Raw genomic sequence first — 72,089 nt, forward strand, 5'->3', positions numbered from 1 at the left:
TTCCATTCCACTGTCATGCCCTCCTGGGTGCAGCCCATTGGGAGAGACGTCCATTCCACTGTCATGTTCTCCTGGGTGCAGCCCATTGGGAGAGACGTCCACTCCACTGTCATGTCCTCCTGGGTGCAGCCCATTGGGAGAGACTTCCACTCCACTGTCATGTTCTCCTGGGTGCAGCCCATTGGGAGAGACTTCCACTCCACTTTCATGTTCTCCTGGGTGCAGCCCATTGGGAGAGACTTCCACTCCACTGTCATGTTCTCCTGGGTGCAGCCCATTGGGAAAGAGTTCCATTCCACTGTCATGTTCTCCTGGGTGCAGCCCACTGGGAGAGTTCCACTCCACTGTCATGTTCTCCTGGGTGCAACCCATTAAGAGAGACCTCCACTCCACTGTCATGTTCTCCTGGGTGCAACCCATTGGGAGAGACTTCCATTCCACTGTCATGTTCTCCTGGGTGCAGCCCATTGGGAGAGACTTCCACTCCACTGTCATGCTCTCCTGGGTGCAGCCCATTGGGAGAGAGTTCCATTCCACTGTCACGCTCTCCTGGGCGCAACCCATTGGGAGGGAGTTCCATTCCACTGTCATGCTCTCCTGGGTGCAACCCATATTCCACTGTCATGTTCTCCTGAGCGCAAACCATTGGGAGAGAGTTCCATTCCACTGTCATGTTCTCCTGGGGGCAACCCATTGGGAGAGAGTTCCATTCCACTGTCATGCTCTCCTGGGTGCAACCCATTGGGAGAGAGTTTCCGCTCCACTGTCATGTTCTCCTGGGTGCAGCCCATTGCGAGAGACTTCCATTCCACTGTCATGCTCTCCTGGGTGCAACCCATTGGGAGAGACTTCCATTCCACTGTCATGTTCTCCTGGGTGCAACCCATTGGGAGAGACTTCCACTCCACTGTCATGTTCTCCTGGGTGCAACCCACTGGGAGAGACTTCCATTCCACTGTCATGTTCTCCTGGGTGCAGCCCACTGGGAGAGACTTCCATTCCACTGTCATGTTCTCCTGGGTGCAGCCCATTGGGAGAGACTTCCACTCCACTGTCATGTTCTCCTGGGCGCAACCCATTGGGAGAGACTTCCATTCCACTGTCATGTTCTCCTGGGAGCAACCCATTGGGAGAGAGTTCCACTCCACTGTCATGTTCTCCTGGGTGCAGCCCATTGGGAGAGACTTCCATTATACTGTCATGTTCTCCTGGGTACAGCCCATTGCGAGAGACTTCCATTCCACTGTCATGCTCTCCTGGGTGCAACCCATTGGGAGAGAGTTCCACTCCACTGTCATGTTCTCCTGGGTGCAGCCCATTGGGAGAGACTTCCATTCCACTGTCATGTTCTCCTGGGTGCAACCCATTGGGAGAGAGTTCCACTCCACTGCCATGTTCTCCTGGGTGCAGCCCATTGGGAGAGACTTCCATTCCACTGTCATGCTCTCCTGGGTGCAACCCATTGGGAGAGCCTTCCATTCCACTGCCATGCTCTCCTGGGTGCATCCCATTGGGAGAGACTTCCACTCCACTGTCATGTTCTCCTGGGTGCAGCCCATTGGGAGAGACTTCCATTCCACTGTCATGTTCTCCTGGGTGCAACCCATTGGGAGAGAGTTCCATTCCACTGTCATGCTCTCCTGGGTGCAACCCATTGGGAGAGAGTTCCATTCCACTGTCATGCTCTCCTGGGTGCAGCCCATTGGGAGAGACTTCCATTCCACTGTCATGTTCTCCTGGGTGCAACCCATTGGGAGAGAGTTCCATTCCACTGTCATGCTCTCCTGGGTGCAGCCCATTGGGAGAGAGTTCCATTCCACTGTCATGTTCTCCTGGGTGCAAATCATTGGGAGAGACTTCCATTCCACTGTCATGTTCTCCTGGGTGCAGCCCATTGGGGGCTACTTCCATTCCACTGTCATGTTCTCCTGGGTGCAACCCATTGGGAGAGACTTCCATTCCACTGTCATGTTCTCCTGGGTGCAGCCCATTGGGGGCTACTTCCATTCCACTGTCATGTTCTCCTGGGTGCAGCCCATTGGGAGAGACTTCCACTCCACTGTCATGTTCTCCTGGGTGCAACCCATTGGGAGAGAGTTCCATTGCACTGTCATGTCTCCTCGGTGCAACCCATTGGGAGAGACTTCCATTCCACTGTCATGTTCTCCTGAGCGCAACCCATTGGGAGAGAGTTCCATTCCACTGTCATGTCTCCGCGGTGCAACCTATTGGGAGAGAGTTCCATTCCACTGTCACGTTCTCCTGGGTGCAACCCATTGGGAGAGAGTTCCATTCCACTGTCACGTTCTCCTGGGGGCAACCCATTGGGAGAGAGTTCCATTCCACTGTCATGTTCTCCTGGGGGCAACCCATTGGACGAGAGTTCCATTCCACTGTCATGTTCTCCTGGGTGCAACCCATTGGGAGAGAGTTCCATTCCACTGTCATGTTCTCCTGGGGGCAACCCATTGGGAGAGACGTCCATTCCACTGTCACATTCTCCTGGGTGCAGCCCATTGGGAGAGACTTCCATTCCACTGTCATGCCCTCCTGGGTGCAGCCCATTGGGAGAGACGTCCATTCCACTGTCATGTTCTCCTGGGTGCAGCCCATTGGGAGAGACGTCCACTCCACTGTCATGTCCTCCTGGGTGCAGCCCATTGGGAGAGACTTCTACTCCACTGTCATGTTCTCCTGGGTGCAGCCCATTGGGAGAGACTTCCACTCCACTTTCATGTTCTCCTGGGTGCAGCCCATTGGGAGAGACTTCCACTCCACTGTCATGTTCTCCTGGGTGCAGCCCATTGGGAAAGAGTTCCATTCCACTGTCATGTTCTCCTGGGTGCAGCCCACTGGGAGAGTTCCACTCCACTGTCATGTTCTCCTGGGTGCAACCCATTAAGAGAGACCTCCACTCCACTGTCATGTTCTCCTGGGTGCAACCCATTGGGAGAGACTTCCATTCCACTGTCATGTTCTCCTGGGTGCAGCCCATTGGGAGAGACTTCCACTCCACTGTCATGCTCTCCTGGGTGCAGCCCATTGGGAGAGAGTTCCATTCCACTGTCACGCTCTCCTGGGCGCAACCCATTGGGAGGGAGTTCCATTCCACTGTCATGCTCTCCTGGGTGCAACCCATATTCCACTGTCATGTTCTCCTGAGCGCAAACCATTGGGAGAGAGTTCCATTCCACTGTCATGTTCTCCTGGGGGCAACCCATTGGGAGAGAGTTCCATTCCACTGTCATGCTCTCCTGGGTGCAACCCATTGGGAGAGAGTTTCCGCTCCACTGTCATGTTCTCCTGGGTGCAGCCCATTGCGAGAGACTTCCATTCCACTGTCATGCTCTCCTGGGTGCAACCCATTGGGAGAGACTTCCATTCCACTGTCATGTTCTCCTGGGTGCAACCCATTGGGAGAGACTTCCACTCCACTGTCATGTTCTCCTGGGTGCAACCCATTGGGAGAGACTTCCATTCCACTGTCATGTTCTCCTGGGTGCAGCCCATTGGGAGAGACTTCCATTCCACTGTCATGTTCTCCTGGGTGCAGCCCATTGGGAGAGACTTCCACTCCACTGTCATGTTCTCCTGGGCGCAACCCATTGGGAGAGACTTCCATTCCACTGTCATGTTCTCCTGGGTGCAATCCATTGGGAGAGAGTTGCATTCCACTGTCATGCTCTCCTGAGAGCAACCCATTGGGAGAGAGTTCCATTCCACTGTCATGCTCTCCTGGGCGCAACCCATTGGGAGAGAGTTCCACTCCACTGTCATGCTCTCCTGGGTGCAGCCCATTGGGAGAGAGTTCCACTTCACTGTCATGCTCTCCTGGGTGCAGCCCATTGGGAGAGACTTCCATTCCACTGTCATGTTCTCCTGGGCGCAGCCCATTGGGGGTGACTTCCATTCCACTGTCATCTTCTCCTGGGTGCAGCCGATTGAGAGAGCCTTCCATTCCACTGTCATGCTCTCCTGGGTGCAACCCATTGGGAGAGAGTTCCACTCCACTGTCATGTTCTCCTGGGTGCAGCCCATTGGGAGAGACTTCCATTATACTGTCATGTTCTCCTGGGTACAGCCCATTGCGAGAGACTTCCATTCCACTGTCATGCTCTCCTGGGTGCAACCCATTGGGAGAGAGTTCCACTCCACTGTCATGTTCTCCTGGGTGCAGCCCATTGGGAGAGACTTCCATTCCACTGTCATGTTCTCCTGGGTGCAACCCATTGGGAGAGAGTTCCACTCCACTGCCATGTTCTCCTGGGTGCAGCCCATTGGGAGAGACTTCCATTCCACTGTCATCTTCTGGGTGCAGCCGATTGAGAGAGCCTTCCATTCCACTGTCATGCTCTCCTGGGTGCAACCCATTGGGAGAGAGTTCCACTCCACTGCCATGTTCTCCTGGGTGCATCCCATTGGGAGAGACTTCCATTCCACTGTCATGTTCTCCTGGGTGCAGCCCATTGGGAGAGACTTCCATTCCACTGTCATGTTCTCCTGGGTGCAACCCATTGGGAGAGAGTTCCATTCCACTGTCATGCTCTCCTGGGTGCAACCCATTGGGAGAGAGTTCCATTCCACTGTCATGCTCTCCTGGGTGCAACCCATTGGGAGAGACTTCCATTCCACTGTCATGTTCTCCTGGGTGCAACCCATTGGGAGAGAGTTCCATTCCACTGTCATGCTCCCCTGGGTGCAGCCCATTGGGAGAGAGTTCCATTCCACTGTCATGTTCTCGTGGGTGCAAATCATTGGGAGAGACTTCCATTCCACTGTCATGTTCTCCTGGGTGCAGCCCATTGGGGGCTACTTCCATTCCACTGTCATGTTCTCCTGGGTGCAACCCATTCGGAGAGACTTCCATTCCACTGTCATGTTCTCCTGGGTGCAGCCCATTGGGGGCTACTTCCATTCCACTGTCATGTTCTCCTGGGTGCAGCCCATTGGGAGAGACTTCCACTCCACTGTCATGTTCTCCTGGGTGCAACCCATTGGGAGAGAGTTCCATTGCACTGTCATGTCTCCTCGGTGCAACCCATTGGGAGAGACTTCCATTCCACTGTCATGTTCTCCTGAGCGCAACCCATTGGGAGAGAGTTCCATTCCACAGTCATGTCTCCTCGGTGCAACCTATTGGGAGAGAGTTCCATTCCACTGTCACGTTCTCCTGGGTGCAACCCATTGGGAGAGAGTTCCATTCCACTGTCACGTTCTCCTGGGGGCAACCCATTGGGAGAGAGTTCCATTCCACTGTCATGTTCTCCTGGGGGCAACCCATTGGACGAGAGTTCCATTCCACTGTCATGTTCTCCTGGGTGCAACCCATTGGGAGAGAGTTCCATTCCACTGTCATGTTCTCCTGGGGGCAACCCATTGGGAGAGAGTTCCATTCCATTGTCATGTTCTCCTGGGGGCAACCCATTGGGAGAGAGTTCCATTCCACTGTCATGTTCTCCTGGGTGCAACCCATTGGGAGAGAGTTCCATTCCACTGTCATGTTCTCCTGGGTGCAGCCCATTGGGAGAGACTTCCATTCCACTGTCATGTTCTCCTGAGCAGAACCCATTGGGAGAGAGTTCCATTCCACTGTCATGTTCTCTTGGGTGCAACCCATTGGGAGAGACTTCCATTCCACTGTCATGCTCTCCTGGGTGCAACCCATTGGGAGAGACTTCCATTCCACTGTCATGTTCTCCTGAGCACAACCCATTGGGAGAGAGTTCCATTCCACTGTCATGCTCTCCTGGGTACAACCCATTGGGAGAGAGTTCCATTCCACTGTCATGCTCTCCTGGGTGCAACCCATTGGGAGAGACTTTGATTCCACTGTCATGTTCTCCTGGGTGCAGCCCATTGGGAGAGACTTCCATTATACTGTCATGTTCTCCTGAGTACAGCCCATTGCGAGAGACTTCCATTCCACTGTCATGTTCTCCTGGGCGCAACCCATTGCGAGAGACTTCCATTCCACTGTCATGCTCTCCAGAGTGCAACCCATTGGGAGAGACTTCCATTCCACTGTCATGTTCTCCTGGGTGCAACCCATTGGGAGAGACTTCCATTCCACTGTCATGTTCTCATGGGTGCAACCCATTGGGAGAGAGTTCCATTCCACTGTCATGTTCTCCTGAGCGCAACCCATTGGGAGAGAGTTCCATTCCACTGTCATGCTCTCCTCGGTGCAACCCATTGGGAGAGAGTTCCATTCCACTGTCATGTTCTCCTGGGTGCAACCCATTGGGAAAGAGTTCCATTCCACTGTCATGCTCTCCTGGGTGCAACCCATATTCCACTGTCATGTTCTCCTGAGCGCAACCCATTGGGAGAGAGTTCTATTCCACTGTCATGCTCTCCTGGGTGCAGCCCATTGGGAGAGACTTCCATTCCACTGTCATGCTCTCCTGGGTGCAGACCATTGGGAGAGACTTCCATTCCACTGTCATGTCCTCCTGGGTGCAGCCCATTGGGAGAGACTTCCACTCCACTGTCATGTTCTCCTGGGTGCAGCCCATTGGGAGAGACTTCCACTCCACTTTCATGTTCTCCTGGGTGCAGCCCATTGGGAAAGAGTTCCATTCCACTGTCATGTTCTCCTGGGTGCAGCCCACTGGGAGAGTTCCACTCCACTGTCATGTTCTCCTGGGTGCAACCCATTAAGAGAGACCTCCACTCCACTGTCATGTTCTACTGGGTGCAGCCCATTGGGAGAGAGTTCCATTCCACTGTCATGTTCTCCTGAGCGCAGCCCATTGGGAGAGAGTTCCATTCCACTGTCACATTCTCCTGGGTGCAGCCCATTGGGAGAGACTTCCATTCCACTGTCATGCCCTCCTGGGTGCAGCCCATTGGGAGAGACGTCCATTCCACTGTCATGTTCTCCTGGGTGCAGCCCATTGGGAGAGACGTCCACTCCACTGTCATGTCCTCCTGGGTGCAGCCAATTGGGAGAGACTTCCACTCCACTGTCATGTTCTCCTGGGTGCAGCCCATTGGGAGAGACTTCCACTCCACTTTCATGTTCTCCTGGGTGCAGCCCATTGGGAGAGACTTCCACTCCACTGTCATGTTCTCCTGGGTGCAGCCCATTGGGAAAGAGTTCCATTCCACTGTCATGTTCTCCTGGGTGCAGCCCACTGGGAGAGTTCCACTCCACTGTCATGTTCTCCTGGGTGCAACCCATTAAGAGAGACCTCCACTCCACTGTCATGTTCTCCTGGGTGCAACCCATTGGGAGAGACTTCCATTCCACTGTCATGTTCTCCTGGGTGCAGCCCATTGGGAGAGACTTCCACTCCACTGTCATGCTCTCCTGGGTGCAGCCCATTGGGAGAGAGTTCCATTCCACTGTCACGCTCTCCTGGGCGCAACCCATTGGGAGGGAGTTCCATTCCACTGTCATGCTCTCCTGGGTGCAACCCATATTCCACTGTCATGTTCTCCTGAGCGCAAACCATTGGGAGAGAGTTCCATTCCACTGTCATGTTCTCCTGGGGGCAACCCATTGGGAGAGAGTTCCATTCCACTGTCATGCTCTCCTGGGTGCAACCCATTGGGAGAGAGTTTCCGCTCCACTGTCATGTTCTCCTGGGTGCAGCCCATTGCGAGAGACTTCCATTCCACTGTCATGCTCTCCTGGGTGCAACCCATTGGGAGAGACTTCCATTCCACTGTCATGTTCTCCTGGGTGCAACCCATTGGGAGAGACTTCCACTCCACTGTCATGTTCTCCTGGGTGCAACCCATTGGGAGAGACTTCCATTCCACTGTCATGTTCTCCTGGGTGCAGCCCATTGGGAGAGACTTCCATTCCACTGTCATGTTCTCCTGGGTGCAGCCCATTGGGAGAGACTTCCACTCCACTGTCATGTTCTCCTGGGCGCAACCCATTGGGAGAGACTTCCATTCCACTGTCATGTTCTCCTGGGAGCAACCCATTGGGAGAGACTTCCATTCCACTGTCATGTTCTCCTGGGCGCAGCCCATTGGGGGTGACTTCCATTCCACTGTCATCTTCTCCTGGGTGCAGCCGATTGAGAGAGCCTTCCATTCCACTGTCATGCTCTCCTGGGTGCAACCCATTGGGAGAGAGTTCCACTCCACTGTCATGTTCTCCTGGGTGCAGCCCATTGGGAGAGACTTCCATTATACTGTCATGTTCTCCTGGGTACAGCCCATTGCGAGAGACTTCCATTCCACTGTCATGCTCTCCTGGGTGCAACCCATTGGGAGAGAGTTCCACTCCACTGTCATGTTCTCCTGGGTGCAGCCCATTGGGAGAGACTTCCATTCCACTGTCATGTTCTCCTGGGTGCAACCCATTGGGAGAGAGTTCCACTCCACTGCCATGTTCTCCTGGGTGCAGCCCATTGGGAGAGACTTCCATTCCACTGTCATCTTCTCCTGGGTGCAGCCGATTGAGAGAGCCTTCCATTCCACTGTCATGCTCTCCTGGGTGCAACCCATTGGGAGAGAGTTCCACTCCACTGCCATGTTCTCCTGGGTGCATCCCATTGGGAGAGACTTCCATTCCACTGTCATGTTCTCCTGGGTGCAGCCCATTGGGAGAGACTTCCATTCCACTGTCATGTTCTCCTGGGTGCAACCCATTGGGAGAGAGTTCCATTCCACTGTCATGCTCTCCTGGGTGCAACCCATTGGGAGAGAGTTCCATTCCACTGTCATGCTCTCCTGGGTGCAACCCATTGGGAGAGACTTCCATTCCACTGTCATGTTCTCCTGGGTGCAACCCATTGGGAGAGAGTTCCATTCCACTGTCATGCTCTCCTGGGTGCAGCCCATTGGGAGAGAGTTCCATTCCACTGTCATGTTCTCCTGGGTGCAAATCATTGGGCGAGACTTCCATTCCACTGTCATGTTCTCCTGGGTGCAGCCCATTGGGGGCTACTTCCATTCCACTGTCATGTTCTCCTGGGTGCAACCCATTGGGAGAGACTTCCATTCCACTGTCATGTTCTCCTGGGTGCAGCCCATTGGGGGCTACTTCCATTCCACTGTCATGTTCTCCTGGGTGCAGCCCATTGGGAGAGACTTCCACTCCACTGTCATGTTCTCCTGGGTGCAACCCATTGGGAGAGAGTTCCATTGCACTGTCATGTCTCCTCGGTGCAACCCATTGGGAGAGACTTCCATTCCACTGTCATGTTCTCCTGAGCGCAACCCATTGGGAGAGAGTTCGATTCCACTGTCATGTCTCCTCGGTGCAACCTATTGGGAGAGAGTTCCATTCCACTGTCACGTTCTCCTGGGTGCAACCCATTGGGAGAGAGTTCCATTCCACTGTCACGTTCTCCTGGGGGCAACCCATTGGGAGAGAGTTCCATTCCACTGTCATGTTCTCCTGGGGGCAACCCATTGGACGAGAGTTCCATTCCACTGTCATGTTCTCCTGGGTGCAACCCATTGGGAGAGAGTTCCATTCCACTGTCATGTTCTCCTGGGGGCAACCCATTGGGAGAGACGTCCATTCCACTGTCACATTCTCCTGGGTGCAGCCCATTGGGAGAGACTTCCATTCCACTGTCATGCCCTCCTGGGTGCAGCCCATTGGGAGAGACGTCCATTCCACTGTCATGTTCTCCTGGGTGCAGCCCATTGGGAGAGACGTCCACTCCACTGTCATGTCCTCCTGGGTGCAGCCCATTGGGAGAGACTTCCACTCAACTGTCATGTTCTCCTGGGTGCAGCCCATTGGGAGAGACTTCCACTCCACTTTCATGTTCTCCTGGGTGCAGCCCATTGGGAGAGACTTCCACTCCACTGTCATGTTCTCCTGGGTGCAGCCCATTGGGAAAGAGTTCCATTCCACTGTCATGTTCTCCTGGGTGCAGCCCACTGGGAGAGTTCCACTCCACTGTCATGTTCTCCTGGGTGCAACCCATTAAGAGAGACCTCCACTCCACTGTCATGTTCTCCTGGGTGCAACCCATTGGGAGAGACTTCCATTCCACTGTCATGTTCTCCTGGGTGCAGCCCATTGGGAGAGACTTCCACTCCACTGTCATGCTCTCCTGGGTGCAGCCCATTGGGAGAGAGTTCCATTCCACTGTCACGCTCTCCTGGGCGCAACCCATTGGGAGGGAGTTCCATTCCACTGTCATGCTCTCCTGGGTGCAACCCATATTCCACTGTCATGTTCTCCTGAGCGCAAACCATTGGGAGAGAGTTCCATTCCACTGTCATGTTCTCCTGGGGGCAACCCATTGGGAGAGAGTTCCATTCCACTGTCATGCTCTCCTGGGTGCAACCCATTGGGAGAGAGTTTCCGCTCCACTGTCATGTTCTCCTGGGTGGAGCCCATTGCGAGAGACTTCCATTTCACTGTCATGCTCTCCTGGGTGCAACCCATTGGGAGAGACTTCCATTCCACTGTCATGTTCTCCTGGGTGCAACCCATTGGGAGAGACTTCCACTCCACTGTCATGTTCTCCTGGGTGCAACCCATTGGGAGAGACTTCCATTCCACTGTCATGTTCTCCTGGGTGCAGCCCATTGGGAGAGACTTCCATTCCACTGTCATGTTCTCCTGGGTGCAGCCCATTGGGAGAGACTTCCACTCCACTGTCATGTTCTCCTGGGCGCAACCCATTGGGAGAGACTTCCATTCCACTGTCATGTTCTCCTGGGAGCAACCCATTGGGAGAGAGTTCCACTCCACTGTCATGCTCTCCTGGGTGCAGCCCATTGGGAGAGACTTCCATTCCACTGTCATGTTCTCCTGGGCGCAGCCCATTGGGGGTGACTTCCATTCCACTGTCATCTTCTCCTGGGTGCAGCCGATTGAGAGAGCCTTCCATTCCACTGTCATGCTCTCCTGGGTGCAACCCATTGGGAGAGAGTTCCACTCCACTGTCATGTTCTCCTGGGTGCAGCCCATTGGGAGAGACTTCCATTATACTGTCATGTTCTCCTGGGTACAGCCCATTGCGAGAGACTTCCATTCCACTGTCATGCTCTCCTGGGTGCAACCCATTGGGAGAGAGTTCCACTCCACTGTCATGTTCTCCTGGGTGCAGCCCATTGGGAGAGACTTCCATTCCACTGTCATGTTCTCCTGGGTGCAACCCATTGGGAGAGAGTTCCACTCCACTGCCATGTTCTCCTGGGTGCAGCCCATTGGGAGAGACTTCCATTCCACTGTCATCTTCTCCTGGGTGCAGCCGATTGAGAGAGCCTTCCATTCCACTGTCATGCTCTCCTGGGTGCAACCCATTGGGAGAGAGTTCCACTCCACTGCCATGTTCTCCTGGGTGCATCCCATTGGGAGAGACTTCCATTCCACTGTCATGTTCTCCTGGGTGCAGCCCATTGGGAGAGACTTCCATTCCACTGTCATGTTCTCCTGGGTGCAGCCCATTGGGAGAGACTTCCATTCCACTGTCATGTTCTCCTGGGTGCAACCCATTGGGAGAGAGTTCCATTCCACTGTCATGCTCTCCTGGGTGCAGCCCATTGGGAGAGAATTCCATTCCACTGTCATGTTCTCCTGGGTGCAAATCATTGGGAGAGACTTCCATTCCACTGTCATGTTCTCCTGGGTGCAGCCCATTGGGGGCTACTTCCATTCCACTGTCATGTTCTCCTGGGTGCAACCCATTGGGAGAGACTTCCATTCCACTGTCATGTTCTCCTGGGTGCAGCCCATTGGGGGCTACTTCCATTCCACTGTCATGTTCTCCTGGGTGCAGCCCATTGGGAGAGACTTCCACTCCACTGTCATGTTCTCCTGGGTGCAACCCATTGGGAGAGAGTTCCATTGCACTGTCATGTCTCCTCGGTGCAACCCATTGGGAGAGACTTCCATTCCACTGTCATGTTCTCCTGAGCGCAACCCATTGGGAGAGAGTTCCATTCCACTGTCATGTCTCCTCGGTGCAACCTATTGGGAGAGAGTTCCATTCCACTGTCACGTTCTCTTGGGTGCAACCCATTGGGAGAGAGTTCCATTCCACTGTCACGTTCTCCTGGGGGCAACCCATTGGGAGAGAGTTCCATTCCACTGTCATGTTCTCCTGGGGGCAACCCATTGGACGAGAGTTCCATTCCACTGTCATGTTCTCCTGGGTGCAACCCATTGGGAGAGAGTTCCATTCCACTGTCATGTTCTCCTGGGGGCAACCCATTGGGAGAGAGTTCCATTCCATTGTCATGTTCTCCTGGGGGCAACCCATTGGGAGAGAGTTCCATTCCACTGTCATGTTCTCCTGGGTGCAACCCATTGGGAGAGAGTTCCATTCCACTGTCATGTTCTCCTGGGTGCAGCCCATTGGGAGAGACTTCCATTCCACTGTCATGTTCTCCTGAGCACAACCCATTGGGAGAGAGTTCCATTCCACTGTCATGTTCTCTTGGGTGCAACCATTGGGAGAGACTTCCATTCCACTGTCATGCTCTCCTGGGTGCAACCCATTGGGAGAGACTTCCATTCCACTGTCATGTTCTCCTGAGCACAACCCATTGGGAGAGAGTTCCATTCCACTGTCATGCTCTCCTGGGTACAACCCATTGGGAGAGAGTTCCATTCCACTGTCATGCTCTCCTGGGTGCAACCCATTGGGAGAGACTTTGATTCCACTGTCATGTTCTCCTGGGTGCAGCCCATTGGGAGAGACTTCCATTATACTGTTATGTTCTCCTGAGTACAGCCCATTGCGAGAGACTTCCATTCCACTGTCATGTTCTACTGGGCGCAACCCATTGCGAGAGACTTCCATTCCACTGTCATGCTCTCCAGAGTGCAACCCATTGGGAGAGACTTCCATTCCACTGTCATGTTCTCCTGGGTGCAACCCATTGGGAGAGACTTCCATTCCACTGTCATGTTCTCCTGGGTGCAACCCATTGGGAGAGAGTTCCATTCCACTGTCATGTTCTCCTGAGCGCAACCCATTGGGAGAGAGTTCCATTCCACTGTCATGCTCTCCTGGGTGCAACCCATATTCCACTGTCATGTTCTCCTGAGCGCAACCCATTGGGAGAGAGTTCCATTCCACTGTCATGCTCTCCTGGGTGCAGCCCATTGGGAGAGACTTCCATTCCACTGTCCTGCTCTCCTGGGTGCAGACCATTGGGAGAGACTTCCATTCCACTGTCATGTCCTCCTGGGTGCAGCCCATTGGGAGAGACGTCCATTCCACTGTCATGTTCTCCTGGGTGCAGCCCATTGGGAGAGACGTCCACTCCACTGTCATCTCCTCCTGGGTGCAGCCCATTGGGAGAGACTTCCACTCCACTGTCATGTTCTCCTGGGTGCAGCCCATTGGGAGAGACTTCCACTCCACTTTCATGTTCTCCTGGGTGCAGCCCATTGGGAAAGAGTTCCATTCCACTGTCATGTTCTCCTGGGTGCAGCCCACTGGGAGAGTTCCACTCCACTGTCATGTTCTCCTGGGTGCAACCCATTAAGAGAGACCTCCACTCCACTGTCATGTTCTACTGGGTGCAGCCCATTGGGAGAGACTCCCACTCCACTGTCATGTTCTCCTGGGTGCAACCCATTGGGAGAGACTTCCATTCCACTGTCATGTTCTCCTGGGTGCAGCCCATTAGGAGAGACTTCCACTCCACTGTCATGCTCTCCTGGGTGCAGCCCATTGGGAGAGAGTTCCATTCCACTGTCACGTTCTCCTGGGCACAACCCATTGGGAGAGAGTTCCATTCCACTGTCACGCTCTCCTGGGTGCAACCCATTGGGAGAGAGTTCCATTCCACTGTCATGCTCTTCCGGGTGCAACCCATTGGGAGAGGGTTCTGCTCCACTGTCATGTTCTCCTGGGTGCAGCCCATTGCGAGAGACTTCCATTCCACTGTCATGCTCTCCTGGGTGCAACCCATTGGGAGAGACTTCCATTCCACTGTCATGTTCTCCTGGGTGCAGCCCATTGGGAGAGACTTCCACTCCACTGTCATGTTCTCCTGGGTGCAACCCATTGGGAGAGACTTCCATTCCACTGTCATGTTCTCCTGGGTGCAGCCCATTGGGAGAGACTTCCACTCCACTGTCATGTTCTCCTGGGTGCAGCCCATTGGGAGAGACTTCCACTCCACTGTCATGTTCTCCTGGGCGCAACCCATTGGGAGAGACTTCCATTCCACTGTCATGCTCTCCTGGGTGCAACCCATTGGGAGAGAGTTCCATTGCACTGTCATGTTCTCCTGGGTACAGCCCATTGCGAGAGACTTCCATTCCACTGTCATGCTCTCCTGGGTGCAACCCATTGGGAGAGAGTTCCACTCCAGTGTCATGTTCTCCTGGGTGCAGCCCATTGGGAGAGACTTCCATTATACTGTCATGTTCTCCTGGGTACAGCCCATTGCGAGAGACTTCCATTCCACTGTCATGCTCTCCTGGGTGCAACCCATTGGGAGAGAGTTCCACTCCACTGTCATGTTCTCCTGGGTGCAGCCCATTGGGAGAGACTTCCATTCCACTGTCATGTTCTCCTGGGTGCAACCCATTGGGAGAGAGTTCCACTCCACTGCCATGTTCTCCTGGGTGCAACCCATTGGGAGAGACTTCCATTCCACTGTCATGTTCTCCTGGGTGCAACCCATTGGGAGAGAGTTCCATTCCACTGTCATGTTCCCCTGGGTGCAACCCATTGGGAGAGACTTCCACGCCACCCATTGGGAGAGACTTCCATTCCACTGTCATGTTCTCCTGGGTGCAGCCCATTGGGAGAGACTTCCATTCCACTGCCATGCTCTCCTGGGCGCAGCCCACTGGGGGAGACTTCCACTCCACTGCCATGTTCTCCTGGGTGCAGCCCATTGGGAGAGAGTTCCACTCCACTGCCATGCTCTCCTGGGAGCAGCCCACTGGGGGAGACTTCCACTCCACTGCCATGCTCTCCTGGGCGCAGCCCACTGGGGGAGACTTCCACTCCACTGCCATGCTCTCCTGGGCGCAGCCCACTGGGGGAGACGGCCACTCCACTGCCATGCTCTCCTGGGCGCAGCCCACTGGGGGAGACTGCCACTCCACTGCCATGCTCTCCTGGGCGCAGCCCACTGGGGGAGACGTCCACTCCACTGCCATGCTCTCCTGGGCGCAGCCCACTGGGGGAGACTGCCACTCCACTGCCATGCTCTCCTGGGAGCAGCCCACTGGGGGAGACTTCCACTCCACTGCCATGCTCTCCTGGGCGCAGCCCACTGGGAGAGACTTCCACTCCACTGCCATGCTCTCCTGGGCGCAGCCCACTGGGGGAGACTTCCACTCCACTGCCATGCTCTCCTGGGCGCAGCCCACTGGGGGAGACGTCCACTCCACTGCCATGTTCTCCTGGGCGCAGCCCACTGGGGGAGACTGCCACTCCACTGCCATGCTCTCCTGGGCGTAGCCCACTGGGGGAGACGTCCACTCCACTGCCATGCTCTCCTGGGCGCAGCCCACTGGGGGAGACTGCCACTCCACTGCCATGCTCTCCTGGGAGCAGCCCACTGGGGGAGACTTCCACTCCACTGCCATGCTCTCCTGGGAGCAGCCCACTGGGGGAGACTGCCACTCCACTGCCATGCTCTCCTGGGCGCAGCCCACTGGGGGAGACTTCCACTCCACTGCCATGCTCTCCTGGGCGCAGCCCACTGGGGGAGACTTCCACTCCACTGCCATGCTCTCCTGGGCGCAGCCCACTGGGGGAGACGTCCACTCCACTGCCATGCTCTCCTGGGTGCAACCCATTGGGAGAGACTTCCACTCCACTGCCATGTTCTCCTGGGCGCAGCCCACTGGGGGAGACGTCCACTCCACTGCCATGCTCTCCTGGGCGCAGCCCACTGGGGGAGACTTCCACTCCACTGCCATGCTCTCCTGGGAGAGACTTCCACTCCACTGCCATGTTCTCCTGGGCGCAGCCCACTGGGGGAGACGTCCACTCCACTGCCATGCTCTCCTGGGAGCAGCCCACTGGGGGAGACGTCCACTCCACTGCCATGCTCTCCTGGGAGCAGCCCACTGGGGGAGACTTCCACTCCACTGCCATGCTCTCCTGGGCGCAGCCCACTGGGGGGAGACTTCCACTCCACTGCCATGCTCTCCTGGGAGCAGCCCACTGGGGGAGACTTCCACTCCACTGCCATGCTCTCCTGGGAGCAGCCCACTGGGGGAGACGTCCACTCCACTGCCATGCTCTCCTGGGCGCAGCCCACTGGGGGAGACTTCCACTCCACTGTCATGTTCTCCTGGGCGCAGCCCACTGGGGGGAGACTTCCACTCCACTGCCATGCTCTCCTGGGCGCAGCCCACTGGGGGAGACGTCCACTCCACTGCCATGCTCTCCTGGGCGCAGCCCACTGGGGGAGACTTCCACTCCACTGTCATGTTCTCCTGGGAGCAGCCCACTGGGGGAGACGTCCACTCCACTGCCATGCTCTCCTGGGTGCAGCCCACTGGGGGAGACTTCCACTCCACTGCCATGCTCTCCTGGGCGCAGCCCACTGGGGGAGACTTCCACTCCACTGCCATGTTCTCCTGGGCGCAGCCCACTGGGAGAGACTTCCACTCCACTGTCATGTTCTCCTGGGTGCAGCCCACTGGGAGAGACTTCCACTCCACTGTCATGTTCTCCTGGGAGCAGCCCACTGGGAGAGACTTCCACTCCACTGTCATGTTCTCCTGGGTGCATCCCAATGCCACTGCCATGCTCTCCTGGGCGCAGCCCACTGGGGGAAACTTCCACTCCACTGTCATGCTCTCCTGGGCGCAGCCCACTGGGGGAGACTTCCACTCCACTGCCATGCTCTCCTGGGCGCAGCCCACTGGGGGAGACGTCCACTCCACTGCCATGCTCTCCTGGGCGCAGCCCACTGGGGGAGACTTCCACTCCACTGCCATGCTCTCCTGGGCGCAGCCCACTGGGGGAGACGTCCACTCCACTGCCATGCTCTCCTGGGCGCAGCCCACTGGGGGAGACTTCCACTACACTGCCATGCTCTCCTGGGCGCAGCCCACTGGGGGAGACTTCCACTCCACTGCCATGCTCTCCTGGGAGCAGCCCACTGGGGGAGACTTCCACTCCACTGCCATGCTCTCCTGGGCGCAGCCCACTGGGGGAGACTTCCACTCCACTGCCATGCTCTCCTGGGAGCAGCCCACTGGGGGAGACTTCCACTCCACTGCCATGCTCTCCTGGGAGCAGCCCACTGGGGGAGACTTCCACTCCACTGCCATGCTCTCCTGGGAGCAGCCCACTGGGGGAGACTTCCACTCCGTCATATTTCCCCACTGTGATTCTGCCACCAGGGGATTAGCTGATTTGGTTGCAATTTTTGGGTCGCTTTTTGCCACATGTATATGTGGGGGATGGGTTTAGGGTCATATTTATTGTCGAACGGTTAAGGGGGGTATGCAGGTGGTCTGCGGGCGGGGGGTCTCCACCAACATATATATGTGGAAAAATCGGGCTGTCAAAAAATAAATTCGACCAATTCTCATTCTCCAATTAGATGCCCCCGGGCACCTTTCACTAGGATGTTATTGCAATGTGATTGTGCCTCTAGGACACTCGGTTGTGGGTTTGGTGCCTGGTAACCCTACCATGAACAGTGCTGTTAATGTACCAGGCAGCATTACTGCATGCAGTAATTCTGACCAGCCCCAGTGGAGTCCTATGGGTCTCCAAAATAGGGAATAACCCAATAAAGGTTAGCAGAAAAATACTGTTACCGCGGGCGGCAACAGTAAATACGTTTGGTGGTATAAGAAGATCTAAAACCACCAAAAGTAAAGTGATGCACCGTCAATACATGTGTGATCTCCCAATTAAGGACGCATCCTACCCACCTAGAAAACAACATTGAAAATGAACGTCATATGGGTTTAAGGTGCGTATACCTTGCACCACGTCTGTGAACACAGGTCGCAGGCACAGCCAGCCATCCATGGACTTTAGATGTAGGGGTGTCATGGTATTGGTTTTATGGGGGTGTGATAACCTTCTTGCCAAATGACGGTATATCATGGTTATCGCGGTATAGCAGGTGGAATTGACTAATCTTAACGCATATTTTCTTAAAGGTCATAAATTGCCAGCATTTTTATCTGATCCTCCAGGAATCTAAGGCAGCTGCAGATTTGTCTTTCACGGCGCTCACTCGTTGATCGCCGTGAATGAAAGAGTGACTAGTAGAAGTGTTAAAATGCACATTTGGAGCAATCAGCTTGCTGCTCAGTCACTGGTCATCACTTTGAAAATCGGCCTCGACTTGCATTATTTTGGAAACACATGGCATGGGCATCATGACCCCTCGCTGCGATCAGTCATAAAAGTTTGTTTTGATAATGCTTTATCCTATTAAAGGGAGAAATGTCACTCATGTGAGGTCTCAAGGCCCATGTCATTGTGTTTCTTTTGTCAAAATGTCATAGCCAACAAACACACTCACTGAAAGGTTGCATAGTGATCAAATCGCTATAGCTTGGTACCATCCGCCTGGTGTATTATAAAGGTCTGATGTTGGGGTCACCACTGACCGTGTAACCCTAACAGGACAGCGTTCAGTGGGCGCTGTTGATTTCTTTCTTGATTCTTGCAATACATGTTCATTTACCTTCTTAAAAATAGAGGCAACTTTTTTTTTTTTAAATGACAAAGTTAAAATACATATTGGCCCAAATATGGCCTAGACCACCACCTCCCCACAACCCCATCATTGCCGTTTTCCCCAGGTCTGAGTGCATTTGGACCCTTGTGATGCAAGATCAGAGGGAGCAATGCTTTCATGGGTGGTGTCACAAATTGAGAATAGACCCAAGAAATATTTCACCCCCATTGCTCTGGATACTTCAAATTGAATGTAGAATCTGTCCTGCCTGCTTGAGGCCAGTGCCATATGCAGAAGGCAGGCAGGTGAAGGATCAAGCGAAGCAACAACTCTAGTGCCAATGTGCAAATCTACACGGAGGACAGTGGGCGGGGGGACGTTTATTTACTAGCAGGAAGCACTTATAGGCCCAGTGTTCACACAGTCTACAGAGCTAAGGTATGTTGTGGACATGCATCAGAAGGGCATCCAGTTCATTCCCCCATGTGTAGTTCCCCATCTTTCAAATTGGTGGGAAAACTACAAATCGGCTGACCTTTAACCAGACTCTACTGGTCACAGAGAAAGAGCGGTGTTCTAATGTGCATCTGGAATGTGGTGATGTCAGTGTGTGTGGAATGTGGTGATGTCAGTATGTATGGAGTGTTGGCTTGTTATGCTCTGAATGCAGGTTCCATACTTTACAGTTGAGATCTAGCTGGTAAGGAGGGACATGACGATGTTTGTTCCTGGCAACTAACTTACAATAAACCTACAAATAACTTACCTGCTGGTCCGGGTGTTCTTCAGGTACCAAGTTATTACACTGGTGACGAGGATGGGATCCTGTCGTGGAGGGGACAGTGCAGAGCCAGGAAACATCACCCTCCATTGAGTCCATGTCCCATGAAGAACATGCCAGCAGTTTAGCACCCAGTGATGCAGCGCAGGTGGTGCTGATGAGTGGACTGTAGTCGGCACACAAGTCGGTGTGCGGCGCTGGATGGGGCAACGGGTCGAGTGCACCAGTGGAAGGTGGGCCTCGGCAGGCGGGCGGGCTGGAAGTTTTGAGCGCTGTGCGGTGCGCAGCCCGGTTTGCATGAGCCCCATGTGAGTGGGTCACCTCACCAGCTGGTGTTGGGAAACGCTGGACCCGTCTAGAGGACAGAGAGTTGTGTGGGTCGAAGGAGGCCCGTTATCCAGCAGGTGTCCTGGAAGGATCTCTGCGGTGAGTGAGCCAGCAAGTGGCAAGCTCTGGTTCATGCCCTGGAGGACGGGAGGCCGGGCGGTCTGGTTTGCATGGGGGGCATGTCGAGGCCAGGGCTGCGAGGGAGCCAGCGTTCGTTGTGCCAGAGGGCCAATGTGGCAGTGGACTTTCCCTGGGTGTGTCCGTGGCCATGGCGGGCGCAAGCAAACTATTTATTTGTGGATTGCCATGCAGGGCGACTGGCTGGCCGGAGGGCAGGGTGTTGGACAAGTGCACCCTGCGGCGCCTCCGTCGTGCAGTCATCATGTAGAACTCTCGGAGCGTGCTCCTGGAGAGAGTCGTGCAATTATGGCACGCGTGGCTGCGTTGGAGCCGGAAGGGAGATACGCTAATATTGTTCCTGTCGTGAGCAGCTCTGCTCCATCTGTGATGGATCGGATCGCTGCGGATTTACGCCTCACAACAGGCAGGATGATGGCAGTGAGGACATCATGCTCCATTATTCTTATGGACACTCGTTTATGCCTGGACATTTACTGGTGCTGCAGCTGCAAGATTTCTGTTGGGTCAATGGAAGAGTCGTGTCCTGATTTATGTGAGCAGCACCTTGGGAGGAAGACTACCTTTTTCTCCGGGGACATTAGGAAGCAGCAGTTCTGTTGGGCCGGTTTGTATGGTGTCTTGTGTTTATGTTGTGGCCTGTTCCGTTTGTGTGTCCTGTAGGGCCAGTATGGATGTGTATGTTTATGTAGTGGCCAGTGTTATCTTAAAGAGATGCTTTCATGTATAATGTTTCCGTTGATTAATGCATTTCTTGGTTAACCTGTTTCTTCCTTGCAGGTGTGTTTATGTGGGTATTCGGACTTGTGGGTGCTGGTGCATTAGTGTTCTGGAAATGTACCTTATTTTTCTTTAATTGTGGATACATGCATTCTAATGTGTATTTTTCTTACAGGTGGGGCCTGATTGGTTTTTGACCTGGACTCGCGGGTGGGAACTAAGGGGTTTTGGTTTCCAAAGGGTCTCGCGGGAGTGTGATTTGGGGGTAAAAGCTCTACAGGATGTAACTTCCGTTATTCGAAATCTGGACAGTGACTTTGGCAATGATTTTGGCATTGGACTTCAATGTTTCTCCGTCTTCTATGTGAAGGCTGTGAGGGTGGAGAGTGAATAAGGCGTGGAGGAAGTGTTGCTGCATTGCGGTCTGGTTTGGACTAGTGGTCCAGTGTGTGTGGGTGTGACGTTGGGCTTGTGTCCTATCTGGTGAGTGTTGGTGTTTCTGCAAGGGCAGTCTGACTGGGGTTTAGGGGTCCCCAGTGGTAGTGTTGGTGTGCTGCAGTGGTGCAGTTGGCAGGGACCTGGGGTCCTCCGTGGTAGTGTGGGGTGTTGCGGTAGTGCGGTTGGCAGGGGCTAGGGGTCCTCAGTGGTATTGTTGTGTGGTGCGGTGGTGCAGTTGTCAGGGACTAGGGGTCCTTGGTGGTAGTGTGGTGTGCTGTGGTGGTGTAGTGTGGTGTGCTGCGGTGATGCAGTTGGCAGGGACTAAGGGTCCCCGGTGGTCATGTGATGTGCTGCGGTGATGCAGTTGGCAGGGACTAGGGGCCCCCAGGGGTAATGTTGGTGTGCTGCAGGGTTGCAGTCTGGCTGGACTAGGGGTCCTAGGTGTGTGTGGGTGTACTGTCAATGGCAGTTGGTTGGGACGTGAGTGTCGTATTGCGGTTAAGGAGTGTGTTTTTGCGCAGTCTAGTTGGACAGTAGTTTCTTTGGTGTTCGTGGTTGTGTTAGGTGTGCTCTGTATGGGCGCTGAGGGAAATGATGTTGGGATGGTGTGCTTGTTGTTGCTCTTGGTGAGCTGGGATCGTGCCCGTAGGTGGCAGCACTGGTGCCCTAGGGTGCAGACTAGGGTGGAAGGTTGTTTGTGCACGGATGGTTTGGCGTGTTAGGTAGTGAGTATTTTTGGGAACACTGGGGCGTGGCAGGTCCTAGGTTTCAAGGGGGAGCTTGAAACAGGTGGTAGTGCTTAGTTTATTATTTTTGTTTCTCGAGTGTATTTCCAGTTCTGTTTTTAAAGGGAGGAGTTAGCCCTTATTCGACTTCGGTGGGTTCCTCATTGTGTGTGTATTGTGGGGAAGGAGTGGAGTTGCAGTTGGAATTGAATGTACCCTTGTTGACACAAGTTTCGTTAAGTGGTCCAATCTGTTGGAGGCACAGTTAGAGAGTGTATTCTTGGGGTGCCATGTAGGTTATGCTTGTCCCATGTTCCATGGTTTTAGTGCTAAGCATTTCCGTATTGTCATATAATTGTATGTGTTGGGGGTGGTAGCGAGCTCCAGGTGGCAGCTTTTCTTGTCGCCAGTGGAGTTTGGTTAGTTGGTGCATTTACGTGCTGGCCACACGTGTATGTAGGGGATTGTGTTAGTGATTGTTTTTTTGCTTGTTCAAGAAATGTAAGGAGGGAGAGGTGTTGTAATGTGCATCTGGAATGGTGACATCACTGATGGTGGAATGTGGTGATGTCAGTGTGTGTGGAATGTGGTGATGTCAGGTATGGAGTGTTGGCTTGTTATGCTCTGAATGCAGGTTCCATACTTTACAGTTGAGATCTAGCTGGTAAGGAGGGACATGCCGATGTTTGTTCCTGGCAACTAACTTACGATAAACCTACAAATAACTTACCTGCTGGTCCGGGTGTTCTTCAGGTACCAAGTTATTACAAGCAGCCACAGCATCAAAGCTGTGTTTACTAATGTGGCCTCACTTTCCCTATTCTCTTGTCTGCCAAACAAGGCCCCCTTGGCAGACGCCACATCCCACAGTCCAAGATCCATAATGCGCATCACTAGCTTACTGCAGCCTTTCCAAATCAGATTGAAAAGCTCACTTAATAGCACAGGCTCCAAAACAGTATACCGGTATAAACAACTTGACGGTTATTATAGTTCAATTAAGTTGTTCACGGTATCTATTATGGTATACCGGTATACCATTACACCCCTACTTTAGAATGCAGCTAAGGCTATTCAATTCCGGTCTAGCAGCTTGCATAGCCGTCCACACTAAACCCCTGACGTACCTCAATACCTCTGCCATTAGTATACAGCGACAACATAAGATAAAATTCGGTCGAGCTGGGCAAACATCGAATCTCTGGCACTAGCACTCCATCCTAAACCACCAACAGCATCCGCCCACGTACCTGACCTCCGGACTGCTTACTGGAGCTTAGCCAGCCCACCTAAGACCCTAACCTGGCAAAATGCACACATGCATCTTACAAGTTAACTTTTAGAATCTCCCACACATGGACTACGGTCCCAGAGGGCGTTCCAACCACAAAGCGCATTGAGGCCATACAAATGGGGAAAGGCACTATATAAATGATGAATACAATAGAATACAATACAAAGGTTCCATTGTGAGTCTGGGACACACACCCATATAAAGAAACAAGTATAAGAGAGTCAGAAAATCCATGTGAAAGCAAGATTGAAAACATAGAACACTACATCTGGCAGGAGAGTAAATCAAACAAACCAGAGGGCCCATTGTGAGTCTGGGACTTGCACCTAAAAGAGATGTCAGGGATAAAAGGGTCAAGGACCCCAAACAGATGTAACTGGGGGGCTGGAGCACTATACATGAAACAGACACAATAGATGAAGTAGCTGGGTCTTGGCAGGAGAGTACACCAACACCCCTCAAGTATTGCGAGTCTAGGATTCACACCCAAGGGACAGGTTGGAACAGAAGGCGGTTAGAACCCTGGGACCAAGGAAGGTGTTGTACCTTTGGAGAATCCTTTTATTTGTATTGAACAAGAATAGACTGGAAAGACATGTGTCCTTTTTAAGTCTAGGGAAAAGGAGCAACTCCCTAATATTGGAACATTATATATTCTTAAATCCTTTGCAAGCCCACCTGGCTGAGAACATTTATGTTGCCTTGGTGAACACTTTTCTTTAGATCAGCATTGCACCGTTTGTTAGTTTATATTGTGATGGACAGAGATAGGTTTTGGGGATGTGACAGGGACAGACTTTATTCTTTTGGACACCAGTTCTTTGAGGCAGGGAAACTCCTCTTAGATATAGAGAAAGGTATGAGTTTCCCCAACCCCCACCCTTTTACTTTCAATAAAAGTCTATACCCAAAGATATACCCCCCGTGTGTCTGAGCCTTACTACTGGTACCTTACAGGTATTGACCTGAACCTCTGGGGGATCCTGGGACCCCAATCAGAGCACCCCAGGTTTTATTGTGTGATGTTAGCCATGCCACCCACATAAAAGTGGATATCTCTAGCTATGGGGGTCTCCCTGGGACTTCTGTGGCAGGGAAACCCCTGACAAGTGACTTTTGAAATGAAGTTTATATAATGTGCCAAAAGCTACAATTATGACTGCGGTTTTGGCGTTCCATGAATATGATCTAAAAGCAGGCACTGTACTACCTTTACCAGAATGGTTATGGGACGTGGACGGGGACATAATTTCACCAAAATGTCAGCGATAACGGAAGTGACATCACTCACCCGATGACACCAAAGTAATTGACATCACATGATATTTGACACCGACAGAGCATGCTCCTGTGTGATCCTTGACCATACCATAAGAAGTGGTATTACTGATGAAAAACCTTCAATAAGCAGACATTTATAAAATAACAAATAGTTGCTTTAGTAGACAAAGGATTATTTTGGTTACTTACGATATACTAAATAGAGTACTGCCTTTATGTGCCCTCGGCGCAATCATATGCCAACAACATACTCAACAGAACCCATATAGATTGGCTATTTTATGCCACTCACAGCACGCCTCTTATGCATTTATAGCACAGTTCCCATATGCAAGGTACCGCCTTTGAATCCAAATACTGCCATCTTGTACCAAGTGTCCTTCCTAAGTATAGGAAGAGCTTGACCTCTTCCCCAAGCCCGTCTCTTATATTAAGATGCTTTCCATCAATATCAGGTTATTGAGGATACTTGTGCATGTAGATTTTCTTGCCCAATCATAGTGCCACCCACTTAAACAATGGCACTGATCTGTCTTAATAAATATGATGCCACTTTTTTAATGTAGTGTTGAATAATAGAGTACCACCAATTCTAAGTGCTGTAACACTAGGCTTCAGTGGAACCCAATTCATCAAACCTTTTTAAACCCAACATGACTTTCTTGGTGTTTTGAAAACATGTCCCAATGCTCATCCACAAGGCTGTCAGGACTAAACTGCACTGATGATCCCTAATAAGGGTGAAACCAGGTATGTAGTTGTCCTGGCAGCCTTGCAAATGTCTGTCTTGGGTTGATTAAGCTACGTATAAAGTAGCACTACCCTCGAAGACAAATACAATTTCCTGAAGAAAAGGGTTTGCATTTTGCCTAATTTGCATTGCAATGCCTTGATGATGTGGCTCAGAACCGGAGGTCAGCTTCCAGCGATGGCTACTAGGTGGTGTTGTGGAATGCGTGACTTGGCTCAAATGAACTATTCTACTTTCACATTTAAGGTGAAAGGGTTGTTTTCAAGCCATTAAGGTGAAACCTATGATCCATAGGAAATGCGAAAAGTCTATGTTAATCACATTTGAGCCGTAGGACGGATCTGCACGACATTTGATATTCCTATTCTGGGTCCCGAGCCCCCAGAACTGGAACATTTAGTGTGAATCTGTGTTACAGTTCAAAAGAAATAAAGGGTATAAAGAGTCATATATATATATATATATATATATATATATATATATATATATATATATATATATATATTTATTTCTGAGGCTTGTGTATCTGCTTAGATCACATGCTATGCATAGGCCGACATCTAGTGGTGGTCGCAGAGTATAACATGATTTGTTTTTGAAACTCGAAAATGGACGTTGACACCAATTGTTTTTTTCCCCATCGTGGTCGGTCGCTAGTTTCAGAGTTCCTTAGTGGCTAACGCCTTTGATTAGACAAGTTTAATGTTAGACTTTATTTCTATCATTCCTATAACTGCCCATTGCCCACTGCGCTACTAAGGGCTTCTGCGGCTGTCAACAGACGGCTCCATCCTTGACGATGTTCAACTGTCTCGACGAAAGAAGAATGCGGCTTACATGGGCCTCACCGGGCCTCAGTCCTTCACAGTAGGCCGAGTGGGGGGAGGCCATATATTTTGTATCCTTAAGAGAATGGCTTTTCTGACCCCTTATCTTCCCTTTTGTTGCTGCGCTGCCCTCTCCATTAGCTATGGAGAACACTCATTTTAAATTTTGCGCTTCTTTCAAAAGGAAGTTCCCTTGGAAGGACCATCACAGGGTGTGCAACCACTGTCTGACAAGGGTATTGCATCCTTTCATCGACACTCGTTTTTACGACGGGTGTTTTGCCGCAGCATTTTTGCTGAAAAAAACATATCAAAATTTTTTTGGGGGGGTGGGCAACGGCATATAAAGGGTTGTTGGGGTCATGAATAAAAAAAATAGGTAAATGACGTGGTTCTCAGTGGAGTAACCCCTCCAAAAATAACATTAAAAGAAACTCAAAATGTTTTTTCGGCAAAAATTAATCTGCAAAACGCCCGTCGTAAAAACGGGTATCGATGAAATGACATAGAACTCTGCCAAGGGACCACCTGAGAAAAGCTGCAAGTCCTGCAAACTTTTCCGCCCAAAATTCCTAAAGGACCACTGAACCAAACGCTGGGCTGCACACGACATGCAGGCTGAGGCCTCCATAGACGTGGCTGGGGAATCCAGCAAGGGCAGTATTGACATCCTTAGTGACGCCAAGGATGACCGGGGTTTGATGGAACCCTACGTGCGGTCTTCTGGCTCCAAGAAGCAGGCCAGCAGCCTTGTGATGGAGACACCACCCAGTGGCCCAGGCATGCAAACATCTCACCACACAAAGCACATACCCCACATCTGAGCATCTACCACTTTGTGGACTGCCAAAAGCCATGCAGTGTCAAAGGAGAGGTCCTCCAAGTTGTCCCTGTCTTCTGGACTATTGCGCTCACATTCGCCACACGACAGGCCTCCAAAACAGGCGCAGAAAGCCGGTTCAGACAACACGCCTAAAAAGCCCTCCTTTCATGCGCCGAAAGACATGGGTCAAAAGGCGCTTCAGCGTCCCCCGCCCCTCATCAAATATGTGGGAACTTATCAAGAAACACGTCCCTGCCTCCCTCTTAAAGGTAAAGACGTTGAAAACAGCAAAATCTTCAATGCCTTTAACGTCCAAGCTCCCTACCTCCCAAGATAGTGTCCTTTCTACCCCTGTAGACAACCTTTTAGGGATCATGCACCACAATGTACAAACTCCCTTACATGACACACCTGCCCCCTCAGTACTTCCAAAATCAACTGAGTCGACCCAGAGAGCTCTGATCGCATTATGAGCAAAATGTCAAAATGTGTAGACTTCATGGACAGACACCCAGAAGAACTTAAAAATGGCTAAAGGGATGGCCAGGGATCAACCATCAACTAAAAGACCAAGTCTGGACGCTTCAAAGTCCAGGACTTCCACCCAGACCTAGGTCACCTCCAGGTACCACGATTCCTCTCAAGACCTCTACTTTACAGACCCCTCGGAGTCTCAGGACCCTGGATCGCAGGGAGATAAAGGAGACCAAGATGACCAGGACATATATTATGATGATGACGATGATGACATCTACGTCATACAGTCGCTAAACCATCAAGACCAGCCAGTGGCTGACTCACAAGTCGACAACCAACTTCAATATAATGAGCTCCTTCTCAAGGCTGCTCAACATTTTAAAATAGACACCCAGGAGGCCCAAGTTGACAAAGACTTTGTCGAAGACATTCTGTGTGACAAGAAGTCTGCCACTCAATTTATCCCCCTCTTGCAATCCATCCAGCGGCATATCCAGCCTTCTCTCCTCACACCAAACCTTATGAGGGTGGTAAATCCTCATATCGAACAAATTATCCAGATCAGCACCTACAGACCCCTTGTACATCAGGAGTCAGCGTAAACCTGATTCCTTAGTCGTTACCACTACAAGGAAAAGGTCAGACACCTGCTGGCCTCTGCGGAGGCCCCACCAGATAAAGAGAGTAAAAAAGATGTACATGTTTGGCAGGAAGGTGGCTTCCGTGGCTGCCTACCAAACTATAATAGCCAACATTACAACCCTCCTGGCTAGCTATGGTTGCCATAAGTGGGACGAGCTAGAACAACAGATCGAAGCAGTCCCAGAAGCCCTGAAGTCTCAACTTCTAAAAACTGTGTCTGAAGGCAAGGAAGTATCCAATTGCATCCTGAAGAATAACCTAGATGCCGCAGACAACGCAGGCTGCATCATAGCCGAAGGGACCCTAATGAAATGACATGCCTGGCTTAGGCAATCCAGGATCAAATTGGAAATGCAGGCTACGTTGCTCAACATGCCCATCGAGCCTAATGCCCTGTTCGGCAAGGCAGTGGAACATGCCCTGAAAAGTGCCAAGGAAGAATGTGACACCCTCAGATCTTGTGGTCAACTTACCAACAAGCCTTTTGGCCCTAGAGGGCCTTCCAATACAAGAAGGTTTCATGGGCAGGGCCCTCAGTGCTCTTCTGGCTACAACCAAGGCAAACAATCATCATCCTGGGGCAACTCACAGGGACAATTTTCCTCCTCAAATTTTCAAAGAGGCTATAAAAGGTCCAGGAGCAGAGGTAGAGCCTCCTAAACCCGAGGCTTCACCCCACCCAAACCATGACGCCCCACTCCAGGTCCCTCCCATGCTACTCCAGTAGGAGGTCGTGCAGCGCACAATTCACCCACGCATGGGAGGAGACCACGTCAGATAAGTGGGCGTTGTCCACCGTGGTGGGCAGATATTGTATAGAACTTCCACAAAATCCACCCAACCCCTGGGCAAAGCACAAGAAGATGACACCGAAAGAGAGGCGCACATTATTGGAGGAAGTGAAAGCCCTGCTGGAGAAAGACACCTTAGATATCATCCAGGTAATCAAGGGTATTTATTCAACATATTTGTGCCAATGAAAGACCTAACTATGCGCCCACTGCTAGGCCTGCGCCCAGTGAACACGTATGTCAAACCTCAAAGATTTTGCATGACAATGCTTCAGGAGGTAATTCCCCTCTTAAAACAGGGGGAATACATTGGACATGAAAGATGCATACTTTCATATTTCTATGTTCCCAGCACTCAGAAAGTATCTGTGCTTCCAAATAGCAGGAGAACACTACCAGTTGAAAGTGCTCTCTTTCGACATAGCCTCAGTCCCAAGGGCATTCGGTAGAGGTGGTAGCGGTGCACCTACGCAGACAGTCAATCCCAGTGTACCCTTATTTGGACGACTGGCTATTAACAGGGGAGTCACCTCAAATTTGCAAATACAACACTCAAAGAACAATCGACCTTCTGTTCCAAATTGGATTCTCCATCAACGAGAAAAAATCAAGTCTTACACCCGGTCAAGCAAAACAATTTCTGGGATCAATCATAAAGACAAGGGAGGGGCTTGTCGTCCCCTCAAATGACAGAGTTCAAAACATACTGTCACAAATACCTCACTACCTAGCCAGTCGACAGATTACTGTACGCAAGGCAATGCGCCTGCTGGGAATGATAGCATCATGCATTTATCTGGTCCCACACGCACGGCTGCGCATTCGTCCAATGTCAGAGTGGTTAGCAAAACAATGGTCTCAGGCCAAGTGGTCAGTGTGACAATCTATTGTATGTTTTGCTAACCTTACTACAGGTTCTACGCTGGTGGTCAAAGGACAACCTGCTAAAAGGAAAACCCTTTCGCAATCCACCAACTCAAGCAATACTATCTACAGGCACCTCACTCTCCGGATGGGGAGCCCATTACCTTCATCACACAGCTCACGACCAGTGGACACGCACCATAGCCCAACACCACATCAACCTCCTAGAAAGTCGAGGGGAACTCGGTGCTCTGAAGGTCTCTCTAAGCAGAAACTCTCTGCCAGAGGACATGAGTGGCAAATCAACAAAGACATTCGAAAAGAAATCTTTTCACAGTGGGGTTATCCTTCCTTAGACTTGTTCACTACAAGCCAAAACACACAATGCCCAGACTTAGCGTTCAGGTTTCCCCAACCAGGATCCAAGGGGGGCACCCTGTGGATGAAATGGCTAGGGAAATTTGCTAACGCTTTTCCACCGACATCACTCCTGAGCAGGATAGTGCACAAGATGCATCAGGAACAAGTCACTCTAATCCTGATCGCTCCAATGTGGGCGAGACAACCTTGGTTTCTACATCTGCCCAAACTGGTTATTTGCAATCCAATCAAGCTTCCGTGCACGTCCAACATGCTGTCTGAGCACGAGGGGACAACACTCCATCCACATCCTGCATCTATGAACTAGGCAGCCTGGCTCCTGAAGTCATAGTTTGGTCACTTAAATCTTCCTCAAAGGTGTATGTATAGTCTAAATGAGGCACAAAAACCCAACACCAAACACTGTTACTTCAACAAGTGGAAGAGGTTTGTGGTATGGTGCAGATCACAGTCCTTAAAACCAATTGAAGGTTCACCATCCAACATACTTCACTACATGCTTTATCTACCAGACTCTGGCCTAGTTTTTAACTCCATCAAAGTACACCTAGCTTCATTGTCCGCATACACCACTTCGCAGAACAAGGTGTCTTGGTGGAAAGTGCCTGTTATCAAGGCTTTCATGGAGGGAGTAAAGATATTATGCCCTCCCATTTCTAACCCTCCACCCGGTGGGGACCTTAATGTAGTACTCTCAAGACTCACGGGTCCGACCTTGGAGTCTATGCACAAGGCCAGCTTAAAACACTTAACATACAAAACCACCTTTCTAGTAGCCATCACCTTGATAAAATGGGTTGGTGAGCTACAGGCATTATCTGTACAAGACCCGTTCTTTATAATCCACAAGGACAAGGCGGTCTTTAGAACACATCCTAGGTTTCCACCTAAATTCATTTCCAAATTCCATGTTAACCAATCCATTGAACTACCTACCTTTTATCCAAAATCCATCTAACTCAGCTGAAAAAAGCCTCCATACATTAGATGTGAGGCGGGTGGCCTAGTACTACGTAAACAAGACAAAGTCTCTAAGGAAAACAGACCGGCTCTTTGTTTCCATAGCACCAGGTACAGAAGGTGGTCACATTTCTAAAAATCCCATCTCCAGATGGATAGTCAAATGCATACAGCTGTGCTATTCACTATCGAAAAAAAGACCCTACATTTAACTCCTAGAGCTCACTCTACCAGAGGTACAGGGGCTACTCTAGAATTTATTGTAGACATTCCGCTAGACTTTATTTGCCAAGCAGCTACTTGGAGTTCCAGCCATACCTTTTACTCAGCATTACTGCAATGACACACATTCTAAAGCAGATTCACAGGTGGGATACGCGGTGCTAAAACATCTATTTGCTACCGTACCTTCTCACAACCCACCTCCTTCTCCAGATACTGCTCACTAATCTATGCATAGCATGTGATATAAGCAGATCCACAAGTCTCAGAAGGCATACATTACTCACTGTAACCATATTTCTGATGCTTGTATCTGATAAGATTCACATGCACCCACCCTGCCTCCCCTCCCCGGAGTACAAGGCGCATAGATGTTTTCTGGGTTTTCTGTTTCTGCTTTATTACATCTGTACTCCCGCTACACTGCATGCAACCTCATGTCAGAAACAATACAATCTGAGGGACCTCGACGCTTGAAGGACCATGGGTACAGTAGACCTCACACTAGGGATAATATTACTATCACACCCAGTTGACATCCCTTTTCGAGTTTCGAAAACAAATCTGCGACTACCACTAGATGCCGGCCTATGCATAGAATGTGAATCTAAGCATCAGAAATACAATTACGGTGAGTAATGTATATATACCACCAAGAAAATTATGTTGGGTTAAAGGTTTGAAAAAACCCCTTCACCTGTGTGACTTGGCTCAAATGGACTCTCCTAAATATATATATATATATATATATATATTTGTAATTGGGGGTAGTAACCTTATAGGAAATGCCGACGCCTGCGCTAGTCTGTTTTTCAAAAAGTCTGTTTTCCTCCTGCTGCCGTGTACAAGGTTTCAGTGGGACAAGCTCACAGAGTCCCATATGCGGAGATAAGAGTTGATCTTTGTAAATCACATGTCAAGACACTTCATTTTGTGTGTGTTCTTGATTTAATCGGCACCTAGTAGTGCTTGGTCACATGAGGGAAGCCAACACGTATTTCGACCAGAGGTCTTTATCAAGGCGGAGTTAAAGCTGGATGCTGGTCCTTGTGTAAGGATGTTGCTTAGCCATTGGGGAGCCAAGGGGGCTGCAGGAATCAAGATGAGAGGTCACAGTGATCTTTCAAATATATATATTAAAACAAATAGAAATATTTGTTACAAATAACTAGATCTTACTTTTCTGGAACATACACCACCTCCTACTAAATCATTCTCAATAGGAATAAATGCCAGATATGTAAAATTCACAGTTGTTCCAGGTCAGTTGTGAATATTTATCTTGTCTATTCTCATGTCTTTACATGCTAGTACATGTCAGTTTATTTTCTGTTAGTGTAGAAGCCCATTTACATGGCCCAAAATGTGTAAAGAAAGACATTTCTCTGTGTCTGCCATATTCTTTCTGCGGGCTGCAGAACGAGATTGTTGCATGTCCCGTTGGAGAGCTGTTTCCCGAGCTGTCATATTGACCCCATTTTCTCATCTGCGTGCAGTATTCTTTTCACGTTGGCTTGCCCTTTCTAGCTCAGTCATATTTGTGTGACTTATCCGTTGAGCCTCATGTGTTCGACGTTTAACGTTTTCTGCATCTTCATGTGTTAAAATCCTCTTAGGAGGCATTGCAGAAGAGTGATATGCTGAAAATAATTGCATTTACTGAAAGCTCTCTGAATGGGGAAAAGAGTAATTTATTTTGTTATATTAGAGAAATAGTGCTTAATCAAATGACTTTTTGTTTATATATTTTTTTAATGTATATATATTTTTAAGGCAACAGCTCCCTCTAGCACTGGCAACAGGCGGAGCTCTGCTAATTGGCATTGTCTTTATATAACCTAAGGCAACAGCTCCCTCTAGAGGTGACAATATGCGAAGCTACTGCATCGGACAAACATACATCCAGCCTTTTATTATATTGTTAGATGCACAAGAATGAGTGCTAGAATGCCAAAAATAAAATAGGACATGGACAACAGGAGATTTCTTTGCCAATACTGTTAAAAGCCTGTTCCTAACTCACAGGGAAAGCTACATACATTGTTGTATTGTGTTGACTTAATTTATGGAAATATACATCGCTCCACCCATATCTTTAAACAAAGACACTCCTCTGGGCAATTGTCACAGTCCTGAAGATTCAGTTTGCTCCATCTCCAGAAGGTTTGAGAATATGAGTGTCTTTCTCAGTCCCAAAGCAGCATGTTTCTAGCATTCGGCAGTTCCTGCTGTTTTCTTTCTACACTGCCCTGCATGTCTCCTAGAGCTGCACGTTTCTATGTGCCACAGTGGCTTTTTGACTAGAGGTTGCAGAGGCGCTGCCAGGGGTACCGAGGTGGCTGTCGGGGGTAGGCTACCGCTGGATACCCCGAAATGAAGTCTATGAATCTGAAATGCCGGTACACTCCTGACAATGCATGTTAGCACTGTTAGGATGAACATTTTAGATTTGAAACTGCCTGCTACAAATATTATAAATTACAAATATTATAAATAAAATATATGTATGGGTTTTTATAAAGGTATTATTTACTGTAATGGTTGTGTAGCAGCACTCAGATACACATGTCTGTCTAGTTTGCGCGCCATAAAAACTATAAATAAATAAATAAATAAATAAATAAATAAATAAATAAATAAATAAGTAGGGTGAGTGAGAAGAGGGCCTCTCGTGCTGGATGTGCTTTCGAGGCCTCTATCGCATGTGATGTCTCTGATGGGAAAAGAGGAGTCCTTTTTTGCACTAGGCTCCAGTAAAGCGTCACCGCGGGCAATGGCTTCGATAGCGCGGGGGTGCGGTGGGGGGTATGGTCTTCTTTTGGCTGCCAGCTAATAGGCGCACGTTTTCATTTCTGTGCTAATGGTGTAATTCTGTTTTGATGGATATCCTCTTCCTAATTCCTGGCTCGAGCTGGGGATACTTTCACTCCCTCCCTGGGGCTGTCTCTTGTATTTCTTTTAATTCATTTTGCTCTGCTTCATGGCATGTCCTTTCTTTTTTGTTTTTTCGTGTGAATTAACCGTAGAGCCAGTGAGATTCCCTCAGCTTTCCAGCTCCAGCTCATCATGTGCGCCATATAAATGTGAATATGAGTGTGTTGCGCTCCAGAGCAGAAGTGTAGGCGTGCTCGTAGGAGTGTAGCAGTGCAGGAGTGCAGGGGCCAAAACGTGGCTTCCTAGAAAGTGAAATGGTCTCTTTTCGACGCCAGGAACTGCATAATTGAGAAGCATGTCTGTGAAATGGATATTTCTGAGATGACAGGCATCTGGCTGGTAACATTTATCTGAAGTGTTATATAGTGCAAAGCAGGTCCACATGGGTCAGAGTCCCCGACCAACGTACTTCCCAGGGGAGTTGCTAGGTCTGAAAAAGATCCGGGGCTACGCTAATGTCGGGGCTGTTGGGACTCGGGGCTAGCAAGCCTTTTGGTTGTACCCCCTGAGCTTCTATCTGGGGCTACAACTAAAATACTCAGGGCTATAGCCGCCTACAACCCCTAGCGACAACTCTGGAAGGTAGGACAAGTGATCGACTCATATAGAAGGAAAGTCAATGCCACTTCCCCTGAGTAGTAAATATGCAGTAGCTGACTGGAGAATGAAGCTGGTTTTAGACACGCTTGCTTGGCCATGTATGTGAATCTGAGTTTGGAAAGGAAAAGGGGTGGTGGTGGTTGGGAACAACGTTAACGGAGGACTAAGCCACTGCGCATGATCAGCTGTGCGCCAAGGAAGTGAGGTTTCTCTGGAAGATCAGGCGGGAAGAAGAAGACAGACAAACCCCTGCTCGAGCAACAGTCAGTGAGATTGAGGGCAGCTCTGCCACATACCTTCGAGAACTCAAAGAAATACCTGTGATTGGGGATATAGCAGGTAACCAATTTAAAGACGGACCTCTCGTCCAAGAAGATGTATGCATTGAAAGAAGGACCACTCGTCAAACAAAATGTATGCATTCAAAGAAGGACCTATCGTCCAAGAAGACTATGCATTCAAAGAAGGACCGCTCGTCCAAGAAGACTGTGCATTCAAAGAAGGACCTCTCGTCCAAGAAGATTTATGCATTGAAAGAAGGACCACTCGTCCAAGCAGATTTATGCATTGAAAGAAGGACCTTTCGTCCAAGAAGATTTATGTATTGAAAGAAGGACGGCTCGTCCAAGAAGATATATGTATTGAAAGAAGGACCGCTCGTCCAAGCAGATTTATGCATTGAAAGAAGGACCGCTCGTCCAAGAAGATTTATGAAGTGAAAGAAGGACCGCTCGTTCAAGCAGATTTATGCATTGAAAGAAGGACCCCTCCTCCAAGAAGATTTATATATTGAAAGAAGGACCGCTCGTCCAAGAAGATTTATGCATTCAAACAAGGACCGCTCTTCCAAGAAGACTATGCATTCAAAGAAGGACTGCTCGTCCAAGAAGATTTATCAATTCAAAGAAGGACCACTCGTCCAAGAAGACTATGCATTCAAAGAAGGACCGCTCGTCCAAGAAGACTATGCATTCAAAGAAGGATCGCTTGTCCAAGAAGATTTATGCATTTGGTGAGGCCGGGTTTGGGTTCACAGGTATATTTACTTATTTATTACAATATGTATATAGCGCTTTTCCAAAGTGCTGTGCAAAATAAATCAACAGTACAATAATAGTAATGATCCATAAAATAGCTCAACAGAAAGCTTCAAAACAACTGTTAGGCAAGAATTGATGTAGTAACCCTGTGGGAGACTACACAACCCTTATCCTCTTGGTATTACGTAACCCGCCTATTGGTATAGGTCTGTACTACACAAGTTGGTAGTGTGATTAAGGAGCGAGGTTTATTTTAAGAAGGGTAATGGGAGCTGTAGAGGTGTAACAATGACAAACCTAAATACAAGTAGCCAAATAACACTTACACTCAAGGTTTTTAGTTAAAATAATTATTTAATTATATAATGGTTATTTTTAAATAATCAGTCTTTAAAAAGGGCAATGTAGGACAGTAATGGCATTTATATATCACTTCTATACTTTGGTAGATTCTGAGGTTTGCATAAAGTAAAGGTTAGAGGAAGGAAAAAGGTTGAACAGGTTCTCAAAGTATGTGAGCACTTTAAATCTTCCAATGAAGTCTAGATAGAAACCTTCCACAGCAATAGTAGTTTAAAACCAATGCATCACCTATGAGGGACAGCAAGAATCAAAGTCAATCGAATAGAAGAGTCTGCAGGGAGCCCGGACAGCCAAAGTCAATTGGAGAAAAGTCTATGGAGCTGAGGCACTGCTTAGATTGTAAAAGTCTTGCACAAAGTTAGAGAGTTTGTTGAATAAAAAATCACTGTAGGGTCACACGCTGTTACACTTGTGAAAGTTAGAGCTGAGATGAACTCTAGAAAAGCAGCACTGCAAGTCTCAACTGAGAAGAGCAAGCTACAGACAATGAGGTACCCCAATGTCAGAAAAGTACCTTTGGTTAGAAGAAGAGGGTCCAGCTGGCTCCTGTCTGTTTGCAGTGATGCAGATCATGTGTTCCTAGCCTCAGTCGTGGGGACAATAGGGAGGACGTCTGGATACTCCTGCAGCAGCAATTCAATGGTCGGCGGAAGCTACAAGCTCTTTTCCGATCAGCGGCTCAGTAAACAGCACCACCGCGGACCTTGGACACCGGTTGGGCTTCCTTCACTCCTTGAGTCCTGCACTCTGGTGAGGTGACTCGCGCTCTGGTCGTCCTGCTTCTGGAGGGTCCTGGGGAGACTCCTGGAGCTTTTGGTCAGCTTACAGACGTTGCACTCGAGTACAGTTTTCTTGACCCCTGGCACTCGGTTCCTGCAGCAGCAAAGATGTACAGCCAGTCGGGAAATGTCTTTCAGCAAAGTTTGTCTCAGGGTTCGTTGGTCGCACTAACCCAAGGGAAGAGGTCGTCCTTTCAGTAGCGTCTCTTGTTGATAAGAAAAAGGAGTTTCAGTGCAGAAGCAAGGCTTTATCGGGAAGTTCAATAGTCCAAGAGGATGCATAAAGCTTCGTTCACGGTTTCTTCATCGGGTTGTTCTTCCCAGTGGTCGACTCGTACTGCAGTCCAAGAGGCCTTGCCTTTTAAGCAGATTTTTCCCATTCATGCACAGCGTAACTGTCACGCACACAGCCGGTGGCTGTACTGCACTTGGTTTGGCACGCAGAGTAAAACCCAAGAAAGACCTCACTACAAGAAATGGTGAAAAAAAAGAAGACCGGGCCCTTTTGACACAATGGTCACCCACGGGTGCCATACTGCAGCTCAGGATTCAGCCTGCGGTATAAAAGCACAATGGTAGGAAAATTAAACCACTACCACCAGCCATTTAAAGTAGTGATGGTAACATAAAACATGTTACATGAGTAAGTAGGAAAAGGGGCTACTAAGTAACTCCCCCACACTCCACATAAAATGGTGTGTGCTGGACCTACAAAGAGAAAAGGTAAGTGAAGTCAATTTCACTTTACTATTCTTGGGAACAGTAGTTCACCCAAGAAAAGGTATTTAAACCTTATGAGAAATCTAAAGGAGTTCTCAGTGACACTCCACTGAAGGTGCTGTGTCACTAGGCAAAAAAGCAGATGCCTATGGAGTTTGTCAGACTCCAAACACAAAGGAAACATATCATCCAAATCAGATCAAAACACATGAGTGAGTGAGAAAAAGGGTTCACGCACTCCAGGGTGAAAATTAAAAAGTCATAAATTCCAGCAAAAGGGGTCTCTATGGTTGAAGGGAATTAGCAGATACATGAGAATTCTCCCTAACAGCTACCAACAGCAATATGAGGAGGCAGTCCACAGAAATTAAATTTAAGACATTCTTAAAATGGGCTAAACTTGAGCAGGAACAGATATCCTAAGGTAGAGAATTCCGTATCTTATGAGATAAGAGTTGAAATGAACAAAAAGGAGAAGGCGCACAAGGGGATTGAGGGACTTAAAGAAAAAAAAAATTGAGAAGCAGAATGAAGACCCCATGGAGGATGATAAAGAGATACCAAGGGATAGAGATAGTCAGGGTCCAAAGCATGAATACATTTGGGAACCAAGAAAAATAACACATGCTCAAATCTCTGATACAATAGCCAAGGTAACCGAGCCAAGTAAGAAGAAAAATGAAGAACAAATAGAATACTTACTACAGAAGGCAAACAGAACAAAGCAGACAGGGCCCATCATCCAGAAAGCCCACATATCGAGAACAACAATACTTAAGACGAGACAACATGATGGCTTGTAGCAGAATACTACTGCATGCAAAAGTTAGCAGATGACAAATGTTCTTGATATTAAAAAGATGAATGTGAGTGGAGTGAACAGAGGCAGCAATGGGCTTTCAAAGAAGAACAAGAGTGAACAATAAAATCCAGATTGTGAAATTGTTGCCCAAATGAAGCTGGAGAAGGTGGAGAGAAATAAGAGAGGGCGAAGTAATAGAATATGAAGCCGGATACACACTTCAGCGTTTTGGGGTTTAGACAGAGAAAGTAGGAAGACATTCAAGATTTAAGAGCTAGACACTACTAAATAGAATCATCAAATGAAGGAAAAAAGACAAAACTGCATATCATCAGCGTAGAAATGAACCTGGAAACCGCAGCCTGAGATCAAAGAAGCCAAAGACGAGGTATACAGGGTAAGATGAGGTATATAGGGTAAAGACGAGTTATATAGGGTAAGTAGACGCGGCCCCAGGAGAGAACCCTGAGGAATCAGAATCTGAAAGAGCTCTGCCATGAAACAACAAATGAGGAGTTAGATAGATAAGAAGAAAAACATTGAAGAACCGTACCAGAATTCCGCAAAGATGAAATAATGGAAAGCAAAGTCTGACACTCCACAGTGTTAAAAGTTGCACTAAGATCTAGTATCACCATAACAGGAGATGGTTCAGGGCTGTCCAACTCCAGGCCTCGAAGGCCCGACACCTGACTGATTTTCAAGATATCTGTAATTAATATTCATATGAAAGAATGTGCATACATTTAAAATCATGGTATGCAAATTTATCTCATGAATATTAATGAGTGTTATCTTGAAAACCTGACATGTTCCCGGTCCTCGAGCCCTGGACTTGATGATGAGATGATGCGCGTGGCTTATAGAGTCAGAAACAAATAGATGTCTCAGAGCAGTCATCCGGAAGAAAACCAGATTGATGACAAGGGAACAAATTGTGCATATTAAGGTAAGAAGTAAGCTGATAATGATAAATTATTTATAACGCACTTAATACCCAGAGTTTTCTAAGCGCCGACCCGGAGATCGAACCTGTGAATCCCTGAGCTGAAAGTAAATAATACATTCCAGAAATTTAGACAGATACAGGAGAAAGGAAATTGGATGAACATTCGAAAGCTCTGCGGAATGTGCACAAGATTTCTTTGATATAGGGTTAATAGATGCTGCCTTAAAGGAATTAGGGAATTGACCAGATGATAAAGAAAGATTGCAATGCATAGTTAAAACAAAAGCACGCAAGGGTTAAAGAGCCAAATAAAGGAGCAGGAGGAGGATTAGAACAAGCTGCCATGGGATGGGAATGGGCAATGAAAGCGATAACGTCACTTAGAAATAGGATCGAAGGAGGAGAAGCAGTAATCGCGAGTAGAAGAGCTGGAGTCTTCGAATGCAGGAACCGATGGGTCCAGTTGATTTAATGAAAGTCTGATATTTATGGTCTTAGTCAGAAAAAAGTTGGCAAAGTTGTTCTGAAACAAATGTGGAAGCAGGAGAAGGGTGAAGTGATGGTGATATTAATAGCTTATCCAAAGTAGAGAAAAGAAGCTTAGGCGAAGAAGACTGTGATTGAGTACGTGTCTGGAAATAGTTGGCCTTGCCTTGCTTAAGGGAGTGAGACTAGCCACCCTATACCTGCTAGGCCTATCGCTCTTAATGTATCTGTCACCTATATCCCACCAGAATGTAATCTTGTAATACCTGTATGTGACCACCAGCCTCTTTGTAAACTAGTTGGTAGATAACTTGCTTTATTTTTCCTGTCTGTACGTACCACAGTTATCTCTGTAACTAAGCTCTAAGTATACTTGCAATGCTTGTGCCCAGCTACCTAAGGGTTTGGTTGCTCTCTATCAAATAAACAAACAAACAAACAAACAAACTAGGAATAATGGAGTAAAGGAAGCAATTGATAATTAGTAGTACGTCTGTCTTTTAGCCATCTTCGTTCAGTCCTTCAAAGAAAATAAGCGTATGAATTAGAAGACCATGGACACAGTGGTTTACGTGTTGGAGTAAACACAGAGGGCTGAATTCACAGAGCGTTTCCCTATGGGATTACGCCATTGTAAAACGCTTCTGTGAATCAGGCCCAGAGTATCTACGGGTCAATGCACAGCTCAATGCAAATGATCAAAAATGGAAGCAAGTTTAATAACCAAAAAAGATCATTGGAAACAGAACATTTAGAAAAGGTGAATCAGCAAAAGCTAATGGGGCAGGTTTATGAATGTCTTTGTGCAGAAAAGTAGGTGTAGAGGAAGGACTTAATGGAGGGGGAACACAGGATAAGGTAAACAAGGAAGAGATTAGAAAGTAGTCCCTAAAAGGGATAACATGATTCAGAATTGGGTCAAAATTTAAAGGATCAGCAGGAATAAAAACAAGAACAAATACCCCACCTCCCCTTCACATGGGTACATGGAGAAGGAACTAACGTAAGATTGTGAACTGATGCAGGTCATGTGCCTGGTCAGGCAGTAGAGCCAAGGCCCCTGTGAGTCCTTGGTGGCTTGCGTAGCACACGCCACCAAGCTAGTGGATAGAGGCACATGCAGGACCTGTCTACCCAAAGACAAGGACAGTATTTACGCCGCTTTCGCACAGGACTCAGACTGACCTACTTGCCCTAGCTCATTCTTGCCAAAAACAGGTCAGGGACAGCTGTTGTGTGCGTTGCTCGGCACTACTGTGTACCAGGTGGTGAAGCAGTGCCCCACTGTCCATCACTGATAATTGCCCACTGAAGAAAAGACGGGAAGGAGGCCAAATATGTGTTAAAAAGGATTGTCCAACTCCAGACCTCGAGGGCCAGATCCATGTCAGATCTTCAGGATACCCCTCATTAATATTCATGAGATACATTTGCATACGAAGATCTGACTTCACCTAATAAAGGTGTGGTACCGCAGGCAGCATAACTTCTATACCTTTTGGCTTGTCTGCCTGCATATGAATGGCATTGCTGCCCAATGCAGATGTTTGCCCAAGGGGTCAGCTGGGTAGGGAAATGTGACTCTTCCTCCCACTTGCCTTGCTAAAGGATGTTATTTAATGTTGCAAGCTCTCAAAGTGCAGATCCTTTTGTGAATGCAAACATATAGGTGAAATACATCTTCAAATGTGGTAAGCCTGTACCACCACTTATTTTAATCTGAGTTTTGGAAGCCTTTTTATTTTATTGCTTATAATGTGGACTTAGCTCAAGAGCCGCGGAACGCTTTAAAGGGGGAGGTGCCAGCATTGGTGTTGGCATGGACTTAGCTCAAGAGCAGCAGAACACTTTACAGAGGAAGGGTGCCAGTATTGGTGTTGTCATGGACCTAGCTCAAGAGCAGCGGAGCACTTTACAGAGGAAGGGTGCCAGCATTGGTGTTGGCTTGAACGTAGCTCAAGAGCAGCAGAGCACTTTACAGAGGAAGGGTGCCAGCATTGGTGTTGGCTTGAACGTAGCTCAAGAGCAGCGGAGAACTTTACAGAGGAAGGGTGCCAGCATTGGTGTTGGCTTGAACGTAGCTCAAGAGCAGCGGAGCACTTTACAGAGGAAGGGTGCCAGCATTGGTGTTGGCTTGAACGTAGCTCAAGAGCAGCGGAGCACTTTACAGAGGAAGGGTGCCAGCATTGGTGTTGGCATGGACTTAGCTCAAGAGCAGCGGAATGCTTTACAGAGGGGTGGGGGGGGGATGCCAGCATTGGTTTTGGCTTGAACGTAGCTCAAGAGCAGCGGAGCACTTTACAGAGGAAGGGTGCCAGCATTGGTGTTGGCTTGAACGTAGCCCAAGAGCAGTGGAACACTTTACAGAGGGGTGGGGGGGGGGGATGCCAGCATTGGTGTTGGCATGGACTTAGCTCAAGAGCAGGGGAATGCTTTACCGAGGGGTGTGCCAGCATTGGTGTTGGCTTGAACGTAGCTCAAGAGCAGCAGAGCACTTTACAGAAGGGGGTGCCAGCATTGGTGTTATCATGGACCTAGCTCAAGAACAGCAGAGCACTTTGCAGAGGTGGGGAGCCAGCATTGGTGTTGGTATGGACTTAGCTCAAGAGCAGTGGAACACTTTACAGAGTGGTGGGGGGGGATGCCAGCATTGGTGTTGGCTTGAACGTAGCTCAAGAGCAGCAGAGCACTTTACAGAAGGGGGTGCCAGCATTGGTGTTGGTATGGATTTAGCTCAAGAGCAGCGGAACATTTTGCAGAGGGGGGGGGGGGCGGGTGCCAGCATTGGTGTTGTCATGGACCTAGCTCAAGAACAGCAGAGCACTTTACAGAGGGGGGGGTGCCAGTATGGGTTTTGGCATGGAAACACTTTGCAGAGGTGGGGAGCCAGCATTAGTGTTGGCATGACTTATCAACTTAGCTCCACTATACAGAGGGGGTAGGGGGTGCCAGCATTGGTGTTGACATTTTATGGAGTAGTGCAGCACTGTTGTCTAATGTGGGACTGTCAGACTCTTTCTATTTCTGGGAGAAAGAAAGTTCTAATATGCTCAGTAAAATCAAATGGGCCTCACTAAGGGTGAAGGTGCCCCAATCACACCAGACCAATGAACTTATGGTAGACTTCAGGTGTGCATGAGGATGGATAATCCCAGGGTGTAATGCAGCTATAGTCGCCGGGAATGGTGGGGCGCAGGCCCACGTCACAGCCCGCACACTTGAGCACAACGACGCAGAGCAAACCTCGCACACAACAACCTTAGGATGCCAATCTAATGACCATCCGATGGCACCAGGATGCAAGTGTTATGATCAGCCGATGGCAACAGGATGCAGATTTTATGATCACCCGATGGCACCAGGATGTAGGTGTTGTGATCACCTGATGGTACAAGGGTGCAAGTGTTATGACCACCAGATGTCACCAGGATGCAGAAGATATGAGCATCTGATGGCACCAGGATGCAGATAATATGACGCCTGATGGCACCAGGATGCAGGTGTTATGATGACCCGATGGCAACACGATGCAGGTGTTATGACCATCCGATGGCACCAGGGTGCACATGTTGTGACCATCCAATAGCACCAGGTTGCATGTGTTATGAGCACCCAATGGCACCAGGATACAGGTGATATGACCATATGTGGCACCAGGATGCAGATTATATGATCATCCAGTGGCACTCGGATGCAGGTGTTATGAGCACTGAATGGCACCCGGATGCAGATGTAATGACCACCCGATTCCACCAGGATGCAGATGCTATGATCATCCGATGGCACCAGGATGCACATGTTGTGACCATCCAATAGCACCAGGCTGCATGTGTTATGATCACCCACTGGCACTGGGATGCAGGTGTTATGATCAGCCGATGGCAACAGGATGCAGATCTTATGACCACCAGATGTCACAGGATGCAGAAGATATGAGCATCTGATGGCACCAGGATGCAGGAGTTATGATCACCCGATGGCACCAGGATGTAGGTGTTGTGATCACCTGATGGCACCAGGGTGCAAGTGTTATGATCACCCGATGGCAACAGGATGCAGATTTTATGACCACCAGATGTCACCAGGATGCAGAAGATATGAGCATCTGATGGCACCAGGATGCAGATAATATGACGCCTGATGGCACCAGGATACAGGTGTTATGATGACCCGATGGCAACACGATGCACGTGTTATGACCATCCGATGGCACCAGGATGCACATGTTATGACCATCCGATGGCACCAGGATGCACATGTTATGACCATCCGATGGCACGAGGATGCAGATATGATTCCCCGATGGCACCAGGGTGCACATGTTGTGACCATCCAATAGCACCAGGTTGCATGTGTTATGAGCACCCAATGGCACCAGGATACAGGTGATATGACCATCTGTGGCACCAGGATGCAGATTATATGATCATCCAGTGGCACTCGGATGCAGGTGTTATGAGCACTGAATGGCACCAGGATGCAGATGTAATGACCACCCGATTCCACCAGGATGCAGATGCTATGATCATCCGATGGCACCAGGATGCATATGTTATGATCATCCCATGGCACCAGGATGCAGATGTTATGATCATCCGATGGCATCAGGATGCAGGTGTTATGATCATCCAATAGCACCAGGCTGCAGGTGTTATGAGCACCCACTGGTACCAGGATGCAGGTGTTATGACTATCCGATGGCACCAGGATGCACATGTTATAACTATCCGATGGCACCAGGATGCAGATGTTATGATCATCCAATGACACCAGGATGCAGATGTAATGACCACCCGATTCCACCAGGATGCAGATGTTATCATCCCATGGGACCAGGATGCAGATGTTATGATCATCCGATGGCACCAGGATGCAGATATTATTCCCCGATGGCACCAGGGTGCAGATGTTGTGACCATCCAATAGCACCAGGCTGCAGGTGTTATGAGCACCCACTGGCACCAGGATGCAGGTGTTATGACCATCCGATGGCACAAGGATGCAGATATTATTCCCCGATGGCACCAGGGTGCAGATATTATTCCCCGATGGAACCAGGGAGCAGATGTTGTGATCATCCATTAGCACCAGGCTGCAGGTGTTATGAGCACCCACTCGCACAAGGATGCAGGTGTTATGACTATCCGATGGCACCAGGATGCAGATGTTATGACCATCCGATGGCACAAGGATGCAGATATTATTCCCCGATGGCACCAGGGTGCAGATATTATTCCCCGATGGAACCAGGGAGCAGATTTTGTGATCATCCATTAGCACCAGGCTGCAGGTGTTATGGGCACCCACTGGCACTAGGATACAGGTGTTATGAGCACCCACTGGCACCAGGATGCAGGTGTTATGACTATCCGATGGCACCTATTCCCCGATGGCACCAGGGTGCAGATGTTGTGACCATCCAATAGCACCAGGGTGCAGGTGTTATAAGCACCCACTGGCACCAGGATGCAGGTGTTATGACTATCCGATGGCACCAGGATAGAGAAGATATGAGCATCTGATGGCACCAGGATGCAGATAATATGACGCCTGATGGCACCAGGATGCAGATATTATTCCCCGATGGCACCAGATATTATTCCCCGATGGCACCAGGGAGCAGATGTGATCATCCATTAGCACCAGGTTGCAGGTGTTATGAGCACCCACTGGCACCAGGATGCAGGTGTTATGACTATCCGATGGCACCAGGATGCAGATATTATTCCCCGATGGCACCAGGGTGCAGATGTTGTGACCATCCAATAGCACCAGGCTGCAGGTGTTATGAGCACCCACTGGCACCAGGATGCAGGTGTTCTGACTATCCGATGGCACCAGGATGCAGAAGATATGAGCATCTGATGGCACCAGGATGCAGATAATATGACGCCTGATGGCACCAGGATGCAGGTGTTATGATGACCCGATGGCAACACGATGCAGGTGTTATGACCATCCGATGGCACCAGGGTGCACATGTTGTGACCATCCAATAGCACCAGGTTGCATGTGTTATGAGCACCCAATGGCACCAGGATACAGGTGATATGACCATCTGTGGCACCAGGATGCAGATTATATGATCATCCAGTGGCACTCGGATGCAGGTGTTATGATGAGCACTGAATGGCACCCGGATGCAGATGTAATGACCACCCGATTCCACCAGGATGCAGATGTTATGATCATCCGACGGCACCAGGATGCATATGTTATGATCATCCCATGGCACCAGGATGCACATGTTGTGACCATCCAATAGCACCAGGCTGCATGTGTTATGATCACCCACTGGCACTGGGATGCAGGTGTTATGATCAGCCGATGGCAACAGGATGCAGATCTTATGACCACCAGATGTCACCAGGATGCAGAAGATATGAGCATCTGATGGCACCAGGATGCAGGAGTTATGATCACCCGATGGCACCAGGATGTAGGTGTTGTGATCACCTGATGGCACCAGGGTGCAAGTGTTATGATCACCCGATGGCAACAGGGTGCAGATTTTATGACCACCAGATGTCACCAGTATGCAGAAGATATGAGCATCTGATGGCACCAGGATGCAGGAGTTATGATCACCCGATGGCACCAGGATGTAGGTGTTGTGATCACCTGATGGCACCAGGGTGCAAGTGTTATGATCACCCGATGGCAACAGGATGCAGATTTTATGACCACCAGATGTCACCAGGATGCAGACGATATGAGCATCTGATGGCACCAGGATGCAGATAATATGACGCCTGATGGCACCAGGATACAGGTGTTATGATGACCCGATGGCAACACGGTGCACGTGTTATGACCATCCGATGGCACCAGGATGCACATGTTATGACCATCCGATGGCACCAGGATGCAGATATGATTCCCCGATGGCACCAGGGTGCACATGTTGTGACCATCCAATAGCACCAGGTTGCATGTGTTATGAGCACCCAATGGCACCAGGATACAGGTGATATGACCATCTGTGGCACCAGGATGCCGATTATATGATCATTCAGTGGCACTCGGATGCAGGTGTTATGAGCACTGAATGGCACCAGGATGCAGATGTAATGACCACCCGATTCCACCAGGATGCAGATGTTATGATCATCCGATGGCACTAGGATGCATATGTTATGATCATCCCATGGCACCAGGATGCAGATGTTATGATCATCCGATGGCACCAGGATGCAGGTGTGATGATCATCCAATAGCACCAGGCTGCAGGTGTTATGAGCACCCACTGGTACCAGGATGCAGGTGTTATGACTATCCGATGGCACCAGGATGCACATGTTATAACTATCCGATGGCACCAGGATGCAGATGTTATGATCATCCAATGGCACCAGGATGCAGATGTAATGACCACCCGATTCCACCAGGATGCAGATGTTATCATCCCATGGCACCAGGATGCAGATGTTATGACTATCCGATGGCACCAGGATGCACATGTTATGACTATCCGATGGAACCAGGATGCAGATGTTATGATCATCCGATGACACCAGGATGCAGATGTAATGACCACCCGATTCCACCAGGATGCAGATGTTATGATCATCCGATGGCACCAGGGTGCAGATGTTAATAGCACCAGGCTGCAGGTGTTATGACTATCCGATGGCACCAGGATGCATATGTTATGACCATCCGATGGCACCAAGATGCAGATATTATTCCCCGATGGCACCAGGGAGCAGATGTTGTGATCATCCATTAGCACCAGGCTGCAGGTGTTATGAGCACCCACTGGCACCAGGATGCAGATGTTATGATCATCCAATGACACCAGGATGCAGATGTAATGACCACCCGATTCCACCAGGATGCAGATGTTATCATACCATGGCACCAGGATGCAGATGTTATGACTATCCGATGGCACCAGGATGCACATGTTATGACTATCTGATGGAACCAGGATGCAGATGTTATGATCATCCGATGACACCAGGATGCAGATGTAATGACCACCCGATTCCACCAGGATGCAGATGTTATCCCATGGCACCAGGATGCAGATGTTATGATCATCCGATGGCACCAGGATGCAGATATTATTCCCTGATGGCACCAGGGTGCAGATGTTGTGACCATCCAATAGCACCAGGCTGCAGGTGTTATGACTATCCGATGGCACCAGGATGCATATGTTATGACCATCCGATGGCACCAGGATGCAGATATTATTCCCCGGTGGCACCAGGGTGCAGATGTTGTGACCATCCAATAGCACCAGGCTGCAGGTGTTATGAGCACCCACTGGCACCAGGATGCAGGTGTTATGACTATCCGATGGCACCAGGATGCAGATGTTATTCCCCGATGGCACCAGGGTGCAGATGTTGTGACCATCCAATAGCACCAGGCTGCAGGTGTTATGAGCACCCACTGGCACCAGGATGCAGGTGTTATGACTATCCGATGGCACCAGAATGCAGATGTTATGACCATCCGATGGCACAAGGGTGCAGATGTTGTGACCATCCAATAGCACCAGGCTGCAGGTGTTATGAGCACCCACTGGCACCAGGATGCAGGTGTTATGACTATCCGATGGCACCAGAATGCAGATGTTATGACCATCCGATGGCACCAGGGAGCAGACGTTGTGATCCTCCATTAGCACCAGGCTGCAGGTGTTATGAGCACCCACTGGCACCAGGATGCAGGTGTTATGACTATCCGATGGCACCAGGATGCAGATGTTATTCCCCGATGGCACCAGGGTGCAGATGTGTGACCATCCAATAGCACCAGGCTGCAGGTGTTATGACTATCCGATGGCACCAGGATGCAGATGTTATTCCCCGATGGCACAAGGGAGCAGATGTTGTGATCATCCATTAGCACCAGGCTCCAGGTGTTATGAGCACCCACTGGTCCTTGGGTGCAGATATGCCCACCTGATGGTACCAGAACTATGCATGCACACGTCCTTGGTGTGATTGTGGTGTGATTGTGTCCCGAAAATATAATGATCTCAGGTGACTATTTTCTTGCCCCTCTACTGGACACCTGCAGCTACTAGCGCCCTGAAGCCCCTGACACCTAAGGGGGTATAAACTCATCTGTTTCTTATGGGTGCGGCTGTGAAAGAGAGCTGTGCAGGAGTTTGCTCAGGTGAATTTACACATCTCAGGATGGGCCTCGGGCACAGAGGGCATTAAAGTCCGGTGCTCAGGTGACATTACACATCTCAGGATGGGCCTCGGCCGCAGAGGGCTTTAGGGTCTGGTGCTCAGGTGACATTGCACCTCTCAGGATGGGCCTCGGGCGCAGAGGGTTTTAGGGTCTGGTGCTCAGGTGACATTGCACCTCTCAGGATGGGCCTCGGGCGCAGAGGGCTTTAGGGTCTGGTGCTCAGGTGACATTGCACCTCTCAGGATGGGCCTCGGGCGCAGAGGGCTTTAGGGTCTGGTGCTCAGGTGACATTGCACCTCTCAGGATGGGCCTCGGGCGCAGAGGGCTTTAGGGTCTGGTGCTCAGGTGACATTGCACCTCTCAGGATGGGCCTCGGGCGCAGAGGGCTTTAGGGTCTGGTGCTCAGGTGACATTGCACCTCTCAGGATGGGCCTCGGGCGCAGAGGGCTTTAGGGTCTGGTGCTCAGGTGACATTGCACCTTTCAGGATGGGCCTCGGGCGCAGAGGGCTTTAGGGTCTGGTGCTCAGGTGCCATTGCACCTCTTAGGATGGGCCTCGGGCGCAGAGGGCTTTAGGGTCTGGTGCTCAGGTGACATTGCACCTCTCAGGATGGGCCTCGGGCGCAGAGGGCTTTAGGGTCTGGTGCTCAGGTGACATTGCACCTCTCAGGATGGGCCTCGGGCGCAGAGGGCTTTAGGGTCTGGTGCTCAGGTGACATGGCCTCGGGCGCTGAGGGCTTTAGGGTCTGGTGCTCAGGTGACAATACACCTCTCAGGATGGGCCTCGGGCACAGGGGGCTTTAGGGTCTGGTGCTCAGGTGACATTGCACCTCTCAGGATGGGCCTCGGGCGCAGAGGGCTTTAGGGTCTGGTGCTCAGGTGACATTGCACCTCTCAGGATGGGCCTCGGGCGCAGAGGGCTTTAGGGTCTGTTGCTCAGGTGACATTGCACCTCTCAGGATGGGCCTCGGGCGCAGAGGGCTTTAGGGTCTGGTGCTCAGGTGACATTGCACCTCTCAGGATGGGCCTCGGGCGCAGAGGGCTTTAGGGTCTGGTGCTCAGGTGACATTGCACCTCTCAGGATGGGCCTCGGGCGCAGAGGGCTTTAGGGTCTGGTGCTCAGGTGACATTGCACCTCTCAGGATGGGCCTCGGGCGCAGAAGGCTTTAGGGTCTGGTGCTCAGGTGACATTAAACATATCGGGATGGGCCTCGAAGGCAGAGGGCTTTCGATTCTGTGCCTCAGGTGACATTACACACCTCAGGAGTGTTCCCTCAGATGCAATAAGCAGCTGAGGGAGGGCTGGAGTGGCACATCCATGATGTGTGATTGGGGGGGGGGGGTCAATGTCTCCTCGCGCACTCTGAACGAGCCTCCACTGACTTTGATGTCAGTTTTCATGAGACGTAGCTTGCACACATGCCCACACTGTAACATTCATATACCCCTCTTGTACAATGTTTAAAACTCACATCAAAGTTATAACTCACTTTAATGTGAGCTTTTTATACATATAGTAGACATATAATGCACGAGCAGAATGAATGTGCATTCTATATACAAACTGTTCACGTATGTATACATGTACACTAATATATGTCTGAAAACTCACATGTAAGTCTGGACTAACTTTGATGAGAGTTGTCAGGCGATGCAAATTGCGTACATCTACGAACTGTACAATTCGTATATGGCTTACATACCTATAAAATCGCACATCAGCGAAGGGCAGACGAATCAAAGGGCAATTCCTGTTTGGACCAGGAGGACCCAGGACCTGAACCCCTGCTCAGACAGCGGGTAAGCATGCACCAACATGTGTTTACTCCCTCTGTCCCCATAGGCCACCCCCACCCCCTCTGGTCCCCCGTGATGTTCCCTTGTGCCCCCCTTTCCCGCACCCAGGTGTTGCCTGTTTTGCTTGATTCTTCTACCCTGCTCCCTCCCCCACATCCTGCCCCCCACAGCCCACTTCTGCAGGAGTCTGTCCTGATACATTCTGGTTTCACCATCTCTGTCTTGTGGCCAATGCTGGATTTGACTTTTATGGACTTCATTCATTCACGGTTTCTCAACTCTCATGCTGGACTTCCTTTGCATCTTGTACTCATGGTGGCCCTGAATCATGCTGTTCCCATCTTCATCTTGTATCCTGGCTTGCAACATGATGTGTTACTACTGACTTCTGCAATTGTATTCGCTCTCCCCTCTTGCTTCTCCACTCTTTTTGACTGCTTACTCTCTGTTCTCTCCTCTCCTCCCTTTCTCCCTTTTCCTATCTCCTCCCCTCCTCTCCTTACTTTCTTCTCTGCACTTACTGTATCAGAATTATCCCTGGGCCTAGTATGATAGCAACCTCGTCTGTCTCCGCCCCTCCTCCCCCCTCCCCTTACATGTTCCCCCACCCCCTGCACCCCTACCCCCTCCAGCACTATCTGAAATGTGGTCAGGCCTAGTACCATAGTCGCTTGTTTTGTTCCTCCCCTCCCTTTCTGCACCCCTCTCCCTCACCTTTTGTTTTTTTCCGGCTCTACCAGAAATGTCGTCAGGCCTAGTACGGTAGTCGCCTGTCTGTTTCCATTTCCTTCCCACTCTCCCCCTCCCTTCCTTATCTATGTCTTAGCTCTTGCACTATCTGAAATGTCGTCAGGCTGAGTACGATAGTTAATTTCACATCCTTCCTGTTCATGGCCTGTAAGAATGTCATTGCATTTTCCATTGTTCCCTCCCTTGCCTTGAAAGCATCAAAGTAAAACCAGACTTCCATGTGATTTTTTATACATATAGGAGGAGTATAGGACATGAGGATTTCATAGCTTTATACCAAACACCCATTCGCTATATGCCATATACTCGCATGCCAGATACTCACCAAACACTCATATGCCTTACACCACACACTCTTCCCACACGCACTCACTTACACACTCCCATACTTATGAAAAACTCACTTTTGCCACACATTCTTACCACACGCACTCATACATTACATAGTCTCACAACACATGCTCTTATGATACACACATGTGACACATGCACAAATGACACACACACTTACAATACTCACTCATATGACAAACACTCTTATGTCACACAGTGTTACAACATGCGCACACTTATGACACACACTCTTCTGACACACACCTTTACCACACATGCTCTTACCACACATAGACTTACAACACACATGCTTACGACACACACACACACTTATAGTGCACTCAAGGCACACACAATAGTGTCACACACACTTACACACACACATACTTATGCTCTTACAGCACACACACCTATGGTACACACACTTATGGGGCTTGCACTTACAACACATGGGCCCTCATTACGACCCAGGCGGTAAGCGGAAAACGATGCCGGTAAATGAATACCGGCATCGTTTTCCGCTAGGTCCGATTATGACCCGCGAAAGTGCAATTAGTGACATTGTAGTTTACGGTCCGCTAACAGCACCAAGGTCGCGCGCGCGACCCACCATGCCGTAAATACCGGCATGGCGCAAAGCTACGCAGATCACAAACCAAGCGGACATGCCTCTAACGCCATCGCCAAGGCGGTAAAGTACCTTACCGCCATGGCGCTAATTCCGCCATCGCGAACCAACCGTAAATGGCCATGTGCAGTGTTCCTAGCTGCCACAGGTGCACATAATCAGCACAGGTGGAGGCAATACAGACTCTCCCAGTGCAAAAAGAGCACACCCCACCCCTACCAGCCCCAGTCACACTCCACAATGATACCAATAGGACTAGCAATGTTGGGGCTGGAGGACCTGATAGCAATGCGAGTGCTACAACTGCAACAACAAAAACAACAACAACAAGCTGCACAGAGGAGACGCAGGAGGAGAAGGAGGGCAAGGCAGGGCCAGCAAGCCCCACCAGCACAGCCAGTGGCACCACGCAGGCAGCCCCCAATCCCACGCATCAGAGCCAGTCCATTCAACCTCACCGCAGAGCAGATCCACACCCTGTACCGACTGGACCGGGACACCATCACCAACATTGTGCACATGATACACAACAACATTGTCAGCATGATAGAAACACCCACCGCCATCCCGCCCCTACTGAAGGTCGTGTCCGTGCTCCACTTCCTGGCCACAGGCACCTACCAGCACACAGTGGGCCACTTGCATGGCATATCCCAACCATTATTCTCACGTACACTGATCCAAGTGCTCGATGCCCTCCTCAAGCACACAGACGACCACATCTCATTGCCACGGTCTGCCCAGGAGATTGCCAACACCAAAGTGGGTTTCCATGCACTAGCTGGCATACCTGGTTGCATTGGTGCCATCGACTGCACCCATGTTGAATTGATGGTCCCACATGCCATGGAGGTACCATACCGCAACCGTAAACTATTTCACTCAATCAACGTGCAAATGGTCTGCGACTCCAACAGGATCTTCACACATTGTTGTGCCCGATTCCCCGGATCAACCCATGATTCAATGGTCCTTCGGAACTCCACAATACCACGCTACATGGAGCGACATGCAGGCCCAAGATCCTGCCTACTCGGTGAGTCTAATGTCATGAGCATGGAAATGCGAAGTGTGTAGGTGATCGACGTACCAATGCATATTTCACCTGGCAGAAAGGGGGGGGGATGATGCATACTTCACATGGCTGCGACTAGCAGTAGCCAGATCATACCCTGAGGCAGCACTCACGTCATCTGACAACTGTATACATGATGCCTGATCTAATCAGCCCTAACATGTGAATGAAAGTGTACCCCAACCATGACACAACCATCTGCAAGTGCATTGTACGAAATGTGACCACATTGACTCCAAAGGAACGCACCTACATGCACGTCACCAAACACCATCAACTGAAAGGCCTGTCCCCCATAACTGCGCACAAAGGAGGCACATGTCGGACAGGAACATCAATGCACCACTACACAGACAGCAAGACCCACAAACTCCCCCCATTGACACCAGTATTGTTCCCTGGGGTCATAATGAGCCAGACAGCAATGTTGCAATCATGTGAGCTTTGACTTCACAGGACACGTGCCAGGTCACATAAAGTAACGGCCTGAACGGACACAGTGGATGGGCACTCACAAGGCAATTGTCCCCCCTGCATTGTGTCTTGGCATGCAAAACAGTACATGAGAGCCATGAACATATACCGGTTGCATAGTGTGAATCCATTAGCACAACTAAATTTGGTGCAAAGTAACAGTTGAATGCAAGGCATGGTGGCGCGTCATGTTCAGAAAGCAATCTCATTCCTGACACATACATTGTTGCCCATTTACAGGTGAGGCAGGCTATCCCCTGAAGAGGTGGCTCCTTACACCAGTCTGGAACCCACAGAACCAGCATGAGGAGGACTTCAACCGTGCCCATGCACGTACCCGTGTGGTGATAGAGCAGGCCTTTGGCCTACTGAAGGCACGTTTCCGCTGCCTCAGCAGGTCTGGCGGGGCACTCCTGTACCGCCATGAGAAGGTTGCGAGGATCGTCATGGCATGTGTCATGCTACACAATATGTGCGTCAGACGTAACATGCCTCTGCCCCCTGACGCAGAACTGCAACCACCTGATGATGAGGATGATGAGGGTGGGGATGGGGCAGCACCTCAAGGAGGCAGCGATGCACAGGAGGGGCGTGAAATGCATCAGAATCTCATTGACCAATACTTCTAGCACACACAGAGTGTGCGTGTCACATGTGGACGGCACTTGGGGCACTGTGTGTGTCTGGTATATGCACACTGTAGACTGTACAACAATAAAGCACACATACACAATGAGCAATGTCCACACATTTGGTTTGTGATAAACAAAAAAGTGTATTGTGCTTCTGAAAAGTTATGACACACGCAATCCCCCCTCCCACCTGAACACCCCAACACACCCAATCCCCCCTCCCCCTGAACACCCCAACACACCCAATCCCCCCTCCCCCCTGAACACCCCAACACACCCAATCCCCCCTCCCCCCTGAACACCCCAACACACCCAATCCCCCCTCCCCCCTGAACACCCCAACACCCCCAATCCCCCCTCCCCCCAGAAATCCCTGCAAAGGAGTGCCAGTGCCTGTGGTGAAGTGGGTAATGTTTTAGTGGTCCACTGGGCGGGCACTATTGCCAGCCCCCTGTCCCGGAACCTGGGGCCCCCCTGCCTGTACTCCTCCGGGTCCTGGATGACCTGCGGACGCGGCTGGATGGGGCCGAACTTGCAGCTGAGGAGGTACCGGCCTGCTCGGTACGCCGTGTGTCCATGATTGTCCGTATCAGTTCACTGATCATATTCCGCACAGCGGCTAGTTCTGTGCATATGTTCGTGCTTGCTGATTGGATGGCTGCCTTGATGCGGTCAGCACACCTCTCCATGCCTGAACTGGCACCTCCACAATCAGCAACATGCTGCGTTAGGATTGACGCCAGTTGTTCTTGCCTCGCTGATATTTGGTCCAGCACCTGGCTGAAATCAGGCACAATGGAGGTTGCAATTGCAGGCCCAATAGGACTACTCCCCTCTTCCCCTACTCCCACTGGGCTTGGAGTGGCTGGCCATGAACCTCCAGGGGATTGCCCCTGTGTGTCCTGTCCATGCAGGCTACATGGGGACAGGTGTGGGGAGGTAAGTTGGGTGTTGGGGGACCTTCCATGTCATCATCCCCATTCGCCACATCACTGTCAGAACAGGCTGCGATGGCTGCAGTCTCCCCGACTGTACTGCTCCCCGCAGACACGATCCCCTCAGTGGGCAGCAGTGGTTGTGCATCTGCCGTGGGTGCCCTCATGTCCCTTTCCTCGGGGGGAATTGCTGCCCTGGGCTGTACGGCAACAGGAATTTTGGCCTGCTGTGGGTTGGCCATGGGTCCAGCAGAGGTGGATGGTTGGTGGCCTCTTCCCTCTGTCCTGGTCTTCTTGGCTGGGGTGGTGCCACTCTCGTCCCTGCCGGTGTCCGAGTGTGAGCCTGTGGTGGAGCAGAGGAGGGAAAGTGTTATTAATGGTTCAGCGGACATTGAGCAGGCATTGTGATGAGTGCCATGGTTTAGATGGATAGATGGTGGACTTTGTAGGCCGTGACATACAGGTTGTCTCCCTTTTGGGTGGGTTGAGCATGTGTGCAGGGTGTGGGTCTTCTGCTGATGTGTTGCGTTTGACATATGGGGCGACATTGTGATTCCCATGTAAGTGTGATTCAGGGTGTTTTGCAAGGCTGAATTGGAGGCACCTACCTGTGTCTCCTGATGTCGGGGCTCCTCTCTCCATTCCGCCGACGCCCTCAATGTACTCTATGCCGATCAATGAGGCACATGTCTCCTCCCATGGCTGCATCTTCAGTGGGGAGTCTGCTCCACCGCCAGTTGCCAGTCCCAGGTTGCGGTTTGCTGACAGTATGCCCCTTACTCAGAGCCGGAGGTCATCCCACCTTTTGCGGTACTGTCTGGCGGTGCGTGGGGTGGTACCTACGACACTGACGCGTTGTGCCACGAGTTCCCATACTGCTTTTTCCGGGCTATGGCTGGTCTCGTCATCTCTGATGAGAAGACGACGTCTGCCTTCTCCTGCAGCGTTTCTGCCAGCATGGTTAGTTCTTCGCGACTGAAGCGGTCCTGCCGCTGCCTGTCGCAGGCTTTTTTAACAACTTTTGGCATGGTTAGGTGAGGAAATGGGTGGGTAATGGGATTCACAGGGTTCCAGGGTCGAATGTAGTGTGGTTGGGTAGGATGGCAATGGATTGTGTTTTTAAAGATGGCCGCTGTGCTCTTTCCCGTTCCGCCGCGATGACGCTACTTCCGGTTCCGCTTATTTGCGGTGACCGCTAATTACGGTGCCCGCTAATTACGGGGCCCGCTAATTACGGGGCCCGCTGATTACGGTCGGCGCAATGATGGGTGGCGGTAGGTCACCCAGCACGGCATTCGATGCCGGTAAGGGCTGTTTACGCCATGGTGTAGTTTACATTACCGCCATGGCGTAATGCTCGTGCACGATGGGTCGGAATATGGCGCTCTTTACGCCATCGGTCCATGGCGTAAACGATGATTACGCCATGGCGGTAATGTAGCTTACTTACCGCCAGGGTCGTAATGAGGGCCATGCACTTACAAAACACATTCTTACAACCCACATTTTTAATATGTATGTGAAATGTGTTGGAGATGCAAATAGCGTACACATACATCTGTAAAACCTGCATATGCCAGGCACTTACACACCTTACACCACACACTCTGAAGACAAGCGCCCTTGCAACACATGCACTTACATTACACACGTATGCCACCCAGTAGCCTACTCATAGAAGGGCTAGAAGACATGTACTAAATGAATGGGCATGTTCTCCATAAACTCCACATGTACATGTATCAAATGCACATCACGGCCATGCAGACTACTATAAGTATAAGAACTGACCTCAAAGTCAGGACTAACTCTAATGTTTATTTTGATATGTATAGAAGACGTATACAAAATATACATTGCAGACATGTATGAAATGTAAACTGTATGGCGTTTAAACCATACGCTCATACCCTGATGCACTCATATGGCAAATAATCCTACTGCATACAATTATACAACACACACTCAAATGTTATACGTCTTACTCCCCGCAAACTCCCCCGCTCACTGACATTACATATTGAAAAAACTTTTCAAATAAAGGGTTAATGCTGAACTCAAAAGTAAAAATCTACAAAGAGTTGGAATATATGTTTAAGGTACACACATTGCAATATAGCCCTCCAATTTCAACCCTGAAACTCAGAAGTATAAACGCTCGCCATGCCACTACACATCCAACCTTACCACTCCCTTCAAGTATTAGGCCTATGACAGCCATGCCGTAGCGGAAGTGAGTGTTAAGGCGGGATTTGTAGTGGTATGAAGTGAGTGTTTGTACTTCTGAGTTGTATGGGTGAATTTGTTGTGGTTTGCAGTGAGTGTTTGTACTTCTGAGTTGTATGGGGGAATTTGTTGTGGTTTGCAGTGAGTGTTTGTACTTCTGAGTTGTATGGGGGAATTTGTTGTGGTTTGCAGTGAGTGTTTGTAGGTCGCCAACATAACTGACTGAACTCATAATGAGAGAGTGATGCTGGACGGACACTCGCCATGCTGTACATTGCCTTTACGCACTGCTAACGACTGCTGTTTTATTAACCCCTTGGTAAGCTGTACACTGGTCCGCTTGGCTTTCAGTGCAATACTGCACATTCAAATACCTGATGTTGGGTCATTGCTCTACAAAAGGAAATGGCCCAATATACCTCCAAAAACAATTCAAGAGATACGAACCAACTCGAATCCTCCGATCCATGAACAAAGGACTTTTACAGGCCAAGCCATCTAAAAAAACTAACGGCTTAGGTAGGGCATTCCCAACCAAAGCAATAGCAAAATGGAGCACTCTACCTGAGTCCTTAAGAACCGAAATGAACCTGCAAAGCTTTAAAAGGAAACTGAAAACCTTCCTATTCAAATAATCACCCACCAAATTGAGCACCTTTAACTGATCCACCCACACCTAATCATTGTCCCGTCACCATGTTCCCTGTCTCTATGGAAAGCGCTCTGATGCCTGCGGGCTGCAGCGCTATACAAACAAATAAATAAATAAATAAAACAACCAACAGCGATTCCTATTGGAGAAATATAAAGGAGTCAGCCAGCTGTGGGCCCCAGGGCTGCCTCCTTCAAGCCTCCATTTGCTTCCCATCCTAATGCTTCCTGGCTCCCGGGCAAATCCAATGGCAGCCGAGCAGAGCTCCACAGGTGGCGAGCCTGAAGTCTGGGGTAGGAGATGCCAGCTCGGTGGGTACCCATCGATGAGCGGCGTGCACCAGCTGCAGAAGCCCCGAGATGCATGCAGGCTCTCGGAACCCCCACCAGGCCCTTTGCAGTGCAAGCATCCGACGCACATTGAAGTGTGCTTGAAACATCTTCAAATGCACAGCACGCATTTCTGTTTGTGGAGCCAGTGTTCTTTTTTCCCTCTTAGAAGTGTCAAGTTTCTTTTGTAAAGCATTCGTTTTGCCCTCGCTCTATTGTCATAGCACTTACTGCACGAGTCGATCATGTAAATATATAACCAAGCCCTGGTTTGTTTGTTTGTTTATTGATTTGTATAGTGCACCAGACCCAAGGGTAACTGGGCGCAACAGAGAACAGAACACATGGATACTTAAGCTTTGTTACAAAAGAAAGACACAAGGTACATGAGGAAGATGAAAACATTCGTAAATAAATAAGACAAGTCTGGTAAGGCAATATACATAAGTACAATCATAGAAGTTAATGTCAAGGCAAGTTTCAGGGCGAAGGGTAGGTCGCAGTGAATTTTAGGAGTCATTGGAATGTAGCCATCTGAGAATAAATAAATAAATAAACAAATAAATAAATAAATCAATCAATCAATCAATCAATCAATCAATCAATCAATATTCCGTCTGAAGCTGTAGTAAGATTGGTATATTCTGTTGTCAAGTGGGAGAGAGTTCCAATACTGGGCTGCCTTAACCGGGAAGCTACCGCCGCCTGTTTTTTGCAGCCTAAATCTTGGTGTCAGTAGGCAATAGGAATTGGAGGCTCTGGTAGGACGGGTGGACGTTCTTCTCACTATTCTTTCTGCAAGGTAGGGGGAGCTGCATTGTTAAGGCATTTATATGTTAGTGAGGCTATTTTTAGAGAAATCCTGTCACTGATTTTTAGCCACTGTTGTTCTCTTCTTGCCCTAGAGGTGTGTTCTCTAGTAGTAAGATTGAGGCCAGTTCTCAGGGCGTTGTTTTGCAAAGTTTGCAGTTTGTCAGTAATGTATTTGTTGGCTCCTGAATACAATGCATTGCAGTAGTCAAGGTTAGAGAGTATTAAGGTGTGTTAGGCAGAATCCTGTGCAGTTCCCTTAGGGAGCACTACAGAATATTAAGACTACAGGTATGAGCAATAAATCCCTTTTGGTATCAGTCTGTACCACAAAGATTTAGTTGGTAACTGTGGCTAAGCAGTCAGACTTATCTCAAGAGGGAGATGACCAGTATTCAGGGTTTACACAATAGGGCCACAGGGCTATGGTACAAGGAAACACTGACAAAGGCTTTGTATTAAAAAGAATATATATATTTATTTTACACACTTCTAGTTCAACAGATTAATCACAGTTACTAAAGCAAGTTAAATTCCGCCAAGAAAAGTATACACAACTCCCTAGTTAAATTGTAGACAAGTTAGAGCAAGAGTGAAAACTGAGCAAAACGGCACAGTGAAAACCAAGCACAAATGGCACTCCAGCAATTTCTCACAAGGGAGGGAAAGTACAAGTTATACAGGAATATCTTCTTACACACCCTAGCAACACTTCCCAAAAGGTTGTGAACAAGTTTAGGCAAGGCACTGCTTTAGCATGGAGAATACTTAAATGAAAACCGAGCAAAATTGCACTTCACAAGTTTAAAAAGTCGGAAGGAAAAGGTGGTTATAAGAAGTAGGTGCGCCAACACAGTTCTAGTTGAGAAGCAATCTAGAGAAGGCAGTTCTAACAAATTTAGCCAGAGTCAATAGGCCTGTGCCAGAGTCAGTGGTACAGGGCAAAGGGCCCAGGAGCAAAATATTCTTGTAGCTGCTGCCAAGTCTTTGGTTAGCGATTCAAAAAGGTGGCTGCAGAAGGTGAAAGACAATGATTAGGAGATAGGGGAGGCCAACCCAACAGGTAGGTAAAGGATTTAAAACACCTTTAGCACTACCACGCGAAAAGGGCGGCCTGGCGGAACATTGTACCTTAATATGAAGAAGTGGCTCCTGCGGTGGCGGTTGTTCCTGGTAGTTCCTGCAGTTCGGGGGATCCAGCAGAGTAAGAGAGGTTCTCGTCGTGGAGGAAGGTTCGAGTTACTGCACTACCCAGGGATGAAACCAGCTGCGATGCTGCCCGACGAATAAAAGGTACGCTCCTTTAAATCACGGTCCGGGTGGACTGGTGCCTGGCTATCCGGTCTCCGAGTACAGGGTACTGGCGATTTGACCAGGGCAAGTCCAGGAAGGCGATTGGCAAACTGGTTGGCCCCACCAGCTCAAGGGAAGAAGGCTCTTTCAGATGAAGATCTTCTCTCGTCGTGTGGATAAAAGTGGTGAGACGCTGCAACAGGGCTTCACCGGTGGTTCCGTCATTGCAGATGTCTTTGGCTTCTCTCCTCTTCGTCTTCTTAGTTCCAGTGGCGACGTCTTGCTCTTCCAGTCCTCAGGACCCTGCTTTCATGCAAAAAGATCCTCATTCATACAGCCTAGCTGTCACTCACACAGGGGAGTGGTCATTTTGGCGAGAGACCCGCCAGCCTATCAGGACAGAGTGCGGCCTGGGTTGCTGAGGCAACCCTATCCAGGGGTCCTACTACCCCTCCCACACAATGGACCCACCCCAGACTCAGTGGCGCCGAAAGGAGGGCTTCTTGGCAGAAGCCCGCCAAAAGGACGAACAAAGTATCCCCGACCTGGGTTAGGAGTTTAGGGACAGACAAGAGAAAGAAGTTTTATATTAAAGTTCTGGCAAATAAAACCTACCGGAGTAAAGTTAATATAAAAATAAACCGGCGGTATGTTAGAGGCTGTCAGTAAATGTGGTAGCTTCGAACAATGGGAAATTTCGCAGTTGAATATTTTTGGTAGTAACCACTCCAGAAACATTTGCGAGAGGGACTGTACGGTATCCCCTCGAAAATGAACCTAAGGGAAAAACTATTAACCCTTTCCAGTAATTCCATAGTAAGATGGGTTGTACTGGTTTAGTTCATAAAAATTGACTAGTAAAGCCAATTGGGACTTTACATGCCCTGGGAGACAGTAGTCAGTCCCAGGGTATGGAGTCTATGTTTGGGGGTCACTATGACACCCCTGTGTCACTGCACGGAGGGTGCTGTGTAACACATGTGGATAAAGATGGTTCCTATGAGGGTGAGAAAAACCCCGTAGACATTAAACACAAAAATAGCCTAGAACACACATAGCAAAAATGCCTTAGAGTGGGAAAAAAGAGTCACACTCTTAGCAGGAGAAAAAAACAAAACCTTCAAATCCAGCAAAGCTGCTGGGGGACTCTATAGGTAAGTGAAATTAGCCATAATATGAGGATTCTCCCTAACAAGGTGTTAGCAAGGATGATGCAACTTGCTTGAGTGAGGAAAGCTCGGCATGCCCTGATGAGCTTGCAGGTGTAGGAGGTAGAGGATGCTAGGGAATTGACTTGTTTTTTCAGCGTAAGGGTAGAGTCGAGGTGAAAACCTAATGTTTTCACTGCTTTAGCAACTGTGGTTATATTGCCATCAATGTTGAATGCAGAATAGTTGGGGCCGAGTTTCTTAGGGTTAGTAGCAGAACCAAGGAGTAAGATTTCAGTTTTGTCATCATTCAGGCAGAGGCCATGATTGGCCATCCAAGCCTGAATGATGGCGTATATTTCATTTACCAAGGCTGTATCAGAGACAAAATTGCCCGAAAGGGGAATGAGGATCTGGGTGTCATCTGCATAGTTAGTGTAGGTGACTCCCAGTCTGTCCAATTTGTCAAATAGGGGCTTGGTAATTATATTGTACATGGTCGGCGAGACGCAAGAGCCTTAGGGCACACCACAGGCTATTTTAATGGGGTCTGCTGATGCCGATGTTGAAAAGACTCTCATGGTTCGGTTGTCCAAAAAGGATTGGACCCAAGCTATAGCCTCACTTGAGAAATGGGCCGCCGATGCCAGGTGTTTGCACAATACTATGTGGTCCACCAGGTCAAAGGCCGCCGATAGGTCACAGAGGAGTAGCATGGCAGTGTTTCCCTTGTCGTTAAGCTCGTCAATTTGGGTTTTGAGGTCATTCAAGGCTGTTTGGGTGCCATCTTATGGCCTAAACCCAGATTGGCGGGCACCAAGGAGTTGGTTAGATTCAAGATAGCACTGGATTTGCAAGTAGGCTACTATGTCTATTATCTTAAGAAGGAATGGTACCGTGGTGATGGGCCTATAGTTAGTCGGGATGGAAGGGTCTAGGGTTTGTTTTTTAAGGAGAGGTAAAACCCATGACTCTTTTAGGTTACTTGGTATAGTGTTAGTAGAGAAGGAGGCGTTAATCAATTTAGTTATGAAGGGGGCTAAGTCTCTTGCTGTATCCTTAATTAATTGAGCTGGGTAGTTGTCACCTTTGCAATTTGAAGGCTTAAGGGATGCAATCAGTTTTTCTGTTTCCTGGATGGAAACTTTGGTGAATTTAAAAGGAGCTAAGCTAGGGGTCTTAGTGATTGGGGCTAGTGGATGGCGTCTCGTTGTGAGGCAGATCAGCTTTTTTTAGGGATATTTTCATTTGAAGTGTTGACATTTTATTGGCTAGTGCGTGTTGGATGCTAGTGCACCATTGTTTATCTTTGGGTGTATTATCAGGCGGGGGTACAGGGGTTTCAGTTCCCTTAAAATAGCAAATAGTCCCTTGGTGTTGGAACTTGCGTTAGATATTCTTTCGTTGAAAAGGTTCTTTTTGGTGAGCAGGATTTCTTTTTTGTAATTGTTAGCCAAGTGTTTGAGTAGCAATTTGTTTTCTTCAGAAGGGGTATGTTGCCATTGGGATTCTAATTTCCTTTTTTGTAATCTTAGTTCTTTTAGATGAGGGGTGAACCAGGCATTAAGGTGGGCTTGTTGTTTGCTTTTGCGTGACTTCAATGGTGCAATGGCTTCTAGGGCTTTATTCATAGCGTTATTGTAACTTTCCACAAGGTGTACGGGATCCAAGTTATCGGGAAGAGCATTGATAGTAGGGAGTAGGAGTGGCAGGAGGTTCTCAGGGGTGATGTTTTCTTTGGATCTGGTAGGAAGTGGGGGAGCCATGGCTTTGGCTTTGGTGATTTGTTTATCAAGGGTTAAGGAAAAGTCAATAAGGTAATGATCTGTGCACTGTTGAGGGGTAACTTATTAATGGTGGTATCGCAGTTCAAGGTGGTGACCCAGTCAAGGGTCCTTCCTTTATTATGCGTTGGGGTAAGAACATTCTGAGTTAGGCCATGTTCAGCTAGCATGGTGGCTATAGATTGTGCTGGTTTGTCTTCAGGGTCATTAAATCCTAGGTTAAGGTCTCCTAGTAGTAGGAGCTGGGAGGAGTCTTTAGTATTATTGGCAATGAGGCTAGATAGGTCCTCTTCGAATGTGCCGATGGGGCAGGTGGCCTGTATATTAGGTAAATAGTTAAGGTGCGACAGTTAGAAATGGGCAGTTTGGCTGAGAGTAGTTCGAATGATTGAAAGGGAGGTTGGGCAAATGGTCTTAAATCCAGGTTGGTTTTGGCTATAATGGCTAGGCCGCCACCTCTACTGTTGGGTGTGTCCATTCTAATAATTGGTAGTTTTCTGGAATGGCTAGAGATAGCGCTGGGCCTGCGGCTTCATGCAGTCAGGATTCCGTGACTGCCAGGAGGTCAAGGTTGTCTGAAGAAAGGATGTCAGCTATTTTGTTGGCATGTACCACTAAAGGTCTGGCGTTAATTAGGGCTCCAGATGCTATAGTTGGATTAAGTATACTCTGGAGTTTTATAGGAATGATTTTAAGGCTAGGGGGTGGCTCAGTGTGTACTAAGTTAGTTTTGTGATAGGCATTGGGGACCTTATTGCTGTAGGCTGCAGGCTCATAGATGCAAGGTAATCTAGCTCGGAGTCTAGCATTTCATTCCATGGTGGGGCATGGTGCATGCTTATATAGGGACATGATTAAGCAGATTAGAGGTAAGGTAGGGCAGAACAGGTGAGGTGCTTGGGTTTTTCTAGGGTACATAGTTGTAGTTTCAACTCAGAGCAGGGCACAATAGGCAGTTTCAGCTCAGAGCATGGTAAAGCATGACTAAGGGTACTCTAATAATTGGAAGGGTTATATCTTAACCCATTGGCACCCAATTTAATATCTATTGATATGTGATTCTGAAAGGAACTTATTTTCCATTTTATTTCAAAAACATATTTTCCAATACTTTTCCTCAAAGAAAATGAGATCTCACCGTCAATGAGGTCATCAGCGTAGCGCCCTGCACCTGATGCACGGCCATCTTTAGGATTTCAGACGCCGGCGCGACTGGTACGGTGGCTAAAGGGCCAATTGCCCCCAAGTTGGCTGGGCTGTTTCTCCCTGGACCAGAGATGCAAAATGTAAACCAAATAATTGATAAAGGTAAAATCCCTCATAATCCAGCCTGCCACGAAGGACCGTAGCGCTTAGAGGCTTGCTCGGTATCTGTTTTGATGGGGGCGAGCACACTTCTTGATTTCAGCAATGTAGCAAATGTAGGGTGAGCAAGAGTGAGAAGAGCCTAGGCATAGAAGAAGTAAGGTTCCATGACAGCAACTCCCATCATCCCTCACCAGTGTAGTCAATAGCCAAATACCATGGGAATTGTAGTGCGAAACAATTGGAGTTCCAAAGGTGGCATTAGAGGGTGTTGTCAGTTTCATTCTGCAGTAATGTTTCCCTACGCCCTGGTGAATGTCTTGATCACTAGTGAGTTCATTACAAAAAGACTTTGCCAGCAACCGAGTAGCACCCATGACACTTAGTATATGGGGCTTATGGAAATTGGTAGAGGACCAAGGCTTGGACAGTGGATCTGAAGTTGGTTTCTGGGATGAAGGGCTTGATTTTCTGCAAGAGAGAAAGTTGGTACCAAGCTGTTACAACGTGAGATGTCTGTTGATATTGAACCCAACGGACTATATGCAGGCCATGAATACAGATGCATCCTACTACGTATACTTTACCGGTCACAGACACAATTAAACACATCTCCACAGTCGCACAAACCGACTACAAACACACAGATGCACTCACACACTGGGCCTTCCTTGAAAACACAAGTACATTTGATAGGACGTTCTTACAAGTTCTCCATCACCAGATCCCAGACAGACTCCCCTCACAGACTGCTCTGCTTCCATAAACCGAAACATGCAGCCAACTTTCCGAGAAAGTGCATTTTAGGAGCACAATAAAAGCTAAGTTCCCTCTGTGTCAGTGGGCCTCATCACAAGGTTGGCAGTTGGCCGGATCACGAGTAGCAGTAAGGCAGTAAATCCCCATTTCCCATTGGGTCCCACCTGCTCAATGGGGCTAGGGGGCACTATTAGCACCGGCGCAAATTGTACTGGCGATAATAATGCTGAAAATGCCCTCTCCACCGGCGCATTCACCTCCAGCTTAAAGCTAGAGGTGAATGCGTCCTGGCAGGGCCAAACTCGTGAATGGACCACCCCTTAAATGCGGCGGTAATAGCATTACTTCCACATTTTTAAGGGCTACCGCCCAACTCGTGATGGGGCCCATTGTCTAACTGCAGACCCCATAGCCACATTTACCACGTTTGGCAGAGGCTGATTGCTGTCTACGTATGAGCCAGGGCAACGACGGATGGTGAGTGAGAGGTTCTTGGTGACTGTACAATGTGGGCATGTGGAGAGGGTGCCAGCAAGGTAAGGGAAGGGGATTGGGTTAAGGGTTAAGGGTGGCACAAAAGGGGAATGGAAATCTGAAAATGCATTGTAAGGAAGAGGATGAAGTGGCATGAAGGATATGGTGCAAAGGAAGGACACTGTAGGGTGATTGGTAAAAGAGACAGAGGTGCACATCTGGAAAGGTAGATCAGCAGGTTGAGTGGCTGCTGCTGAGACCTGTGCATAACTTGCAGGCCACTGCACCCGACTGTGGGACTTGCTCAACCCCTTCAATGAAGTGATGCATACTTTCTTTATCAACATATGTTTCAATTAAGACTTCTGTTATATTTTTCAAATTAATGAAATAGTCTAGTAGTTTGGCTCTTGGCTCTTGGCTAACCGGCCATGACGCAAGCTTCTCTTCCACTACATGCAATCCTAGAGAATTGGCTAGAGGTATTTGTCCCCCCCTAGCCAACCCTGTACATTTGAGTTCTTATATTTTAGTGGCTCCAACAGAAGACTTGTTTTGGCCAATCACAGGGCAATTATGAAATTGTACTGATCAATAAGACTCTATTTGTTGAACTTATTGGCATGATTTCCCAATGCCCGGAGTAAGGATTCAGGTGCGAGCCAGTAGCACATGGGGTTCTTTCACCAGTAATTAGGTTCACCCCACAGATCGACACGCGCATCATAGCCACTTTCCGGCCACATGCATGTCACCGGGGAACGCCCTGGATCATTCATTCCAACTCTCTTCCTTACCTTTCTCCTTTATTTCCCCTTCATAATTCAGGACATTCATTTGAGTTCAATGTTTGGCACCATGAGAAAGAATTAAAATGGCTGCATTTAAGCCACTGCCCTGCAGCTCACAAACCCCACGGGAACGCGCCGTAGAAGGCTTTTCAGCTATCCCTCTTTCCCACCTTTAAAACGCAACCACAAATGTATGATGCATTTCTCACTTTATTTTCTGTTAAGGATGGGCCACCTTTCTTTTACTAATGCAGGCAGCTTTTCTTGTTTGTTTGTTGATTTGTTTGTTTGTCATACTCTTGTGTCATGAGTGTTTGTGATTATGTACAATCTATCAACATGTATGAACACCAGATGTTGGTTGAATGTATGTTATATGTCACCGATTCATTGACGAACAGCCAATCTCGAAAAATGTGTTGGCTATTTGCATCTAAACCTAGAAACTGTCTTTCGTTGTTTTGGCTTTTTGCTTTTGGACGCTGTTCTAATCATTTCAAACCATGCAATACACTATTGAGTCTTCACTGCAATAAGGACACGAGCATTTCTTTTTTGGTATGAGGCGCATTTTGAGACTTGGGGCCTCATTACACGGATGGCGGTAGGGATTTACAGGTACCGGTAAAATACCGGTACCGGTAAATCCCTAACGCCTTACTACGAGGTCCCTTAGCAGGTTGGTGCTTTAACGCCTGCTTTTTGCAGGTGTTAAAAACCAACCCGCTAAGGGACCTCGGAGCTAATTACGGCACCGCAAAATTGCGGTGCCGTAATTAGCGCCTTCCCCATTCCCATAGAGCCCTATGGGGCAGAAATGGGAATGGGGAAGGGCAATGGCGGAAGGGGGATTTACCGCCCCACCAACCTTGTAATGGGGCGGTAAATACCCTTTCCGCCAAGGCGGTGCCGGTATTTTACCGGCATGAGCCATGGCGCTAATAGCGCCATGGCTCACCGCCTTCCGTGTAATGAGGCCCTTGGTGTGTGTTTTTTTTACTGTTATTTGTCTGGCTCTTGCATAACAACTTTGCAGAAAGCATTTTGTTTGTTGTAATGCTGAGGATGGAATAGGAGAAGATGAACTCTCGTCTGCTGTCTGGATGTGAAACTGTGTGTTGCGTATTAATACGCTGTTGGGCGCATGCGTGAGCCACAACGAGGCTCCCGCATGCGCAGTGTCAATAAACACGGCCCGTGCGGCAGTTCGCGTCGGGGACCTAAACCATCCACACGTCTCCGGCGTGGATCCTTGGATGTATGCGGAGCGAGTGTGTGTGTGAGTGCATGGGCCCCCCCCATCGCCCCCACGATACTTAACACTGTGGAACCAGGTTGCCAGGGCTCAAATTCCCACCTTACACAATTGACAACTTATGTGATCCTGAGCAAATCTCTTTTCCTCACTTCGCATTGATCTCGGGAGGATAGCTCAGCGGCAACGTGCTCGCCTTGGAAGCAAGACGACACGGAGCAACAGAGGTTCGATCCCCCCGCGTCCGCGCTTAGAAACCTCTGGGTATTAAGCGTGTTATAAATAACCTATCATATCCTATCATATCATTGTTTTCCTTCACTGTCTCAAGAGAATGTCTCATTCATATGGGTTTATAATCTGTAGTGTTGCTCCATTAATATGTATTAATCATTCATATACTGGTGGGGAGGTATTATGCCAAGTGAGGCTCTTACGTTGTGGGATATACTGGTGGTCACACGCTGCTAAACAGGGGGCGCAAAGTTAAGGTGGACTTGCTTCAAATGCAATTGCTGCATTTCAAGAGTTTTGTTGCGTTAAATCTAATCACCTTAACACTCGCTTAACAAAGGTTTTTTCACTGAATGTCAAAGGTTTTGTTGCTATGTTTTTTTTACGTTGCATCTGATTATCTTAATTCTCTCTTAACTTAAGTTTTTTTCACAAACCTTCGCCTCTGTACTTGTTGCACCAATACGTTTCTTTGGAGTCCACTAGCCATGGCCTTCAGCCGTGGCCACTGTACCTTTCCATTCCCAACTTAAATTTAATTTTCTCTGCTTAGTCTTTAAATCTCTCTATGGACTAGCTCCGGACTACCTTGCTGTACTTTTGTCCTTCTACACTCCCTCTCGTTCTCTCTGCTCTTCTTGTCTTTTTAGGTTGACCGTTCCCGTCCCCCTTGTGCCCAGTTCCCTTTTTGTTCCTTTCAGCTTCTCGCTCCTCTCCGTTGGAACGCCTTTCCCCTCTCTCTTCGGTCTATCACTGTCTACACTCTCTTTCGTGTCTCTCTGAAAAATCACCTTTGTCACTGCCGCTGATTGTTCGCTATTGATCATTATTTTTGTGCTGTTTGCTTTTTAACTCTGAACAGCGCTTTGGATTAAAGCGCTATATAAGATTCAATAAAAATACAAATACAAATACAAATGTTGTACCAATATGTTTCTATGGGGCCCACTAGTCACGGCCTTCGGACGTGGTACCGTACATGTTGCACCAATACGTTTCTTTGGGGCCCGCTAGCCCTGGTCTGCGGCCATGGAGTAGGCCAAAAACAGCGTTTTAATGTTTCCTTAATACCGTTTTCATTTTTTAACAAATCTTTCCCAAAATGCCCAGTCTGGGGGAGGGGCGTGGCAAACCTATTGTTTGTAAAATGTCATCAAAATCCGTCATGCAAGTCAAAGGTTATTAGCAATAGCATTTTCGGATATCCTGTGACTGAGGGCTACCACTCCAACTATAGGGCTGCAACCGCCACCCAATATTTTATTACAGGACCTGTGGTAGAGGCCCTGTAGTTATGGTTAAGTTGCTCACCCCATAGGAAGAGCAGTTTTTGGGTGGCTTATAACTTTGGCATCATCCCCAACAAACTATACAAAGAAAGTATAAGGCCACCTCTGAATTATTTTTTGGAGTTTGATGCAGTTTTGTCAAGGGGGGCCAAAGTTAAAGGGGGGGTTCACAAAACATTTGAAATCTGGAGAGACATACATTGAAACACATTTTACTCACGCCTACAGCCAAACCCGCTCGACGGATTTGCATCAAACCTGCTTTTTCACATTTGGTGTAAATCCATCCAGTAGATTTTTTTTTTATAACTCAAAAGTAGGTCCAAAACAATTAGTGATATCTGCGTCTGGTCCGCCAACTCACTTCCTGATTTGGTGTTCACGGACGCCCCTTGTCCATTCAGGGAGCCACGTGACGTTTACATACATCGTACATGCCCGCTGATTGTTCAATTAAAAACGTGAGGTGTGTCAAAACATTTTAAAGAAACAGCATATTGGATTTGCAAACTGTGCCGGTATTCCACAGACATCGCAGTAATAACATATAAAAAAGCATAATACTTGTCAAACTAATGAAACAATATCAGGGGAGGTGAGAGGTGATGAGGATGAATGGGATATGGCCAGAAAAAGTCAGAAAGCAAGCGTTATTTCTCCTCCGATGTCCGTGACCATGTTCGGGGACATTGCTGTATTGTTCGCGAACTTGACAAAGGTTCATGGACATCCATGCATATTGCTGTATTACAGGGTCGGTGAAGAGCAGTTTTTGGATGGCTCATAACTTTGGCATCATTCGTTGAAACTTGCAATATAATTGTAGACCCAGCTTTGAATGGTTTCGGAAAGTTTGGTGCCTTCTCGACAAGGGGCAAAATTAGAGCGGGGTCCAAAATAGTTTGAACGGCTTATACCTTTGGTGCTGTTTGACGAATCTGCGTAAAAGTTTACAAAAAGATTTTAGATCCAACATTGAATGTTTTTGAAAAGCTTGATGGGATTTTGTCAAGAGGGGGCAAAGTTAGAGGGGGGGGTCTTACATATTTAGATGGCTTAGTTTGGTGCCATTTGACGAATCTGCACAAAGGTTTGCAAAAAGATTATAGGCTAAACTTTGAATGTTTGTGCAAAGTTCAAATGGATTTTGTCATGTGTGGGCTAAGTTATATCACTATATGTTGTACCTACATTTTGACACTTTTCATAAAATAAACGGACTGATTTGCAGCAAACTTGTGCAAGGAGCATTGGCAAGGACCTGAAACCATGGTTGTGCAAATGTGCCTGTGTTTTATTTTTTGAAAAGTGTCATAATGCAGATACAAAAGATAGTGATATACCTTTGGTGACTGAGGATAGCCTGTGGCCATGGTAAGTGGCCAGATTATTAGGCTACTGTCCATGACCACGCGTGACCGGCAATGGGGTTAAAGTGGTGGCATGGCCACCAGGGACCGGCATTGGGGTTAAAGTGGGCATGGCCACCAGGGACTGGCTAATTGGTAAAATTTCGAAAAGTCGGGATAGGTTTGAATGGAAAAATAATTCTGCTTGTGGCTACAGCCTGAAGTGAGGTTTTGCAAATCTGTCCTGTGTTTTATTTTTTCTAAAGTGTCAAAATGTAAGTACAAAAAAAAGTGATGTAACTTTGGTGCCTGGGCAATGGGCCTGGCACAGAGCAAGGACAAATGCCTACTCTGATTTACTTATTGGGGCATGCAGCGTGGCAAAGCCCTAGGTTTAAATGGGAAAAAGAATTCTGCTTGCAGTTACAGCCAGAAATGCTGGTCGAGATTGCAGCAAACTTGCATGAGGAGCATCAGCAAGGACCTGAAGCATGCTTTTGCAAATCTGTCCTGTGTTTTACTTTTTTTGAAAGTGTCAAAAAGTAAGTACTGCAAATAGTGAGATAACTTTGCTGCCTGGGCAGTGGGCCTGGCCCTCGGCAAAGACAAATGACTACTCTAATTTGCCTATTGGGGAATGCGGCATGGCCGAAGCCCATGCCCCATGGATTGTGGAGACTGGCCATGGCTGCAAGCCATGAGCACTGGCCATTGGTCACATTATGAGGGTATAGTGGATATTAAACTAAGATGCAGGGTAGGTGCAGTGAATAACAGGGGTGATTTGGTGGGGCTGGGCTCATGGTCGAGCCTCATGCCCTAGATAATTCAACCATGGCTTGCATCCCCAGCATGCGCTGCTGATAACGACACAGTATGTGTTGCAAAAAATATGTTTCTTAAAGGCGGTTTACAGTTCTTTGATATGTGTTAAAA

The sequence above is a fragment of the Ambystoma mexicanum genome, chromosome 8 (assembly GCF_040938575.1).
Source record: "Ambystoma mexicanum isolate Mex_15411 chromosome 8, UKY_AmexF1_1, whole genome shotgun sequence".
NCBI lineage: Eukaryota > Metazoa > Chordata > Amphibia > Caudata > Ambystomatidae > Ambystoma > Ambystoma mexicanum.